The following is a 60,948-nucleotide window of genomic DNA, read 5'->3' as shown; positions in this document are numbered from 1 at the left end:
TGCCTGACTTGATCACTCTTGACTCAAAACAACAAATTCATAACTTTATAAAAATGAAGTAACAAAAAATGAATTTGACATGTTATTCTCAAGATCAATTCGAAATACGTCTTGGATTCTCTGGAGATTACAAAGACGATTGGACATGTTTCAGACGGAGGTTAATGTACTAGAACCCAGTCCCACGCGGACAGGATTTGCTTTTTTTGACCAAAAACTTGGATTTAGTCGCTCATAGCTCGTCTATTAGTACGGTGACCCCCATTTTTTTCTTTTCATTCGGAGCTAGATATCATATTCTTTGGATTTAGTGCGGAAAGAAAAAAAATTTATAGTTAAAATTGTCATGAATTTTCGATATTTTTACAACTACACACGCATATAACTGCGCCGAATTACAAGCAATTTCGCTTCTAGAATTAACTTTTCACACTACTTGCAAAAGATGTGATGGATTCTTTATCTAGATATGTTTTCTAGACTCAACACTTATAGTTTAAAACAGTTTTCTGTTTTTCTTTGTTAAATCGATTCAGGTAATTCGAATTTATTAGAGGAGGCAGATTTTCGGCAAAAACGCGCGGATAACTGAAAAATCCCTCCTTTTTGAAGCCTTATATCTCGATAACCAACACGGTGACCCCCTTCTCTTTTTTCATTATTTGAATACCCTAGCAATGAACTTCAAATGACAGAATAAAAAAAAAATTTTTGAAGAATTTTTAAGATCCGGTACTACCTTAAGATCTACTTTCATGTGATGGTGAGGTAAGTTCTTCAACCATCCATGAGATGGTTACTGGCAAACCAGTGTTACAGTTAAGCTATACAGTGGAACCCCGTTAATCCGGCCACCGAAGGGACATTCAAAAGTGGCCGCTTTAACGGGGTGGCCGTGTTAAGCGGGCTGTCAAAAATATGTTAAAAACGTGTTTTATTAATAAGTACGAAACTACTAAACAAATTAAGTGCAATAATGCATATTGTATTTTTAAATAATGTTTCTAAAACTTCTGATGCTATTGGAGCTCTGTTATAACTCAACTTTAGTAGTACTTTAAAACTTTAAATTATACAGTAGTACAGGACTGTAGATATAACAGTGGAACAGAGAAAACTGAGTACAGTAACAACTACTTTTTAAAATAGGCAGTGACTTTGCTCTGTACAGACGAATGAAGCTTCCTTTGAAGCCATACTTACTCTCGAGGCTGGATATCACCCCAGACAGGCTATCGGCATGGCATGTCTCGTTTTAATACTGTACCGCTATAAAATAAATGCGGGCATACTTTTGCGCATCGCGCTGTACGTGTTTCTCTGTCTGAAATTGTTGTGTTGATCAGTTCTGATTCTACAAAAAGCATTACTATAGAATGTTAACCGAATGAATGAAAGAATCACAGATTTTGCGCTCGGCTCGGTGTCGTATGTGAATAGAGTTGTTTGTTGCATGGTTCTCTCCTGTGATATGAGGGTTTTTCTCCGGGTTCTCTGGTTTTTCTCCCTCCGAAAAAATCAACAAAAAAATTAATTGGAATTTCAGTGGATGAAGAACCGGCTCTCTGATGTAAAGAGCCATTGTTAAATCTTATTTATCTTATCATCTTATTATTTCTTTCCTCATATTTCATTAGGCAATACGGCTGCCAGAACAATTATAGAACCATTCCTCTCCAATCAAATGCCTTGCTGCCCACACGATTGTTTCCCTAACCCTAACCCATAGGTCGTTATATTCTTTTTAATGAAACTGATCACTAATCCAATCAAATGCCTTGCCGCCCACACGATTGTTTCTACGTTTCCATAGCTGTCTATTCACATTTATCACTATTTTGAAAAATGCTATCATCAGCATAGGCAGAAACTTAAGTTGTTTTCCATTACTTGGGTTTTTCTTAAAAACAAGATCTCCGGCTTTGAAAAATAGGTTGTTATATTCTTTTTAATGAAACTGATCACTATTCTTAACAAAAATCATAATAAATCAATAATGACATTTTTCTTAGCCTTGAAAAAATAATAAGACATTGAATTCATCATCGGCAAAAGTTAGGGCGCACTACAGTGGTTTTAAAATTTAGCTAGGGCTGCTGCTAGGAGACTATAGAAACTTCCGCTATTCCAAGAAAAATATATTGAGATTCTATCAAATGATTTGGCTTCTAGTTGTAACCTCCTAGTTCTATCTTGGCCTGCAAGGTTGCATTTTTGGAGAAGTTTCATTTTCAAGAAGTAAACATTTTAAAATATAAAAATAGGTTCGGTTATTGTCAGCAAGAGTCCGCATCATATCATAATCTATCTTCTTACATGTCTAGTATTAGGTTTGCAGAAAATGACCCTTTGAATTACATTCATATTGCCTTCAATAAACTAGTTCTGCAGATCACAAGTCGTATTTTATTCGAGAATTTCCCCTAAATCTACTAACGTAATATTGAAAACAGAATAGCATCATCAGCACAAATTAGAGGCGCAACTGCGCAGCGGTTACAATTCAATAATAAGAATTTCTAGAAAATCGAACAGGCTGAGACTTATAACCATTAAAACATAACACTAATGAATCGAACGTTGTGTGTCTACCGTGACGAAGGATTACTCTGACAAGATGAACTTTGGTAAACCAAATCTAATGAGTTCTAGAAAATATTTGTCGATTTTCCCGCGCGTGTGCTGTAAAACTTCAGCGATTCCGAGTACCATGTTGTCGAGATTCTAATACTAATTTACAAGGCATTTCTATTTAGTATCTCTATTCTAGTTAGTGAATATGGTGAATTAGAAATTGTGTGTTCAAGTTTATGGTTTAAACTACAGACATTCCTTTTGTATTAAGGATCACAATGAAAAACTGTCCAGCAATCTCCTATCCATAGCGTTATATATGTTGCTAAAAGCGGTCTTTCCCGTTTTCTTTTATCCCATCAGATTTCCAAAGCGAATGCTTGAGATTTGGCTTACTACGTAGCAAAGTTTCAGTCAGATATTGCAATAAGTGTTCAGGCTTTTTCACCACAGTCCACGAGGTTTTTCCAAATATCTATCAGACCGTTGACTCGCTCCAGAGAGATCCATCCCTTCAAGATATTTTGCCTTTCCAATAACTCAGCCGATTCTTTTAGCACTTTTACATTTAGGTTTGGTGGTTTTAAATCGTGGCTTCGGTTGTATCCTTCCTGTAGAGCATCAAGAGCTTCTTCAAAATCTTCCTCCCTCAACTGTAGAGTGGATTTGAGGTCTTCCCATCGTTTACGAGCTTCAGCCTTTTCGTTTACTGTTTTAGAAAGCTTCTCAATATCTTTTTTCAGAGTTGCAATTTTGTAACTCCTTATGGGAGTGAAGTAGCCGGGAAGGATTTTCTTGTAGAACCCAGCTTGAATCTGTAGGCACATTTCTCCTAGAGTTTTCAAAGCATTCGCGTCTTCACTCGCTGGTACAGGCATTAGTGGAAGAGCACCGGGTACGTACCGAGACTGATGACGAATCTGCTTCTTTAGCACTTCATTCTCAGATTTAGTCGCCGCTAAATCTTTTTTGATCTCTTTTAAAGCGTAGTGAATCATTTTCATTTCCTCGTCCACTTTTGAGGACTTTTCTTCGTCGTCTTGCCTAGACTGTTGTAGGTTTTTCATTTCTTCTTCAATGCTCTTCAACTTGAACTGAACGGCAGCCAATTCCTCTTTAAGGATTTTCTTTTCATCTTCGAGTAGTTGTATACGTTTCTTCAAAATCTTCACTTCCTCGTCTTTTGCTTCCAGTTTTATGAGAAGATTATTGTTGTTCTCTTCGAGTTGCTTTACATTTTTTCAAAGCTCGATTATCTCGGCGTCTCTTTGTTCGAGTTGTTCTTTCAACTCGCTGATTTCTCCTGTATGCCTTGTAATCTCTAAAGACTCTAAATTCACTGCCGGTTGTGCTACCAAACTTGTGATAAGACCGATTGCCTGTTCATCAGGAGACATATTTCTTGCCGCATTACCAAGAGCCAGTTGTTGCTTGTTGGTCATTTTTAGAATGTGTTGGACAAACAACCCGGTGAAAATCCTATCTTCTCCTTCAAACCGAAAGCTACAAGACCAATCACCAGTTCCGCGTGAAAGCTGTAACAAGAAAGTTTTCCCAAGAATTTCACAAAAGGTGACATCAATCTCGTTGACCCAGAGCCGACTGCGACTAACCAATCAGAAGCTACTTCCCGACCGGGAAGTAGCTTCTGATTGGTTAGTCGCAGTCGAAATTCCAAATGGCGTTCGACGAAGGTTTAAAGCCATTAAAAATGTAAGAGTTGTGGCTGTGGATGAAGCTAATATTGGTAAGTTTATACACTTTTTAAAACTTCGCTCTAACAACAACTAAAACGATAATTATGTAATATGTATAAAGTTAAATGTAAAATATGTTGAGCAAAATAAATTGATTGTTTTTAAAGTGCACATAAGTTATTGTTAAATACATACATGTACAAATTGACAATTTCACCCCAGATTTCTTTGGATTAAAAGGCTCAGTACTAAAACGCGGTCTTCCTACATCAGATTCTCTGATTACTTTATCAGTCTGATAAAGATTAATTCATATTAATATTTTAGATAACTAATATTATCTATTGTAACCAAGTTGAAAACTGGTTGAAAACAAACTGGTTGAAAACAAACTGGTTGAAAACATACTGGTTGAAGGTTTATTCGAGTTTGTTGCGTTATGTTTGTACTAGCCATATTTGGAATGATGATGTAACTCATCACGCAACTGTATTCGTAATTTGAAGTACATGTAAATCAGTTCTGCTCCAGATTTGGTGCTGTTTAGTTGTGTTTTTGTTTAGTTCAAGTTTTAGTTTTAGTCTCACTTATTTTCCTGCGATCTATCTTGGAAAAGACCTGCAATGAGTTTCATCATTCTTGCCGTTCAACATCCACTTGGTCACCCTATAATATATTATTACTTCTCACACCAATGACGGCGTGTCTGTCACTGACGGGCGAAGAACAGACTACAGAGAACCGAGTCTATTCCTGCGATGGAAAAACAAGCTAAAACGAAAAAGAGAAACAATAAATAAGGAGGAAGTGGCTCAGGGAATGACAGTCTTGAGCGCCAGTAATCCGACTGGGAAATTAGACTCCCTTTCAAAACTGTCATCCTAGATCGGGAGGGCAAACACTTTTTAGACCCAATATCGAAATACAGCAATTTTTATCGCAGCTACACAAAAATGGAATGCTCCAAAGAGAGCCTTGTGCTCCTGGAAAACGAAGGAAAAACCCGTGCATAATTTGCACGAGGGACCGCGAAAGCTTAACGGTGCGCAAAGCAAACAAAAGGCTTTGAACAACTTAGGGTGCATGAATTACCACCACACAAATATCGTTATTAAACTTACAAACGAAAAACATGTAAAATGCTTCACAATCGCGAAGAACATATCGAAAGAATATTCGCCCTAAGACCACACTACGCCACTCAAGGGTTTAAAACACAACCACAGAGGCGAAAAGCAAAACTTTTCACAAACGCCACTCGAGGGTTTTGAAACACAATCACACGGGGCAAAAGCAAAACTTATTTCCACAAACACCACTACTCCGTTTTAAAACACAACCACACGAAGCGAAAGGCCAAAAAAATTTTTTCTTTTGACCGGAGTTTAATATGAAAATAAAACAAAAACAAAAACAAAAGGGAAAATATATTTGCCTTAACAAGCGCTGGAGAGTCTGCCCCTTCGGTCGGTGAAATCTTCCTGGGATATCTTGAACTGGTTCTTCATTTTGTTTGCCTCGGACAGCTCCAAGCGCTTCGACGACCCTGTCCTGCGGTACTTCCAGAGTATTAGACATTGTTCAAAGCCTCAGTAAAGCTCGAAGTCTTGGTAAAGCCTGAGCTAGAAGGAACACGTCCGAGCCGTGGCAGGCTTGAAGTGGAATGATTGATATGTTAATCAGTTCTCATACATTTATACCAGTGAGACCACTGAGGATAGTAGAAACAACTTCTACTTTCCGCAACAGCTTTTGTAAAAAAATTAGGTGTGAAATGCTCGTGCAACTTGTCTCTGTTGCACGAGAAATTGTACCGTGTGACAGGGGCTTAAGACAGTACCGTATGATTCCCACTCATACGCTAACCGATTCTTATGGGAAGCCATTTCAATATTACGGCATACCATAGACCTTGAAAGTGCTGTAAGTCAGTACCGTACGTTTCCCATACACCGATAGGGTGCTACTAAAACGAGTTACGGAGTAATGAGTAAAGAGTAAACAGAGTAACCAGAAAACGAGTAACATCAAGTGTGTTATACATTGAAAGTGTTTCCCACCCATATGATAACCATTCTTATGGGAAGTCATTTCAATGTTACGACATGTCGTACGCCAGTACGTGCTGTAAGTCAGTATGTTTCCCACCCATACCATAACCATTCTTATGGGAAGTCATTTCAATGTTACGGCATGTCGCACCGTGTACGTGCTGTAAGTCAGTACCGTATGTTTCCCACTCATACGATAACCATTTCCTTTTCTTTAATGTCGAGTCTAGAAATCAAATCCCTAGACCAAACAGCCGTATGTGAGAGGACAGTACACTATAATAGCTCGTCACGTCATTTCTTACCACTGCAACTTTGATTTTGGAAACAATTTTATTTTTCTTCACAAATGAAAATATAATAGATGATAGTGCAAGAAAACACAGAACAGATTTCACAAGAAGACATGCGATTTTATTGGACTTCATTTGGTGATCCTTATTTATTTACAACGTCTCCTTTTTCTGAGACAGACGATCAAAACTATGAAAAATTACATGGCTTAAGCCTAGTGTGACTTGCACAAGGGGCTTACACTGCTAGCTAACCTTTTTGCAAGAGTGTTTTTTTTAGTCTTGTACTAGTAATTATTAAATAAAAACCTTAGAAACAACAATATACAGTTTGGTAGAGGGACGCACCCAGGAAGGAATTGAGGGGGCAAACCCGCGAGATCTAGTGTTGAAATTTCAGTGTATTCGTATGTGTAACTCGTTCTTGAAGAAAAAAAGTTTTAGTAGTGTGGAAGGTACGGAAAATAGCACCGAATTTTCGTTTCTCATTTTAGAAAATTGGACTTTAAAATCTTACGAAATTTGTGTGTGTAACTGAATTAAAAGTCGAAATTAGGCCTACTACGAGGGTCCCATACATAGCCCCATCTAAGTTCGTCCCTGGTAAACCTATAGTCAAATATCTTATTAACAAATTAGATCCGGGTTCTCAGGTTATTCTCCCTCCTTAAAAATCAACTACCAAATTCTAATTCGATGTTTGGGCTTTTGCTACAGGTGTAGCTTAGGGCTCTGTTGTGATTATTGCCCCATGCTGTGATATAACAGCCGCAGTTTGCATAAAAAAGCTCTGAAATTATTACCCATGATCCTTAAAGATTCATTTTAGTTTTCGGCTACCGGCTTTTTTGCTGACTAACTATATTTAGCTATTTAATATTCATAATTTGATTTGAAAAACTTATATAAGCATGCATACGTAGAAAATGAAATCAAAAATGGAATTGACAAATTTGTTTAGAGAGGGTGACACGTGACAGTTGTAACTGATAAACTTGTGGCGCCCTCTATGTTTAACGTCTCTGAATGAGACGGGACCGCCATTTTACGTGGTTATCCGATCCAAGGCTAAGGTCTAACCGTTTGCAGATATTTTTAGAGCAAAGGCAGGTCCTTCTACTCAGATATTTTAAGACCCTGAGTGTTGGTCTCGTATAGAGTGAAGACATTTAACCTTTGAAACAAAACAGTACTAGTCAATGTGTAATCGGTCAAATAGACACAAAAGAAAACAATGGAATTTTTGTTCTACTAATGTGTGTTAGTCTAATATATATTTGACGGGTTTAATGACTTCACTCTAGTACTCAGAACTAATTAGTACGAAATAGACATAATCGGCTAACGTGTTGCTATGTACGTTACCATCCAATTCAAACCTTTTGGGAATAGAAGCGTTTGTCTCTACGAATTCAACTGTGAAACCAAAATATAACGAGCAATGAAACTTAGTCCCATGTGGTTTGAATTGGGTGGAAACGTACATAGCAACACGTTAGCCGATTAGGTCTATAGCACCAATGAAACGATTGAAACTTTAATCTATATAGATATAAATTTGCTCTAATGCTTGCAACCATTAGCTTAATAACGACAACAACAAAATAGTACTAGTTTGCGGGAACACTTGAAAACAAAAGAAATAGATGTGTTTAGTGCTCTTTAGTTTTTTGTGCTATTGCACGGTTATATGGTTTGCACTCTATTAAAAACATAAGCTGCAATTCTTAATATTCTCTCGGACTATTTTAGTGCTGCCTGCTTATATATGAAATTTAAAAATTAAACCCTATTTAAAACTTATCTTCATAGAGTTTTAAGTGTCAATCGTGCATGGAAAAAAAGACTTCCTGCGGGTCCGAATCGAAAAGCAGTTCCGAATTGCTCAAAAAACTATAAAGATTTTTAATTCATCTTACTTTTAATTCAGGACAGGATTTGTTGTGCAAAGTTCTATATTTATTTTCAGGTAGACGTTAAAGACCCATTGCCACTTACCGTGATGCATCACAATTTGTTTACATTTTGAATCGTGTCACCACCGAAAAAACAATTCCAACCTTTTGAATAAATTCTTAAAAGAATGTAAGAGAATAATAATTGTGCCTTAGTGCTATGTCGGAAAAGGATTTAATATGAAGTTCTTATTCAATATATGAATCTTTGAATTTCATGGACCACGAAATTCATCTGTGACCGCGGTGCATCACGGTAAGTGGCAATGGGTCTTTAAGAGATGGAGAAATGTTTGGCTTGGTTTTAAAGAATTTTGTGAGCAGTTGCCGGAAATACGTCACAGCTTAAAAGCTATCGGCGTGGGTGGTGTGCGCACTATAGCCTGGCAAGCGCGCACAGCTTTTATACATGTTTGCACAAGGCCTAATATTAATGGTAAACAAAAATGAGAAAAATTGTATCTATGATTTTTTTTTGAGGTGCATGATTCGCTGAGCAATCGTAACGAATGGGTTTTTAAATTAAAAATTTAAAGAAGTGTTTCTGTTGAGTTTATTGGCTCTTTCTTGGTGTTGCAGGGCACCTGAGCCATGAAGACAATAAAACAATAACCGAGAACAATAAGTTTGGAGCTAAACAGTACCCTGCAATACAATAACCATAACCCAGAATACAATACATCCTGCAACACCAAGTAAGACCAATTTTGTGGCTACGCGCTTTTGATTTGCGTTGTCGGTTGAATGCGTTATGTCCTCCAGAGTAAAATTGAAGTAAGAGCTGAGAAGTTGATAAAAATTGATAAAAACGTATATATGTAAGCATTAAAAAAATTCAGAGAAAACACCGAAGGAAAGAAGTTATATATATACAGGACCCCTGCCTGCATTTTTAAGCTCGTAAAGTTTCTTTTTCTAAAATGCCATGCCAACAAAGTGTGTAGGCATCACATTGTGTTAGAAATTTGGATCACCTTTTGTATTTGTTGCTGTTGCTGACCTGGTAGCTTACTTGCAATATCCTCGATATACTCCAATTCCTCTTCATACAAAGGAGGATGGACCACTTCGTTCCTCTCTGCCAACATTTCTTCCATGAAGTCAACTACTTCCTTAACCTTATCTTCATCTGGATCAATCTTCTCGGTTTGCAATTTTTTCCACTTTCTTTGAGCTTCTCTTTTATCCTCTTCAGTTTTACACAGCTTGTTAATGTTTTTATTAATATCTCCGAGATGTGGCTGCTGGTAATCGTTTCCTTTTTCAAAGTATATTGGCAAGACTTCCCGATACATTGCCTCCATCACATTCGCACACAGCTGACCAATGTACAGAGTATTTCGAGATTTTTCAAGATCGTCAATTTTAGCCATGCATTTGTCCAAATCTTTTCCTTTCCTTTCAATTTCAGCATCCTTCTCTTGACATCATTTACTAAAAAAAATTATTTCTTTTTTCATATTATCCATTTTTGAATTCAGCTTTTCGTACATACTCTGAATTTTTGCATCTTTTTCCTTTAGTTCTTCCTTCATTTGTATTTCTACGACGTTTAGTTTTTCGGTATGCGATTTGTCCATGGAATCCATTTTTTCTTCAAGGTCAGTGATGGCGGATTTGCTTGAAAAATATTTCACTTCATTTTCTAACACTTTTATTCGATTGTCCTTTTTAACGGATTCTTTTTCCATTTGTAATTTAACATCGTTTAGTTCTTTCTTAAATTTTTTTTTCCATGAGATCGATTCGAGCGTCCTTTTCCTTTATTTCTTTTTTAGGTCAGTGATGGCGGATTTGGTCGAAAAATATTTCACTTCATCTTGCAACAATTTTATCTTTTTCTTGACCTCGTTCACTTCGTCCTTGAGATCTGCTTTCTTCTCTTCAAGCTGTTTGATTTTGGTAAAGCAGTCACCAACTTGCTGTCGTAGCTCTTTGTTTTCCTTGGTAGAGCATTCATAATCACTTTTAAGTTGCTGTAGCTGTTTTTCCAACTCTGCTATCTTTATCTCATGTCTATTTACAATGTCTTCATTCAGGTCTCGGCCACTCATCTTCAGTATTTTGGCCTTGCTTTGGTTTCCTTTCTACTTATTTCTGCAATAAATCCGAGGGAAAAAAAATTAAACTCTTGGCTTTACTTATGGGAACATGTTTCTTATTGGCCACTTACATCAGTTAAAATAACGCTGCGACTAGAAACACATGCAGTACACGTCGTGTTTCTTCTAACACTTCTCTCTTGTTCCGTTAATCAAGAACACACACGCCTTTGTATTTCTTTAAATTCCTCAAAATTGATGTTTAAAATACAAGCGCGTAATGTGCATTATCGACATTGCGGATTGTTGCAACAAATTAGCTAGTACGGTGCGTGTACCAGAACGAGAGAAATTGCATGCAGGCGTTTCTCAGCAGCTTCATGCATATATATCAACTGAAAATAACCTGATAATTGCTTGGCATTTAAACTTATGTTGAAAGCCGTATAAATATGTAATGTTACTGGGCTACAAGGGTGGACTTGGAGCTTTTTTCACGTTACGTTAGAATATATTCTAGTTATGCACAAAATATGTGATCCCGATTTGATCTCATTGTAAGATTTTTTCATTTTTCCTGTAAAGTTAGGTATTTCGAAGTACGTTTATAAAAAAAACTAAATAAAAACATGAGGATTATCAACTTTGTTTTACCTAGAGCTATAAAAGTTTGAAGAGGCGAAAAAGTTGTTTTCTTGCATACCATAATGAAATGAGCAAATACAAAACTGGGAATGAAAAAAAAAAAAAAAAAGACGATGGGATCTTTTACCCTTGAACGTCCTTAAGGGCAGAAAAATAAGTAAAAAGAAGATGGACAGTGTTCGCCGAGGCAAGTTTTGAAACTTTCAGCGGTAAGGACTTCCCTCTAACGGATTTCATAACTCCATGACTGTAATTACCGATGCCTATAGTAATTGTCACGGGCTCGTCCATCTTATTCTTTTTCGTCGAGTTCTTACTGAAGAATTGACATCTTTCTCCTAACGTTTTTGCTTTGTAGGCCTCAAAATTTTCAATTGAACTTGCAGAAACCTTAGTTTTTGGTGTGCTAGACGCGGTTTTGCCACAACTCGGACAAAATTTGAAGTCTTTTCCCATGATCCATGCACACCACAGACCTAGCAAACATGTTTGTTGGATCCATTCCATTAAGATTTTATTTTGTTTCCCGAAACATTGTTGTGTTCTGCGTGATTTTATTTTGTTTCCCGTTTTCAATTGAATTTGGTTTTGCCCCTGTGGACCACCGTATATCGGAAAAACAGACCCGTTCCCGACTCACTTTAACTGTCTTCTCATTTGTTAACTTAATCTCCAAGAAATAGTGATGAACGACATATACGAAACAGTTTCCCTGCTTTATCTTGGTCGAGGAACTAAAAGGAATTTAAACTGCAAATAACTGGAAATTTTTTTAAACTTATGCTGTGACTGTAGTTTTAAGGAAACATATTCAATCTAAATATTTTTGAGCAAATTTATTGGTTTTGCTAATTTCTTATCTATATGTGAAGAAAGACTTTACCGACATCGTGAAATTGATTCACAGCAGCACGAGCAGCAACAGCAGCACCCTGTAGTGCGGAGTGTTTCGTTCGAAAAGTTTTTTTACTTCTTACTTCTTACTTCTTACTTCTTACTTCTTACTTCTTACCTCTTACCTCTTACCTCTTACCTCTTACCTCTTACCTCTTACCTCTTACCTCTTACCTCTTACCTCTTACCTCTTACCTCTTACCTCTTACCTCTTACCTCTTACCTCTTACCTCTTACCTCTTACCTCTTACCTCTTACCTCTTACCTCTTACCTCTTACCTCTTACCTCTTACCTCTTACCTCTTACCTCTTACCTCTTACCTCTTACCTCTTACCTCTTACCTCTTACCTCTTACCTCTTACCTCTTACCTCTTACCTCTTACCTCTTACCTCTTACCTCTTACCTCTTACCTCTTACCTCTTACCTCTTACCTCTTACCTCTTACCTCTTACCTCTTACCTCTTACCTCTTACCTCTTACCTCTTACCTCTTACCTCTTATCTCTTACCTCTTACCTCTTACCTCTTACCTCTTACCTCTTACCTCTTACCTCTTACCTCTTACCTCTTACTTCTTAAAATGGAAAGAATTGTTTCTATCTATTATTGAATTGCACGCACCGTTGAAGCGGAAGCGCATAAGAAATAGAAGGACGCCTTGGTTGACAATTGAAATACGAAAATTGATGCTCGAACGTGACAAACTAAAACAATTAGCAATAAAGACAAACCAAAATAATGACTGGGAAAAATACAAAGCAAGTAAAAACCGAGTAAACAATGAAATCAAAAAAGCTAAGAAGAAATACTATGAAACTCACTTTTCACAAATCTCGAGAAATTCGAGCGAAGTTTGGAAAACAATAAATGAAGTATTATCTCGAAAAAGTAAAGACAAAACTCGTATAACCTCCTTAAAGAGCGGGGAAAACACTATTTGTGATTTTCAAGAAATCTCTGAGCTTTTTAACGCTCATTTTTCTGAAATAGGGACAAAGCTAGCCGGTACAATCCCGGAAGGACCACTAAGCTTTAACTATTACCTAAATAAAGCAAACTCGACCTTTAAATTACAACACACGACTTCTGATGAATTATCTAAGATCTTAAACTCTATATCAAGTAATAAGGCAACGGGCTTAGACGGCATATCTGTGCGCTTGATAAAGGAAGGTGCTCCAATTATTATTAATCCCTTAGTTAAGATTTTCAATCAATCTATAGACAGTGGTATTTTTCCAAATGACCTTAAACTCGCCAAGGTAACTCCTATTCATAAAGCAAATGATAGAGATGATTTAAACAATTATCGCCCTATCTCAGTACTTCCTGCCATTGCTAAACTTTTCGAAAGAATTGTCTTCAACCAGTTATATACTTATCTTAGTTCAAATAACCTGCTCTCTGAAAAACAATCAGGTTTTAGACCACAGCACTCAACGACTACTGCTCTGCTGGAACTTACAACTGAATGGCTTACAAATATAGATGAAGGGAAGATTAACTGTATCACCTTCCTTGATTTTACGAAAGCGTTTGATACAGTTAATCACTCTATCCTTCTCCATAAATTAGCTAATTACGGCATTGCAGAAAATTCATTGAAGTGGTTTAAATCCTATTTAACTGAGCGAAGACAGAGATGCAACGTGAATAATACATTATCTACTATAAAACAAACCCTTTGTGGAATTCCCCAAGGGTCAATCCTAGGTCCATTATTATTCATATTGTATATTAATGATTTACCAAATAGTGTACATTTTTCAAGTACAAGAATGTACGCGGACGACACAAGCCTCACGGCTTGTAATACTTCCGTAAAATCTTTATCTGAGCAGATCAATTCTGATATTATTAGCATATCCAACTGGTTGATGGCAAATAGATTAAGCCTTAATTCAACAAAGACTGAATATATGTTTATTGGGTCTGACGACAAATTACGTCAAATAAGTTCCAAACCACATGTTTACCTTGAAGGTAAACAAATCGCACGTGTCCAAACAGCCAAAACCCTGGGGGTTGTAATCGACCAACGCCTGTCCTGGGCTGACCATGTCGATCATATATGTAAAAAAGTTTCATCAGGCCTGGCTGGCCTTAGACAGGTTCGTGATTACGTCCCCCAGGAGACGGCGATTGCAATATATAATTCGCTGATAACTCCTTGGTTTGACTACTGCGATGTGGTTTGGGATAATTTACCAAAAACATCAGCTGACAGACTCCAAAAAATGCAAAATCGCGCAGGCCGAATTATAACTAAGAGTAATTATGAAACTAGGTCGCGCGACATTTTAATGTCTCTAGGATGGGAAAATCTTCAAAACAGGCGGAAGAAACATAAAGCCACAATAATGTACAAGACTTTGAATGCTCTTGCACCTCAAAGTTTAAGAGACCGCTTTGAGTATCAAACTACAAAATATAATTTGCGGAAGGGAGAAAAGTGTTTAAAATTATCGAAACCAAACACTGAGTACCTCAAACGTGCGTTCTCCTATGAAGGTGCAAAAGCATGGAACTCTTTGCCTTCAGATATTAAGTCAGCTAGAAGTATAAGGGAATTTAAAAGAAAGCTTTCTTCTGTTGGACTCTCATAAACTTTTTTAGCTGTCTAAATTGTATTCTTATTTAACTCCACATTCTTGTAAAGCAATTTTTATATTGATAGAATTTTTTTTCGAGTATAAATAAAGTATCACTCACTCACTCACTCACTCACTCTTACCTCTTACCTCTTACCTCTTACCTCTTACCTCTTACCTCTTACCTCTTACCTCTTACCTCTTACCTCTTACCTCTTACCTCTTACCTCTTACCTCTTACCTCTTACCTCTTACCTCTTACCTCTTACCTCTTACCTCTTACCTCTTACCTCTTACCTCTTACCTCTTACCTCTTACCTCTTACCTCTTACCTCTTACCTCTTACCTCTTACCTCTTACCTCTTACCTCTTACCTCTTACCTCTTACCTCTTACCTCTTACCTCTTACCTCTTACTTCTTACTTCTTACTTCTTACTTCTTACTTCTTACTAATAATATTGAACATGCCTGAGCAAGTCCCGACAAAACTCTAAAATAATTCTAGTCTACTTTTTTAAAGTTTTTTAATACCATTATCAAAATAAAAATATATAATTTATTTAACTATATTTACTTTTGCGGGTTGAGAGATGAGAAAAAACTAGGTAAAAACTCAAGTCTTTTCTAGTCTAGTTATGCAGAGTTGCATTTATTTGAGAAATGCCTCGCTTAATTTCTTCCCCTTAAAAAATAAAATAAAAACATCATCCGTCAGCACAAGTTAGAGCGCAGCTGCTTTCATAGAACTTTTACAATTTGTTTCGGTGTAGTTTTATATAAGAATCTTTGAAAACTTGTCCTCAGTTCCTCTTTTACTCCGACGAAGGACTAACGTCCGAAACGTCAGTAAGTTTTTTCATCTTTCCACGGTGTAAAATTTACCCTTTTATCATTACTGTTTCATTAGAAACACCGACGCAGCTAACACTAGTTTTTAGCTAGTTGGACTCTCTTCTTATTAGGGAATGTATGGGAGATATCATGAAGATATTATAATAAAATGCTTCAATCAAAAATTTGCTTTAAGACATGATACAGTCCTTGCTTGTACATTGTTCAACAGTCTGGCGAAGTTTCAGCGCGATTTGAGGCCGTTTAGTGAGTTTTTTCGAAATCTGCTCTTCTCCTATTATTTAAAGAGAGAAACTGAAACTGCGCTAACAGCAAAATGCGGCAAAAGCTAAACATACGATGCGGAGATTTCTAGAATTGTTTTAAAAAACTAAATTATTCTCAGATTTAAATTTGATAAGGAAAATATATTTTACACGTATAAAATCTAAAATGAAACTGCGGAATTATTTTGGAAAAAGACATCTTATTTTGAAAGTTGTTTTAGTCGACTGATATATGGCATAACATAAGGCCTGCAATCTAAGAAAATCTAAGTAAAAAATGATAGCGTGTATGGCATCTCAGGCGATCTTAGGTGATCTAAAGCGTGGTAAGGATGCAGATTGAACCTTGTTTAGTTGATGCGATGAAATGACGATGGGGATACATACAAGAACAACAGATCAGTGCGATGAAATTATGATGGGGATACATACAAGAACAACAGATCAGTGCGATGAAATGATGATGGGGACACAAGAACAACTGATCAGTGTGATGAAATGATGATGGGGACACAAGAACAACTGATCAGTGCGATGAAATGATGATGGGGACACAAGAACAACTGATCAGTGCGATGAAATGATGATGGGGACACAAGAACAACCGATCAGTGCGATGAAATGATGATGGGGACACAAGAACAACTGATCAGTGCGATGAAATGATGATGGGGTCACAAGAACAACTGATCCGTGCGATGAAATGATCATGGGGACACAAGAACAACTGATCAGTGCGATGAAATGATGATGGGGACACAAGAACAACTGATCAGTGCGATGAAATGATGATGGGGACACAAGAACAACTGATCAGTGCGATGAAATGATGATGGGGACACAAGAACAACCGATCAGTGCGATGAAATGATGATGGGGACACAAGAACAACTGATCAGTGCGATGAAATGATGATGGGGTCACAAGAACAACTGATCCGTGCGATGAAATGATCATGGGGACACAAGAACAACTGATCAGTGCGATGAAATGATGATGGGGACACAAGAACAACTGATCAGTGCGATGAAATGATGATGGGGACACAAGAACAACTGATCAGTGCGATGAAATGATGATGGGGACACAAGAACAACTGATCAGTGCGATGAAATGATGATGGGGACACAAGAACAACTGATCAGTGCGATGAAATGATGATGGGGACACAAGAACAACTGATCAGTGCGATGAAATGATGATGGGGTTACAAGAACAACTGATCAGTGCGATGAAATGATGATGGGGTTACAAGAACAACTGATCAGTGCGATGAAATGATGATGTGGAAACTAGAACAACTGATCAGTGCGATGAAATGATGATGGGGTCACAAGAACAGCTGATCAGTGCGATGAAATGATGATGGGGACACAAGAACAACTGATCAGTGCGATGAAATGAGGATGGGGACACAAGAACAACTGATCAGTGCGATGAAATGATGATGGGGTCACAAGAACAGCTGATCAGTGCGATGAAATGATGATGGGGACACAAGAACAACTGATCAGTGCGATGAAATGATGATGGGGACACAAGAACAACTGATCAGTGCGATGAAATGATGATGGGGTCACAAGAACAACTGATCAGTGCGATGAAATGATGATGGGGACACAAGAACAACTGATCAGTGCGATGAAATGATGATGGGGACACAAGAACAACTGATTAGTGCGATGAAATGATGATGGGGACACAAGAACAACTGATCAGTGCGATAAAAATGATGATGGGGACACAAGAACAACTGATCAGTGCGATGAAATGATGATGGGGTCACAAGAACAACTGATCAGTGCGATGAAATGATGATGGGGAAACAAGAACAACTGATCAGTGGGATGAAATGATGATGGGGACACAAGAAGAACTGATCCGATGAAATGATGGTGAGGATACAGGAACGAAAAAAGAATGATTACTTACGAGTCAAGTTCGTTGCGAACTAAAACAAAAAAAATATTTGATGGCCGATTCCCGTAGGGAAATTGCAGTTTTTATTATGGAGAAACTACAGCCTTGTTTCCATGTAGATCAATTCACGGGCCGGAAAAAAGTTTTGTTTTAAAATAACATTTACTTAGTCAGTTTTTGAAGGATATTTGCTTCGGCTTCGCATTTCCTGCCGTCGTGAAAAATCATCTTAACTTAAAAGCATGATGAGATTCGGGGGCAATCATTTTTCATCGTAGAATGGTCTTATTGCTTACTTAAGTATTTTCATATCCGATAATTCATCAAACATCTCGACAAATCTTATCAAAATAATCTAAACCTTAGTGGGAGTCAACATAATGTCGTTTGTTGGCTTGACAGAGAAGAATATTTATAATGGATTGAATTTTATAAGTATTCTGCTAATATTCTGCTTCATTCTGTAACTACTGACTGGTTGAAGAAAAATGAGCAATTTTATGTAGTGTTTAAAAAACGAGTAGGAGTGTTTTATCAGGTATAAAAGCACTGTCGTGCTTCACGAGTAAAAATATCAATGATATCAATAATTTTCGCGAAACACTGTAATGCAGGTAAAAGCCTCGTTTCCATATAATCGAAAACGATCGTAAACGATCGAGAACGATCGCCGGATCGTGGAGTCAACCGCGTACGATCGCAAACGTTCGAAAAACGACCGTTTCCATATCATCAAAAAAGGTCAAAGTTCCAAATTAGAGCTGTTCTCTCGATGTTTGATGTATACAGAGAACCAGTCGCGATTTGAGTATTCCCTAGGTACAGCATCCATGCCAGAACCTGATGGAATATTTTTCATTCGTTTTAAGAAACGCCCATAGTGCTCTTCGGACGTTCAGGATATTTTTTTCGGCTTGAGTTGGCCGAATCCCGAAAACTTCAGCTACTAGTTGTTACTTCCAGTGCCAGCGGACAGTTTGTAAACAAGAAAACCGTTGCTATGGCATTACAGTTTAGGAAGCATTGCATTTTCGGAAAAACGATATGTTTAATACATTACGATCGTACGATCGAAAAAAAAGTGTTTCCATGATCGCAGACGATCGAAACGGATCGAGACGGATCGCAAAATTAGAACCAATCGATTACGATCGTGATCCAAAACGATCGTACGATCGAAAAACTTTGTTTCCATGTGATTACGAACGATCGAAAAATTTCTTATTTCGATCGTTCCGATCGCTTTCGATTATATGGAAACCAGGCTTAATGTAGCAAGATCCGAATATTTTTGCGAGCACTGTAATGCCGCTGTATTGCAGCAAGCTATTTCGAATATTTTTGCGAAGCACTGTCGCTGTCGTGCTGCACTAGTACGAATATTTTAATACTTGCTGCACAACAGTCTTCGCGAAAAGTTAAAATTGTGCATGCGTAAACTATCGAATCTTTATCATTAAAGAATCTTCAATCAAGGGAGAGACCTCTTAAGATCTACTTTCATGTGATGGTGAGGTAGGTTCTTCAACCATCCATGCGATGGTTACTGGCAAACAAGTGTTACAGTTAAGCTATAATGGTAAGACAAAACTTTTGAAGCTGAGTGCGGTCGCGACGATGACAATTTTCTTTTTTTTTTTTTTTTACGGAAAAAATTTAAACACGCATCATAATCTTTGATCATTCTAATACCTCATTACTTACTTACTGCTCCCGGCTCGGTGTCGCACTTGAGTAAAGTTGTTTGTTGGTTCTTTCCTGTGATATGAGGGTTTTTCTCCGGGTTCTCTGGTTTTCCTCCCTCCACAAAAATCAACAAAAAAATTATTTGGAATTTCAGTGGATGAAGAACCGGCTGTCTGATGTAAAGAGCCATTGTTAAATCTTATTTATTTTACTATTATCATCTTATTATTTCTTTCATTATATTGCATTGTGCCAATACGGCTGCCAGAACAATTATAGAACCATTCCGCTTCAATCAAATGCCTTGCTGCCCACACACGATTGTTTCTGCGTTTCCACAGCTGTCTCAATTTATCATTATTTTGAAAAATGCTATCATCAGCATAGGCAGAAACGTACGTCATGCAAGTTTTTTCAATTACGTGAGTTTTCCTTTGATAGACAGGTCTAATTTGTATCTAAAACTTTGACATTAAATTCTTCTGTTTTATTCAATCGTGTTTCGTTATTTTTGTTTTTAAAGAATATAATTTTATAAAACAAATAAAATACACCGAGATGTAGTTGGGAGAATTTGAGTGCAGATCAGTGCAAACACGAGCCGTAGGCGAGTGTTTGCACCTGCTCGAGAATTCTCCCAACCACATCGAGGTTTGCATTAGCCTGTGCAAACACAGTAAATGTATTTTATTTTTTGAGCATCGCATTTATCAAAAATCTTGAATAAGAAATGGGGGTCACCATTCTCGTTTTTGATTTATCTTGAAAAAACATCTCAAAATAGTCGAAAACTGACACTTTTAGTCAGATAAAAATCAAAATTTCTCTACTCAAAATAGTGAAAAAAGGGAAAATTGGTTTTGAACATGTTTCTTATTTAGTTTCCGAAAGAAAAGTGCCTACACAGTGGATTCCACAGAGTGGCTCTTCTTCCACTGGATTCCAATTGGAATTTAGAAGTTGATATTTGCGGAGGGAGGAAAATCGGAGAACCCGTAAAACCCTCGAAGCACAGGAGAGAACCAACAAACAACTCTACTCACATATCACATCGAGATCGGCAGGCGGACAACTTGAACTCGGGCTGCATTGGTGAGAGGCGGCGCAGTCTCAACTGTACGCTTTACCGCAGTCATTCCCTGCTAGAATATCTTCCCATGTTGGCGATTCTTGACAGAGCGAGAAACGAATCGCCAACGAGGAATACAGTCTGATAGCAGGGAACCGCTTTCAACGAACTTTATTTTGATTTTTAGATTTCAATTTAAACTGAACTGAACTAGCTGTGGCTGTAGCTTTAAGGTGGCTCTATACTATGGGTTTTTTTTTTGGCGCGCTACCTTCCAACTTCAAATCGCAAATACGCGGACGCTAATAATTCATTGGGGGGAAAATATTTTGGAAGTTTCGAATTTATTCCAATGTTACCAACTCCACATCAGGCCATTTCCAAGAACAGATCAGTAGTAGTGTAGGGATGGCACTAAAGTTCAGCAATCAACCAAGCGTAAATATTCCAAACACTTAAGCAGAGTTAATAGATTAATTATTAACTCTGACTTAAGATATCCCTCATCAAACTCAAGAAATACTTCGCAAAGTATTTGATGACTATTGTATCCAACACAATGCTGAACTTTGGTGTTTGTTTTTAAAAGAATCATGGAAGGATGTTATCAAGAATTTGCTCAACACATAAGGTTGTTTCAAAAAAAAACATTTAATTTCATTAGTCCTTTGAATTCATTGACGGTAGCGGGATAGCCTCGAGATCCTAACTGGAATAACGTAGCCATTGCGTTTCTCAAAGTAATATTTTAGGTTTTGCTTGCTTGTTTGCTTGGTTGAGTTTTGGAGTTAAAAATTCAAAATCCATTGTCAATTGGTCGTCATGGTAACCCGAAAAAATACTCTCCCTGTCATTTTATGCTAATATGTGATGAATAATTGTTGTCCCCGTTCTTCCCCGTCCTTCCCCGTCCCCTTCCCGGTCCAAAATCCGGCCCGTGCCATCCCTACTCTACTACCGAGATCGAATCGGTAACTCGGCGTCTTCCAGCAGAAAACAATGAAGTGCGATCGCTTCTTTAGAAACTTGAAAGTCATTTTCATACGCAAGAAAAATAAACTTTAGTTGTATTGGAAATCTGGGACGACGTCAGTCGGCATATCAGAAAAACAGACCTTCCCGACTCACTTTAAGGTGGCTCGACCCCCTCACGCTTGACCGCTACCTTCCACTTTTGGAACGCTAGTGCATAAACGTGTCTTATCCTATTGCAAATCGTTTTTGCACATAAGTCACATAAAGATTGAATTAATGTTTGATGCAGTTTTTAATGAGATCGGACGTCATAACACGTGATTATGATGAAATATTTGTTTTCGTTTAGAGAACAATTTTAGCCTTGCAGAGCGTTCAACACTAAAATGCTTCGTACCACATAATTATATACTAGATGCCTTCATTTGTGGGGATTTTTGAAAAAATCTATCTAACTAATTATGAGATATTTGAGATTCTTTAAATATAGTGCATAATCTACTTCAAAACCAAACAATGGATTTGATACGGCCGAGATTAATAGTTCAGAGCTATATTTTCACAAAAGTCATTGCTCATTTAGTTTTACTCTGTGTCTAGTTTTAAAAGGAACATTTTGAAGGTAATCGACTTATGCGATTTTGTGAAAACGTATAGTGCAGTAGACGGGGTAAACATTTGATGCGCACTTTTCATCGCAGTGTTCTAGGCAATCTTACAAGATCTTCCATCATTCTAAAATTCGTTGATAATTTGTCTCAAAACTAGGCCAGGATACGAGTTAAAACTTAAACTAATATTACACAAAATTGCAAGACTATTGAACTCATTTAAAGCGATCTAAAGCGAACGAGAAATACAGAAAACATTGATCGTTTCCCAATGATTTGATGCTCTGGGAATTCTATTGTTTGCTAATGATCATAACATCAAATTCTTTCGCACCATGCACGGTCTCATCTCGCTTGGCTGCTTTCCGACTCACTCCCGAAGTATGGTAATAAACAGTTGTTTTTTTAATTAAAACGTGGGACGTTTGTCATACTGTACTTTGTCAGTGTAATTGCCAATGTAACCTTAAATCTTAATATTTTTGAGCAAATTTATTGGTTTTACGAATTTCTTTTTCTAGCAGTTTTTTTTAACCATTACTTATAAATTTTTAAAAAGACTGATATTTATATGTGAAGAGAGACTTTACCCGGTCCGACATCGTGAAATCGATTCACAACTATAGCCAGAAGCACCCTGTATTGCGGAGTGTTTCGAAAAGTTTCTCAAAATCATTAATTAACTATTCCATCATTACCATATGAGGTAGGTTACTAAACTTATTGTTAAGTTAGTTCAAACATTTTGCAAAGCTAAGGAAGTGGCTGACGACATAAAGTCCCCAAAATCAAAATAACTTACCTTGATTTTAGTCAGTTCTTAACCTCTTCAAACGAGCTGTTGATTAATACTGAACGAAATAACAGGCGTCACAACTTAAAAAAATATTCTAAGACTTCCAACCGTATCCTAGTAACAAAGGCAATTTAAAAAAAAATAATTTTCAATTTTGTCAGCTTGTTTTGTACATGTGTACATATCTTTTGGTACTCGGCCTATCGGGCTCTTCTAATCTTATCGTCGACGTCAGTCCTAATATCATTGAAATTTACTTAGCGGGGGTGTAAATATAACTTTCGTCTTGAACTGAGCGAATATGCCTGAGCACGTCCTAGGATTCTAGTTTACTTGTCCGATAGATTTATACTAATTACCATTAGCTACCATTATGTCACCATCATTATCTTCCTCATCGCCACTACCACTACAACTACCACTGACACCACCACCATCGCATTTACTACCATCACCATCATCATCATCCGCCATTATATCATCATCGTCCTTGCCATATCATCACCTTTATTATAATCAATCCTTTATCTATCAATCCTTTTTTAGGACGTCATTGCAAAAGCATTGAGACTACCGTTACATGTGTCGCAAAAGAGGTTCCCTCACGGATTATTAATCCCTCATCCAGATTCTTCTAGTCATCAACATTAGTTCAGTAACAAATGTAAATTTGTTTCTGCGAACTGCGTGGTCCTAAGAATATTCAACTCATTATATGTAGCACTGAAAATAAACAGAAAAAAGCCTTGAACTAATATCAGGACAGATTTAAAGACAATTTTCAAAGCGCTTAGATATAGTAAACCTTCACTACAGCAAACAGCAGTACTGTGGCCAATCATATGGTTCCCTATTTAGTCACTTTGTCATTTCCAAGAAAAGTAATCAAGAAAGTTTATGTTCACAAACTAAACAACATTAATCTTAGCTTAGTCAGCGATTCCCGGAATTAGCTGATTTGTGAGAATGTGATTCGATTTTCAAGTTGCTTCTCTCCTGTGCTTCGAGGCCCGAAAAAATCAACTTCTAAATTCCAATTCGATCATGGAAAGAAGGTCATAAGCCTAGGTTTGAATAAAATACAAAATAATAAGCCTGGGTTTGTTAGCCACTAGCTATTAAGGGCTGCCCTTTGATTTAAACTTTGAGCTCATTTTTCTGATATAGTCCTTTGTTTGGCCGGCTACCACAATATTCTTTTCACCGTTAATAAACAGTTTATCCTAGTTCTATCTTAGCCCGTAAGGTTGCATTCTTGGAGAAGTTTCATCTTCAAGAAGTAAAAAAATGTTATATATATAAAAAAAATAAGCGGTTTCTTCTCAGCAAGAGTCCGTATCATATTATCTATCTTCTTACATGTTTTAGGTTGGCTACGGGATGGACCTTTGAATTACTTTCATTATTATGATATTGCCTTCAATAAACTAGTTCTGCAGATCACAAGAGGTATTCTATTCAAGAAATTCCCATAAATCTACTAACAAAATACTGAAAAAAGAATAGCATCATCTGCACAAATTAGAGGCGCAGCTGTTACAATTCTATAATAAGAATTTCTAGAAAATCGAACAGGCTGAGACTTATAACCATTGAAAAATAACACTAATGAATCGAACGTTGTATGTCTACCCAGACGAAGAATTACTCAGACAAGATGAACTTTGGTAAACCAAATCTAATGAGTTCTAGAAAATAATAGTAATAGATAATCTAGTAATAAAGGCAATTTTTTAAAAATTAATTTTCGCCAAACACTTTTGTCAGCTTGTTTTGGTGTACTTATCTTTTGTGACTCGGCCTATCGGGCTCTTCCAATTTTGTCAGTCCTAATATCATTGAAATTTACTTAGCGGGGGTGTAAGTATAACTTTCGTCTTGAACTGAGCGAATATGCCTGAGCACGGCACTTTATCATTTCCGAGAAACAACGTAATCAAGAAAGTTGTTCACAAATAACAACATTATTCTCAAGCAGTGTAGTCAACGATTCGATCCCGGAATTAGCTGATTTGTGAGAATGTGATTCGATTTTCAAGTTGCTTCTCTCCTGTGCTTAGAGGCCCGGAAACTCAAGTTTTTTCCCTCCGAAAAAATTAATTTCTAAATTCCAATTCGATCATGGAAAGAGGGTCATAAGCCTAGGTTTGAATAAAATACAAAAAAATAAGCCTGGGTTTGTTAGCCACTAGCTATTAAGGGCTACCCTTTGATTTAAACTTTGAGCTCATTTTTCTGATATAGTCCTTTGTTTGACCGGCTACCACTATGCTTTTCACCGTTAATAAACAGTTTATCCTAGTTCTATCTTAGCCTGCAAGGTTGGATTCTTGGAGAAGTTTCATCTTCAAGAAGTAAAAAATTTTTATATTTATAAAAAAAATAAGCGGTTTCTTCTCAGCAAGAGTCCGCATCATATTATCTATCTGCTTACATGTTTAGGTTGGCTAAGAATGGACCTTTGAATTACTTTCATTATTATGATATTGCCTTCAATAAACTAGTTCTACTTATCATGAGTCGTATTTTATGTCAAAAATTCCCATAAATCTACTAACAAAATATTAAAAACAGAATAGCATCATCAACACAAATATCATGATTAGAGGCGCAGCTGCGCAGCGATTACAATTCTATAATAAGAATTTCTAGAAATCGAACAGGCCTAGACTTATAGTTAAAAAATAACACTAATGAATCGAACATTGTGTCTACCGAAACGAAAGGTTACTGGGACACGATGAACTTTGGTAAACAAAATCTAATGAGTTCTAGAAAATAATGTACAATTAGCATTTTGTCCATTTTCCCGGTCGTGTGCTGTAAAACTTCAGCGATTCCGAGTACCATGTTGTCGAGATTCCCTCATTATTAATCCCTCATCCAGATTCTTCTAGTCATCAACTTTAGCTCAGTAAAGTTCATTCGCTGGCTTTCCCATGGATGAAGCGTGGAGTTGTGCTTAAAATCGGTCTTCCCTAAGAAAGTTTCTTTTTCTTTTTCTTTTTCTAACTATACCAGTTTTTTCTATACGAGGAAGAGGTTCAGTTATAGACAGTTTTTGGTCCTAATACAGGGCTTTTTCAAATCGCAAAATTCAAGGGTCGTCGTACCGATTTTTTTTTTGTTTGAGCCTTAGGAAAAACATTTTTACTCATAAATTGCTCACCAAAATATTCCATTTGATCAATTTTGGGAAATTTCGAATTTATTTCAATGTGCAGGCTCAATAGTTACAAGCTCTTCATCAGGCCATTTCCAAGAACAGATCGAATCGGTAACTGAGAAGGTCTGTTTTTCCGATATGTCGACTGACGTCGTCCCAGATTTTCCGAGAGACTGTCACTTAATCTCCAAGAAATAAGTTGAACGATATGTACGAAACAGTTTGCCCGTTTTACCGTCGTCAAGGAACTATATTTCGATATATGGATTTGTCTTGCGAATTCTCGAATTTAAACTGAAAACAACTGGAAATCTTTTTAACTTGTGCTGTGACTGTAGTCAAGGAAACATATCAAATCTTTTAAAAATATTTTTGAGCAAATTTATTGGATTTACGAATTTCTTTTTATAGCAGTTTGTTTGTTTTTTTTGTTTTTTTTTTTTACCATTATAAATTTTCAGAAACACTAATATTTATATGTGAAGAGAGACTTAACCGACATGGTAAAATCGATTCGCAACTAGCCAGCAGCACCTAGCTGTAGTGCGGAGTGTTTCGCTCGAAAAGTTTATCAAAATTTAACTATTCCATCTTTACCATATGAGATAGGTTACTAAACTAATGGTTAAGTTTGTCCAGACATTTTGTAAAGCTAAGGAAGTGGCTGACGACATAAAGTTCCCAAATAAATCAAATGTAACTTACCAGACTTATAAGTCAGTTCTTAACTTCTTCAAACAAGCTGTTGATTAGTGGTGAACGAAAATAACAGTCACAACTTAAAAACCCGTGTCAGTTAAGGCAAATGTTGTTAAATTGATTTTCGCCAATCAATTTTGTCGGCTTGTTTTGTGTACTTATCTTTTGTGAGTTGGCCTATCGGGCTCTCCCAAACTGATTGTCAGTCCTAATATTGGGGATGTAAATATAACTTTCGTCTTGAACTTTGAGCGAATATGCCCGAGCACGTCCTAAAATTCTAGTTTAATTGTCCGATAGATTTATACTAGTTACCATTAGCTACCATTATCACCATCATCATCTTCCTCATCACCACTACCACTGACACTGACACCACCACCATCGCATCTACTACCATCACCATCACCATCATCCGCCATATCATCTTTATCATCACCTTTATCATGATTAATGACATTCATCATCACCATGCATCTATCCTGTCATTTACTACTATCAATCCTTTTTTAGGACGTTATTGCAAAAGCATTGAGACTACCGTTACATGTGTCGCAAAAGAGGTTCCCTCACGGATTATTAATCCCTCATCCAGATTTCTTCTAGTCATCAACATTAGTTCAGTAACAAGTGTAAATTTGTTTCTGCGAACTGCGTGGTTCTAAGAATATTCAACTCATTATATGTAGCACTGAAAATAAACAGAAAAAAACCTTGAACTAATATCAGGGCAGATTTAAAGACAATTTTCAAAGCGCTTAGATATAGTATAGTCCTTCACTACAGCACACGATAGCACTGTGGCCAATCATATGGCTCGCCCTATTTAGTCACTTTGTCATTTCCAAGAAAAGTAATCAAGAAAGTTTATGTTCACAAACTAAACAACATTAATCTTAGCTTAGTCAGCGATTCCCGGAATTAGCTGATTTGTGAGAATGTGATTCGATTTTCAAGTTGCTTCTCTCCTGTGCTTAGAGGCCCGAAAAAATCAACTTCTAAATTCCAATTCGATCATGGAAAGAGGGTCATAAGCCTAGGTTTGTTAGCCACTATCTATTAAGGGCTACCCTTTGATTTAAACTTTGGGCTCATTTTTCTGATATAGTCCTCTGTTTGGCCGGCTACCACTATGCTTTTCACCGTTAATAAACAGTTTATCCTAGTTCTATCTTAGCCTGTAATGTTGCATTCTTGGAGAAGTTTCATCTTCAAGAAGTAAAAAAAATTATATATATAAAAAAAATAAGCGGTTTCTTCTCAGCAAGAGTCCGCATCATATTATCAATCTTCTTAATGTTTTAGGTTGGCTAAGAATGGACCTTCGAATTTCTAGAAAATCGAACAGGCTGAGACTTATAACCATTAAAACATAACACTAATGAATCGAACGTTGTGTGTCTACCGTGACGAAGGATTACTCAGACAAGATGAACTTTGGTAAACAAAATCTAATGAGTTCTAGAAAATAATGTACAATTTGCATTTTGTCCATTTTCCCGCGCGTGTGCTGTAAAACTTCAGCGATTCCGAGTACCATGTTGTCGAGATTCTAATACTAATTTACAAGGCATTTCTATTTAGTATCTCTATTCTAGTTAGTGAGTATGGCGAATCAGAAATTGTGTGTTCAAGTTTATGGTTTAAACTACAGACATTCCTATTGTATTAAGGATCACAATGAAAACTGTCAGCAATCTCCTATCCCTAGCGTTATATATGTTGCTAAAAGCAGTCTTACCCGTTTTCTTTTATCCCATCAGATTTCCAAGGCAATATGCTTGAGATTTCCACCTTTGAGGACTTTTCTTCGTCGTCTTGCCTCGACTGTTGTAGGTTTTTCATTTCTTCTTCAATGCTCTTCAACTTGAACTGAACGGCAGCCAATTCCTCTTTAAGGATTTTCTTTTCATCTTCGAGTAGTTGTATACGTTTCTTCAAAATCTTCACTTCCTCGTCTTTTACTTCCAGTTTTATGAGAAGATTATTGTTGTTCTCTTCGAGTTGCTTTACATTTTTTCAAAGCTCTATTATCTCGGCGTCTTTTTGTTCGAGTTGTTCTTTCAACTCGCTGATTTCTCCTGTATGCCTTGTAATCTCTGGAGACTCGAAATTCACTGCCGGTTGTGCTACCAAACTTGTGATAAGACCGATTGCCTGTTCATCAGGAGACATATTTCTTGCCGCATTACCAAGAGCCAGTTGTTGCTTGTTGGTCATTCTTAGAATGTGTTGGACAAACAACCCGGTGAAAATCCTATCTTCTCCTTCAAACCGAAAGCTACAAGACCAATCACCAGTTCCGCGTGACAGCTGTAACAAGAACGTTTTTCTAAGAATTTCACAAAAGGTGACATCAATCTCGTTGACCCAGAGCCGACCGAGAAGTAGCTTCTGATTGGTTAGTCGCAGTCGAAATTGCAAAAGGCGTTCGACGAAGGTTTCAAGCCATTAAAAATGTAAGAGTTGTGGCTGTGGTGAATATTGGTAAGTTTAAACACTTTTAAAACTAGTTAAATATCCCTCAGGCTCTAACAACAACTAAAACGATAATTATGTAATATGTATAAAGTTAAATGTAAAATATGTTGAGCAAAATATATTGATTTTAAATTATAAATTAAAAAAATAAATTGTTTTAAAGTGCACATAAGCAAGAGAAAATTAATATTCATATTCTCTTGACATAATTTATTAAAAAAATACATACATGTAAAAATTGATAATTTCACCCTGGATTTCTTTGAATTAAAAGGCTGCTAAAACGCGACCTTCCTAAATAGGATTCTCTGATTACTTTATTGGTCTGATAAAGATTAATTCATATTAGTATTTTATATAACTAATATTATCTATAATATAATTACTTCTCACACCAATGACGGCTTGTCTGTCACTGACGGGCGAAGAACAGACTACAGAGAACAGAGTCTATTCGTGCGAAGGAAAAACAAGCTAAAAAGAAAAAGAGAAACAATAAACAATAAACAAGGAGGAAGTGGCGCAGGGAATGACAGTCTTGAGCGCCAGTAATCCGACTGGGAAATTATACTCCCTTTCAAAAATTGTCATCCTAGATCGGGAGGGCAAACACGTTTTAGACCCAATATCGAAATACAGCAATTTTTATCGCAGCTATACAAAAATGGAATGCTCCAAAGAGAGCCTTGTGCTCTTGGAAAACGAAAGAAAAACCCGTGCATAATTTGCACGAGGGACCGCGAAAGCTTAACGGTGCGCAAAGCAAACAAAAGGCCTTGAACAACTTAGGGTGCATGAATTACCACAACACAAATATTATTATTAAACTTACAAACGAAAAACATGTAAAATGCTTCACAACCGCAAAGAACATATCGAAATAATATTCGCTCTAAGACCACACTACGCCACTCAAGGGTTTAAAACACAACCACAGAGTCGAAAGGCAAAACTTTTCACAAACGCCACTCGAGGGTTTTGAAACACAATCACACGGGGCAAGAGGCAAAACTTATTTCCACAAACACCACTACGTACTCCGTTTTAAAACACAACCACACGAAGCGAAAGGCCATAAACTACTTTTCTTTTGACCGGAGTTTAATATGAAAATAAAAAAACAAAAACAAAAACAAAAACAAAAGGGAAAATATATTTGCCTTAACAAGCGCTGGAGAGTCTGCCCCTTCGGTCGGTGAAATCTTCCTGGGAGATCTTGAACTGGTTCATCATTTTGTTTGCCTCGGACAGCTCCAAGCGCTTCGACGACCCTGTCCTGCGGTAATTCCAGAGTATTAGACATTGTTCAAAGCCTCAGTAAAGCTCGAAGTCTTGGTAAAGCCGGAGCTAGAAGGAACACGTCCTAGCCGTAGCAGGCTTGAAGTGGAATGATTGATATGCTAATCAGTTCTCATACATTTATGCCAGTGAGACCACTGAGGATAGTAGAAACGGCTTCTACTTTCCGCAACAGCTTTTATAAAAATTTAGGTGCGGCATGCTCGTGCAACGTGTCTCTGTTGCACGAGAAATTGTACCGTGTGACAGGGGCTTAAGTCAGTACCGTATGTTTCCCACCCATACGATAACCATTCTTATAGGAAGCCATTTCAATGTTACGGCATGTCGTACCGTGTACGTGCTGTAAGTCAGTACCGTATGTTTCCCACTCATACGATAACTATTTCCATTTCTTTAATGTCGAGTCTAGAAATCAAATCCCATGATCCAACAGCCGTATGTGAGAGGACAGTACACTAATAGCTCCTCACGTCATTTCTTACCCCTGCAACTTTGATTTTGGAAATAATTTTATTTTTCTGCACAAATGAAAATATAATAGCTGATAGTGGAAGAAAACACAGAACAGATTTCATAAGAAGACATGTGATTTTATTGGACTTCATTTGGTGATTCTTATATATTTATAACATGTCTCCTTTTTTTTTGAGACAGACGATAAAAACTATTAAAAATTATGGCTTAAGCCTAGTGTGACTTGCACAAGGGTCTTACACTGCTAGCTAACCTTTTTGCAAGAGTGCCTTTTTTATAGTCTTGTACTAGTAATTATTAAATAAAAACCTTAGAAACAACGATATACAGTTTGGTAGAGGGACGCACCCAGGAAGGAATTGAGGGGCAAACCCGCGAGATCTAGTGTTGAAATTTAAGTGTATTCGTATGTGTAACTCGTTCTTGAAGAAAAAAAGTTTTAGTAGTGTGAAAGGTACGGAAAATAGCACCGAATTTTCGTTTCTCGTGAAAATTGGAATTTAAAATCTTACGAAATTTGTGTGTGTAACTGAATTAAAAGTCGAAATTAGGCTCTCGTAGTACAAGGGTCCCTTGCATAACCCCATCTGAGTACGTCCCTGGCAAACCTATAGTCAAATATCTTATTAACAAATTAGATCCGGGTTCTCAGGTTATTCTCCCTCCTTGAAAATCAACTACCAAATTCTAATTCGATGTTTGGGCTTTTGCTACAGGTGTAGCTTAGGGCTCTGTTGTGATTATTGCTCCGTGCTGTGATATAACAGCCGCAGTTTGCATCAAAAAGCTATGAAATTATTACCCATGATCCTTAAAGATTCATTTTAGGTTTCGGCTACCGGCTTTTTTGCTGACTAACTATATTAAGCTGTTTAATATTCATAATTTGATTTGAAAAACATATATAAGCATGCATCGTAGAAAATGAAAGCAAAAATTGAATTGACGAATTTGTTTAGAGAGGGTGACACTTGACAGTTGTAACTGATAAATTTGTAGCCCTCTTTTTTAACGTCTCTGAATGAGACGGGACCGCCATTTTACGTGGTCATCCGATCCACGGCAAAGGTCTAATCATTTGCAGACATTTTTAGTGCCAACGGGCAGCACCTTATTGAGCTTCTACTATTCTCAAATGTTTTAAGACCATGAGCGTTGGTCTCGTATAGTACAACAAACTAACTGAGCTAACTCAGTCATAATTATTACTCACTACTAAATATAAAAGCTGGAATACTTAAATATGCTCCCGGACTAATCTAGTGCTACCTACCTCTATCTAAAATCTAAAAATTAAACCCTATATAAAACTTATCTTCACAAAGTTTTTAAGTGTGAATCAGTCAATCACGTATGGAAAAATGAAAAATACTTCCGGGTCCAAATCGAAAAGCAGTTCCGAACTGCTAAAAAGTCTATAAAGATTTCTTCTTTTCTATCTTACTTTTAATCAATTATAAATGTTTGCGCATCCGATAAAAATCGTATCTATTATTTTTTGAAGTGCATGATTCACTGCAATTGTAAAATGAATATTAAATTAAGAAATTTGAAGGTGTGATAATGTAGCTACGCACTTTCTCATTGTGTGTTGTCGGTTGAATGCGTAATGTTTATCAGAGTAAAATTGAATTTAAAAAATGAAACTTTGGAAAACGTGATAAAAATTGATAAAAATTGATAAATGATAGAATGACGAAAATTGATAAAAACGTATACACCTATTTCAAAAAACGTTGTCATCGTCAAAGGCGATAGACGATAGGCCATTCCGACATGGAAATGGTTTGGTCAAGAGAAAATATTCATACTTTCTTGTTTCGTTGAATACAAAGAACATCGAATCAGTCTCAACACTAAGGTCCATGTTCTTGACGAGAATAAGAAACAGAAACACAAGCCATTCCAGCTATTCTTGGATCTTGGAATGACATATATCCCATCGCTTTTCGCCTATTGTCTATTGCCTATCGCCTTTGGCGATGACAACGTTTATTGAATTAGGCAGTATATACCTGAGAGCAAGAACATTGTCATATAAAGATAAAAAATAAAAAAATAAAAAATAGGGATTTATTATTTTTTGAGCAAAACAGGAAAAGTTATTTTATTGTTTTAAAAGCATAGACTGACATTTTTGATATTACCTTGTTGTACGAAAACAGTTATATTTTCATTAATCTGTGGAAATTTAGACTGAAATCAGTAAAAATTAATTCCTATTTGTTGTTGTTTTTTTCCTCATTTATATGACAACATTCTTGCAATTAGTCGTTATGTAAGCATTAAAAAAGTTCTGACTGCAGTTTTCAAGATAAGATCAGCTGTTTCGTGTTTCTAAAATGCAAGAACAATTGTAGGCATCATTTCCTTTGAAATTTGAATCACTTTTTCGACAAGTTGCTGCTTCTGACCTGGTAGCTTACTTGCAATATCCTTTAATTCTTTTTCTTTCAATGGACAAGGATGAGCCACTTCGTTCCTCTCTGCCAACATTTCTTCCATGAATTCAACTACTTCCTTAACCTTATTTTCATCTGGATCAATCTTCTCGGTTTGCAATTTTTCCCACCTTCTTTGAGCTGCTCTTTGAGCGTCTCCAGTTTCACACAGCTGTTTAATTTTTGCATCAATATCTCTGAGATGTGGCTGCTTGTAATCATTTCCTCTTTCAAAGTAAACTGGCAAGACTTCCCGATACATTGCTTCCATTGCTTTCGCACACAGCTGACCAATGTATAGCAGCTTTTGAGATTTTTCCAACTTATCAGTTTTAGCCATGTATGTGTTCAAATCTTTTTTAATCGCATCATTTTCATCCTCCTTCTCTTGAGACTTTTTAGTAAAATATTTTATATCTTCTTCCATCCTATTTCGAGATTTTTTCAACTCATCTGTTTCAACCATGTATTTTTTCAAATCTTTTGCTTGATCTTGAGAAAGTTTATCGTTTTCTTTCAATCGATTCAAAATAGCGTTTAGTTGGTGTTCAACGGAAACGATTCGAGCGTCTTTTTCCTTTAGTTTTCTTTCAAGGTCGGGGATGGCGGATTTCGTTGAAAAATATCGAACATCATCTTCCAACCATTTTATCTTCTTCTTGTGCTCGTCCACTTCCTTTTCGAGAGCTTTTTTCTCATCTTCAAGCTCTTTGGTTTTCTCATCAGCTTTCTGTAGCTGTTGTTCCAACTCTGCTATCTTTTTCTCATTACTCCTTACTTTCTGTTTTAATTCTTCAATGTCGTCATTTGGGTCTCGAGCTCGGCCACTCATCTTCAGTATATTGGTAGTCTTGCTTGGGTTTCCCTTCTATGTATTTCTACAATGAATGGAAAGATTCTTAGCTTCCAGTTTCCTTGTAAGAGCATTTAATTTAGATTTAAAATGATGCTGTGACTAGAAACACATGCAGTACGCGTCGTGTTTCTTCTAACTTCTTCATACTTCTCTCTTCAAGAACATGCGCGCCTTTTCTATTTCGTTAATACTTTAATTTGTGCAAAATTGATGTTTATAATTTAAATACGAGCGTGTTATGTGCATGATAGACATTGCAGGTTATTGCAACATATTAGCTAGGACTGCGCGTTAAAGCTTACCAGAACGAGAGAAATTGTTGGCGTATCTCAGCAGCTTCATACATATGTATCAAATCACCTTTAGGCCCTACATGGCGTTTGTTGAGTGATTTAACTTTAAAACACATACATGAACACTGGGAACTATTTTTTGACACTTGTTCAGCAGGCTATGTCATTTGTCTAAATCAGTGTAAGCTGAAAGCTGAAGCTGTGATCAGCATCTCGGAAACTGAAAGGGGACGCCATTTTGTTCTTTTTTTTGGCAATGATTACATTCATTACGTCAATTTGAATAATATCCGCAGTGCAACACTACATGTTCCTCAAAGGTCAATGTACCTTTATTTGTTACACAGAGAATTTAAATTCTCTGTGTAGTTTAAAAAACATTTCCTTTTCGGCTTGTCAAAGTAACTCAAAATATTGTTCTGCGATTATGTTTTGTCTTTGTAGTGTTTGTTGTATGTGCATGGATATAACTGCTCACAACTGAAAACCGCTAAAACAAAGCGAAAAATGTTCTCAATGATTAAACCTCCACCTGAAACAATTAGAACTTTGGAAAACAAATCCTTTCATGAAGAAAAAGTAAGAAAAATCTTTATAGAGCTAACTTTTCGTTTTGCCAAATAACGGAATGACGCACATTCGGTACTCGTATTTCAACGGACATTTCTAGATTGGACGCAATCATTTCCCGTTTCAGATCATGTGTCATTCGAGGGAAGGAGAAACTGGAGTTTGACATTCCTTAGAGTAGAATTTCTTTGTTTAACGGTTGTGCATGAGAAAAAACTGTTCTGAAATGGGGAAAGCCCAAAGTAAACTGAAAAGGTCTAAATATATTCCAACAATTTCAATTTCAATATGATGACAGTGAAAAATGACGGTAGGTCGTTCGTCTGTTTGCTAAAATTTATATTAAGAGAGAATTCTTTTCGTATCCAAAAACTATTTTCTTGAAGAAAGGCTGTTGTACAAGGCTAAAATCTTGTTATTCAGAAAGCTTAACTTGTTTGGAAGTGGAGATGATGGAGATGAAAGTGGAATCAAAGTGTTTACCCAAAGCAAAAATTTTATTCGAAAATCAGGTTTAGGCCTTCATTTGCTTATTTCTCATATACTTTCGACAAAAAAGCCTGACAAAGCAACATTTTAACACAAATGCAACAAAACATCTTTGTACAATTGAAAATACTGCTTCAAACAGGCATTTTATCATAGTACATCAGTTTCTAACTGTTTAGAAAAGGTTTTGAGTGTTACATGTAACCCAAAACGAAAATTGGGATCAAAACCCATAGGAATGTTTAGGTTTTGGCGCTTTTTGCCATTATTGCTCAGTATTGAAAAAAAAATTCCTCTTAAGCAATTATAAACGAGAGCTCAAGAAAGCAATTCAGAAAAGAGATAGTAGACTTTTGAAACTTCAAACCATTATTGATGAGAAAGAACGCGGAGACATCGAACTAAAATCTGAAGAACTCAGAAATGCTCACATTGACCTTAGAGCAACTGAAAACGCGAGCTAAAAGCGATTTGGATTACGCGTGGAACAGAATCGGAAGATGTGAACGAAACTCGAACCACTTTTCAGCAAATTCAGAGACCTTTTCCCATTCCATTAACTAACACTTGGACGTCATTCTTTAATTAGACATTTTCTTTTTACCCGACATGTTATAGATAAGATGTGCACCAGGAGTTGCACTAATTTAAGAAGGGGGGAGGGGGGGTATATTATGAAACAGAATTTTAGCAATGATTTGTTCACATGAATAATGCTTTTTGCATATGATTCTGCAAGTCTACGTGTTTAGTTTAGTGACCGAGACTGTTTTGACTTGGAGATCTACTTGTAGTTTCCTGTTCTACATCCCTTTTCAAATTAGCCTAAACATATTCAATCCACCAAGGCTGAACTTGTCTAGATATGTTTTGTAAAAAGAATTTCAAATTGGATTACCTGGTTATATAAGGACGAGCAATTTAATTATTTCTGTGCATTCAATCTTGTTCTTAGTTGTGAACAAGGCTAAGGTTGTAGTTCGGGTTGTATTGGGAGGTACAGACCTAAGTAAGGACAGTGGCCGAGTAAGCGAATCCCCACTAACAGCCACACCGATTAAGGAAAGTCATTCTGGTCAACCCGAACTACAACCTTAGCCTTGTTCAGCAACGTGAAAGTACATCCATCCTCCGGAACCCAGGGGTAAAATTCTGTCGCTCGTTTCGAGAAGTTGTTTATCAACTAGACGAGCCCGCGTTACTTGTAAACTGGGCAAGTCCTATCCTGTTCGGTCATATGTTAGTCTTGTGATGCTCGTACGTCAGAAACCACTAGTGATTTCTGCAATCTAACTAGCTCTCGGCAGTGCGACTTAATCACAATAGGGCAGCGCAGCCGTGACGTCATAAAAGCGAAGGCAAAGGCGAAATTCGGACAAACAAACTTACAAGTTTGCTTTCAGCAGATAATTTTCACAGCCGATCGCAGTTGACCTTAGTTTACATGGGTTATTATTGTAACTTTAAATAAAAATAATAAAATCGGTTCGTATAATCCTCGTAGCGGTTAAACAGAATGCAATGTTTGTCCGAATCTTTAAGCTATTTTTAGAATCAGCGCGCGCTGCGCTATTCGCACCATTTAGTTGAGTTTTAAATCGCACTGTTTTGAGGAGCCAATGAAATTGCAGAAAACAAAGCAGTTGACAAATTACTTTGTTTGAGTCACTTTCCCCTGATAAATCAGATCAGAGGAAAACGAAGCTCAAAGATGCCTTAAGATGCAAGGGCCTATTCCTCGATATGTTGCATTACAATCTCTGCAACAGCCACAGAGACTTGAGAACCCATTGCTGTACCGTGTAGCCGTTTATAATGTTCACCGTTAAACAGATTCGAGACATAACTTCAAGAGATCCATAATAACACAAGTAGGCATGTAAGTGTAGTATCGTCATTGGTATTACCCAGCAAAGTCTCAGTACAGTCTAGGGCCATTTGTAGTGGAATAATGGAAAACAGAAATTTAACATAAAAATACGATGGGATCTTTTTGCCTATGAACGTCCTTAAGAGCAGGAGAAAAGATAAATTTTAATAGATCTCTCTCGGCTAGCCCTTGCTGGTATACCAACCAGGTTTTATAGTTTTATAGTTACTTAAATTTTTCAATTCTGAGAAATAATCAAGGAAATAATTTGAAAAGAGAGTTTATTCATTTCACAAATGCTGTAATAATCTTATGAAGATAATCCTATTCTTAGCGAGAACATACTGAGTCACTAATGACATTTGTTTTCTTGGCCTTGCAGAAATTAATTAGACATTGAATTTATTATTTCAATAATGCCTTCTGATTGGTACGCTTATGTCAATGGACTATTGGCCATTAAAGGAACACTTGGATGAAAATCGATGAAAAATGGAAATGACTTGAAACTTGTTTAAACTTATCTATATGGCCCAGATAGTAGCCAAGCAACATATTTCCTTCACAGTCAAAAGTGGCGGATAAAAATGAACAATTTTATTCAGCATCTAAATTGTGAGTAAATGACGTCATTTACTCAACCCTATTGTTCTTTTTGCTTAAACCAAAATTTCTCATCTGCAAGTGGCTCCCAGGCTAAAATTTTCACTAATTATGTTTACATAGTCATAATTGAGTCATATTACCCTCAAATACCTCAATATAAATTAGTTTGACTTTCAAAAAATGGGGCGTTTTCATCCAAGTGCCCCTTTAAAGGAAGAAGGAGGAGATCTAAGATGCAGGTTATGCCACGTCTAAGAAGAAACGATACCACACTTGCTATGCGGATGTTCTGCTATCGCACAATCCCTATACAAGGCAAGACACGATCAGATGCTAAAGATGAAGATCTGCAGACACAAACAACCAATACCAGAACCTGTCGTAAAGAACAAAAAAGCAAAGATACTCTGGGACATTCCAATACATCTGAAGGTTGCACCAAAGAACGGAGCTAACAAGCCAGACATAGTGATAAAGGACAAAGAAAAGAAGACCTGGTTGATCATTGAAGGAACTGTTTGTAATATAGGCATTATTGAAGAACGAACACTATTAAAACAACAGGAATATACCGAATTAAGATCAGGTCTAAAGAGCCTATATCCCGATTATAAAGTACTCCAAGTAAACATTATCCTGGATTTTCTAGCGAGTTATAAGAAACAACTTGGACATGATATGGAAAGCATAGGTATAGATGATGGACAAAACGTGATAAGACAATGCCGAAAATGGGTGATATCGCAAAACTGCGAAATAGTTAAGGCATTCTACACCTTTGAATAGACATTTGTTAGTGACACACTAAGGATATAGCCTAGAGCTATAAAAGTTCCACTTTATTCTTGTAAAGTACTATGCATACTGAAAGTTTAAATAAACGAAGATGATAATAATAATAATAATAATAATAATAGTAATAATAATTTAAGTGATTCCTATAATAATCTTAATAAAGATTTAAATATATAATCTTATAAATAATCAAATTTATAGAAGCAAAAAATAGCAATAAATACTAGCTGTTGCATAATGCAAATGAAATGCTGCGATTATAATGATGATAATAATGATGTAATAGTTCCTGAGCATTATTAGAATTAGTATTAGTATAGTATTATTAGTATAAGATGATATCAAAAAATGTATGGTATGTAATTTTAATTTCCTCTGATCTTTTTCATTTGTGACATTGATTGTCTTCCTCTATTGAAGTGAAAGAGAGCATAAACATATTTTGAGATATCAGCAAATTTCATAACAGCAGGAGTGCCATTTAGATCAGCAATACCATTACGATTACGTGATTGTTTTATTTCTCTTATTGTTTATTCGAATCATGCAAATGTTTGTCGAACCACGCTATAGAATATAACGTTGACCCTCATGATTGTCCAAGCGCGTTATTGATTGTCAATGATTATGCTAATAGCACTAATGAATTTTCACTTTTGGGTAAATGATTGTCCATAAATGCAATTGTTTGTCATTTTGATTTAATTGAAGTTGAATTTCGCGCACAAGAAAATACAATTCGCGCATATGAATGTACAAACGCGCTATTGATTGTCCATTGATGCCTATGAATGTACACGCATATTCAATTATCGTTATTGAAAGTTGATCCGCGCTAATGATGTTACTTGTGGTGTTGATGAAAGTACATTACACGTTATTGATACAACTATTGGCACAAATGAATGTACATTTTCTGTTAATGAACAGCAAAAGGTGTATTATAAATGCAAAATCATTGTTACTAAAAGCATTTATCAAAGCTGGCGGAACGGTAAGTAAGTATGAGAGCCTGCTTTTGAGACTCCACAATGGGTTGTCACTTGTTTTGCTTTGTTCCTCACTGGGCTCTACGTACCACAAAGGTAGATCAGCGTTTGCACCATAATAGGTAATGATTATATCTTGTCCCAGTGGGTAATCGGTGTGATATATTACGTGCTTCAACGGCCGACTGTTTCGATTCGTTTCGATAAGCACTGATTGTCACCATAATAGGTAATGCTTATTTTTTGTCTCAATGGGCACTCAAATTGTTTTTTTTCGCTTCGTTTATAATGTTGCTTTTATTTAATTACCATGAATCTTTCATCAAATATTAGGCAATAATTAAAGTTTATAATAGTGTTGAAATATATAGTCTTTAATCAATAATTAATAATAACAATAATCTCTAATCAATAATTAATAATTTTTAAATATTTATACATTTTTTCAAGATTGTAAAAAACGAATAGAATTTGTCCATTATTTAAATATGAATATATTAATATATAATACTTACAAAGAAGAAGGAATTATAAGATGAAAAACTGACTAATAAGGAAAATTGAAATATATATTAAATATATAACTATGTATCTTTATCTAAAGTTTATAATAGTTTTTTTTGTTTTGAAATAGCATTGCATAAATCAAAGTTATAAGGAAATATTAAAATTAAGAAGAAAAAAAATTCTGTGTGTTTCCCTCGTTTTATTTTCAAATTGCTTCATTTACACAAACTATGATATATGACTTAAAAAATATCAAAGTTTAAAAGAATTCTGTGGCGCAGATTTTGAGAAAATAATGCGAACATTTTATAAATCTCGATTTTGCTCACTTTTCATACACAATACCATTAAAATATGTGGAACCAAGTAACGTAGTTTCAAAGTACACAGAAACGTCCATCGACTTTATAGTTATGAACTGTAAACGTTTGGTTGGAAAAAATGTTTTAGTAGCTGAGTAATAATTTCTTTACGTAGAGTTTTTCTTGCAAAATTATAACCAAAATTCGGACTTTTTGTTTATTTTCGAATTTCTTTGAATCGGCCAGATAACGTTTTTTGAAAATCCTGTAATAATTTACATAGGATGTACCAATTCTATGCGCAAAAGATGGGTTTGATTGATTGCTTTTAACATTTTAAAAAGACCCGTCAAGTTAGGTGCATCGTAGTTTGTTTTTCTTATGCTTCCCTTCATTGCTTTTCGATGTGAAATCACTACCGAATATTTACAAGTTGTAGATTCTAGATGGACACGCTTCATGTCCTTGAAAACCTGTGACGACGTCAGTCGGTTAACAGACCTTCCCGACTCACTTTAACTTTCCTCATTTCGTTAACCTAATCTCCAAGAAATTTGAACGATGTGTTCGAAACAGTTTCCCCGCTTTACCGTGGTCAAGTTAACAAATTTACGATGGTTTAGCGTGGTATGTCCTCTTATTTACCACGATATGACGTCAAAAGTTGGTCAAAATGTTATGGACTCACGAGGCGTAAGCCGAGTGGGTCCATAACTAATTTTGACCAACGTTTGGCGTCATATCGTGGTAAATAAGAGGACATACCACGCTAAACCATCGTAAATTTGTTTTTTACTACAAAACTCTAGGACATAGACTGCACGAAATCTTGCATGACGCCATTTGTTGGTATGGCCTCTTATTTACGACGTTTTTTAACCAATCAGCGCGCGAGAAAATTTACGATTGTGGTAAAAGAACTATATTTTGATATTTGGATTTGTCTTGCGAATTCTCGAATTTAAATTGAAAACTGAAAATTTTTTTAAACTTATGCTGTGACTGTAATTTTAAGGAAACATATTAAATTTTAATATTTTTGAGCAAATTTATTGGTTTTACGAATTTCTTTTCCTGACAGTTTTTTTTACCATCACTTATAAATTTGAATATAAATCAGGAAGACTGATATTTATATCTGAAGAGAAACTTTACCCGGTCCGACATCGTGAAATAGATTCCAAACTATAGGCTGCTGCACTCTGTAGTGCGGAGTGTAAAATAAATTAACTATTCCATCTTTACCATATGAGATAGGTTACTAAACTAATGGTTAAGTTAGTTCAGACATTTCGTAAAGCTAAGGAAGTGAGTGTCTGACGATATGTCCCCAAATAAATCCAATGTAACTTACCAGACTTATGAGTCATGCAGTTCTTAACTTCTTCAAACAAGCTGTTGATTAACAGTGAACGAAAAATCTGTGCGTCAGTTCATTTTCTCAGAGAGATTTACGTATACCATGACTATCAAAAGGTCGGTGAATTATATTGGCGGATTTTTTATCGCGCAATGTGATTGGTCTGACGGTTCCGTGACCTTAGGGGTCAGCTACTCAGGGGAGAAAGCGCTGCGTGACGACACTGAAAGCGGAAGTGGGGGAGACTAGGTAGTGTATCAGCACAAATATAATTAGAGCCGCAGCTGTTACAATTCTATGCTAAGAATTTTTATAAACCGAACATGCTAAGACTTATAGTTAAAAGACAACACCAATGAATCGAACGTTGTATGTCTACCCAGACGAGGGATTACTCAGACAAGATGAACTTTGGTAAACAAAATCTAATGAGTTCTAGATAATAATGTAGAATTAGCATTTTGTCCATTTTCCCGCGCGTGTTCTGTAAAGCTTCGAGTACAATATTTCGAGATTCTAGTAAAGAATTTACAATAAATTTCTATGTCGGCAATCTAGCTATTGATATAGTGAGTTATGGTATTAAACTTTCAGTCATTGCTAGTGTGATATGGATTACAATGAAAAACTGCCGGCAATCTACTAATCCGTTATATATGTTGCTATAAAAGCGGTCTTTCCCGTTTTCTTTTATCCCATCAGATTTCCAAAGCAATATGCTTGAGATTTGGTAGATTTTAAAAGCCTTACTACGTAGCAAAGTTTCAGTCAGATATTGCAATAAGTGTTCAGGCTTTTTCACCACAGTCCACGAGGTTTTTCCAAATATCTATCAGACCGTTGAATCGTTCCAGAGAGATCCATCCCTTCAAGATTTTTGCCTTTCCAATGACTTAGCCGATTCTTTTAGCACTTTTACATTTAGGTTTGGTGGTTTGAGTTGTGGCTTCGGTTGTATCCTTCCTGTAGAACATTAAGAGCTTCCTTCAAAATCTTCCTCCTTCAATTGTAGAGTGGATTTGAGGTCTTCCCATCGTTTAAGAGCTTCAGCATTTCCGTTTACTGTTTTAGAAAGCTTCTCAATATCTTTTTTTCCAGAGTTGCAATTTTGTATCTCCTTATGGGAGTGAAGTAACCGGGAAGGATTTTCTTGTAGAACCCAGCTTGAATCTGTAGGCACATTAGTAGTATGAAAGTACCAGTTCTACATCAGGATCACGCGGATTCATTGCGGATAATCAATTAGATCCGGATTTTTCACTCGGTCGACTTCGGATTTCTGATTCATAGGGGTTTTGATATCCTATTCTTCGATTGCACGTTACGCCATCGCGGCATCTCGGGGGAGGGTTGGTGCCATTTAACAAAATATTTCTTATTAGAATCCATTGTTAACGGCACCACAATGGCCGCCATGCTTTTGTCTTTTGACTCTCTTGGGAATGCCTGCAACACATCAATTCTACATTTATTTTGGGGCTCTTTATACAGAGAGAAATTTCAAAGTGTTTTTCTAGTTTTCGTTTGATCTTTTGATCTGCGTGATTACCAGCTGGATTCGCCTCAGTGCAACTGTCGCTGCGATATACCAATAATGAATAAACGAGTAGTATAGGGGATGGGGGTTCCAGCGCAACGACCACCGGAGGATTACCCGTCTAAAGTACCCCCCTCGATTCGTACCGCGATTACCCGCATCCCGTGTTTATGTAAAATATGTTAGTCTATATATGGAGTGCGAAGATTGTAAGAGAACTTTTAAGAAAGAAGTGGACTTAAAGAAGCATTTGAAGATGAAGACGAAATGTATGAGCAGCTATGATTGTGGATGTGGTAAGAAGTTTGAGACTAAGGTTAAATTGTTTTGGCATTGTCAGGATTGTGAGTATGACTACGACGATCTGAAAAGGGTCTGGAATTAGGTATAAGATATTTCCTATTATATAGATGGAATCCCAAAGCAATTTCGAAACGGTGTCAATACCCGGTAACGGTGAGATTGACGTTAGGCAGTTTTGGCGTCAGTCAGAAAGGAAGGTCAAGAGAACGCTTCGAAAAGGCATAGAAGAATTAGGAGCCCTGAAAGCGAGTATAATGGTAGAAGTAAGTTTATCAAAAGATGAGGTAACGACGACAGCAATGCTGCGATCAAAGTCGTTAGTGATATTAGAGTCCACGAATCTGGATAGGTCACTCAGCGAAGCCTTAGAAGCAATAATGGAATCGCTGTCTAACTACACGAAAGAAGGATCAGGTTGGACAGTGGAGGAGGTAGAAGGTATGGAGGTTAGCATGGCAAGGTACGTGCCAATACGAGGAGGAAGTTACGTACCCCTGCCGGTGTGGGTAGAAAGGAAGAAGGCAATCGTTAACGTAAAGAATGACGACAACCGCTGCTTTATGTGGGCAATCAGGTCTGCACTGTATCCAGTAGATAAGGATCCATGTAGACCAAGCAAGTACCCAACAGACGATTTGGAGTGGGACGGCGTGGAATTTCCCATGCAGTTGATAGACATCCCCATATTTGAGGAAATAAACGATTTAGCAATTAACGTTTACGGAGTCAGAGACCAAACGATAGTACCACTAGTGTTGTCAAAGAGTAAAGGAGAACGAATACACCTTTTCTACCACGGCGGACATTATTCGTGGGTTAAACATATTAGCAGACTATTTTACAGACACACCAAACACAAAGGTAAGAAATACTTCTGTGATTGCTGCTTATTATCCTTTACCAGCGTTAAAGCTCTAAAGGATCACGACGAAATATGTCGCGGAGTCGAAGAAGTGGCGCAACGGATCCAGATGCCTACAGATAAGAACCTATCCTACTCAGACCATCAAAAGCAGATGCAGGTGCCTTACGTGATATATGCAGACTTTGAAGCGTTGATAACTAAGGAAGAGCAGAAAAGTGGTGCTACGAATAAGGTGGGATTACACGAGATCTGCTCCTTTGGTTACATAGTAGTCAGATCAGACGGTAAGGCCGACCCTCCTGTAATTTACCGAGGTAAGAACGCAGCTAATGAGTTTCTAGAAGCATTGCGAGAAGAGGAGGAAGAGATAAGAGAACAATTAAGACGTCCAAAGAAGATGGAATTTACCAAAGAGAACCAGGAGGCTTTTAACAAGGCAAAAAAATGCCACATTTGCCAACATACGCTTCTTCAGTTTGGAAGACGAGCCAAGAAAGCGTGGGATGAAGATGGAAAGTATTTAGGAGAAGCTCATTTTAAATGCGGGGAGTATGCTAAGAAGGGTGAGAAGCCGGGAAAGCCCTCCACGCATTGCATTCACTGCCACAAAGCATTTGTTGAGGATTTCTATGTGGATAAGGTTAGAGATCACTGCCACATCACGGGCAAATACAGAGGTGCGGCTCATTGGAAATGTAATATAAACTTCAAAGTAGATCCAGAAATGGAAATACCCGTATTCTTTCATAATTTAAGGGGTTACGACAGTCACTTACTCTTACAAGGAACGGACGGCTCCGAAGTAAAGTGCATACCCAACAACAAAGAAAGGTACATGTCCGTAACTGTGGGCAAGCTGAAGTTCTTAGACTCGCAGCAGTTCATGGCGGACTCCTTAGCAAACTTGGTTAAATACAACACGGAGTTCCCCATTTCCAGTCAATACGGCGCGGAAAGGAAAGGAGTCTACCCATACGAATACATGGACTCCTGGGATCGATTCAAAGAACCCCTACCACCCAAAGAGAGATTCTACAGCACCCTAAACGAGTCCGGTATAAAGGACGAGGAGTACCAGCATGCGTTAGATGTGTGGGAAAAGTACTCCTGTGAGAATATGGGAGAATACCACGACATCTACCTACGTTCAGACGTAGTGCTGCTCGCAGATGTTTTCCAAAGCTTTCGAAAGATGGCAATGGAATACTACGGGTTGGATCCAGCGAACTTCTACACGGCTCCTGGGCTTAGTTGGAGTGCACTTCTAAAGAAGACAAACGCGCAACTGGATCTCCTAACGGAATACGACATGTACCGCTTTATGGAAGACGGTATCCGCGGCGGTGTTTGCGGACCCAGCAGACGATACGCCCGCGCAAACAATCCCACGGTGGAGTACGACCCGGAGAAGCCAACCACATACATCTTCTACTTAGACGCAAACAACCTCTACGGTTGGGCAATGTCGCAGTACTTACCTGTACGCGACTTCGAATGGGACAACATAAAGCCCATAGAGTTTTACCTAAACGTAGGTAAAGAAGACGACAAAGGTTACGTGCTGGAGGTGGACCTGGAATGCCCAGAGCACTTGCACGACGCACACAATGAGTTCCCATTAGCACCAGAAGCAATAGAAATACCATTTAAGCAGCTGAGTCCGCTGCAGAGGGAAATGTGTCCTGGCTACAAACCCTACAGGAAGCTAACTATGAACCTGATGGATAAGAAGAAGTATGTGGTACATTACCGCAACCTGCAGTTCTACGTGCGACACGGAATGCGCGTAGAGAAGATCCACAGAGTCCTAAAATTCACGCAGGAACCCTGGATGCGCCCCTACATTGACTTTAACACACAAAAGCGTACGCAGGCAAAGAATGACTTCGAAAAGAACCTGTTTAAACTAATGAACAATAGCGTATTTGGTAAGACAATGGAGAACATCCGCAAGCGCGTAAGCATAAAGATAGCCAGCACCAGAGAGGAAGCAGAAGCATACGTGTCACAGCCTGGATTCGTTAGATACGTAGAAATGTTAAACTTCTACGTGATTCACATGAAGAAAGCGAATCTATTCCTGAATAAACCCGTATACACGGGGTTTACAGTGTTAGACCTATCAAAGCTGCTCATGTATGAGTTTTACTACGACAAGCTAAAACCGAAATACGGTGATAAGTGCCGCCTCTTATACACCGACACCGATTCCTTGATACTAGAGGTGCAGACGGAAGACATTTACGAAGACTGTGTTCCCGACATCGATGAATACGACACCAGCGATTACCCACGCGACCACTTTCTTTACTCCCCTAAAAACAAGAAAGTAATCGGGAAAATGAAGGATGAGATGAAAGGAAAACCCATCGTGGAATACGTGGGCCTGAAACCAAAGATGTACAGCGTGCTAAAGCTGGACGGTGTAGAAAAGAAAGCTAAAGGCGTAAAAAAATACGTGGTTAAGAAGGACATTACGCACGAGTCCTACTTAAAGGTCCTGCGTACGCGTAAGGAACAGCGACATAAAATGAACAGCCTGCGCAGCTACGGACATCAAATACACAACGTTACACAGGAGAAGGTGTCACTGTCTGCATTTGACGGTAAGAGGTGGATGTGTGATGATGGTATCCATACGATAGCATTCGGACATCACACGATAAGCAGTTCTTCTTTGACGAACCCACGCGTGGGACCATCATGAAGATAATACAAGATGGGCTGACCCTTCTTAGCTATCGCACTTCGGATCTGGTAAGTTTCCAAAGACCAATTAGGATCCGTAGCTCTTTTGGATCCTCCTTCTAATTCACCCGGCTCATAGAGATATCGAACCGCGACATCACCTAATCTTTTTTCCTGGGGGAAGACCGCCCTCGAACTTCTGACGAAGGACTTGTGTTCCACGTGTTTCTTTTTTATGGCATCCCTGGGTTTCATTCCCGTAGCCCTGGCCGCCTCGTTGTTCAAAGCCGCGACGACCTGGGGGAGCCTCTGAGTCCATTCCCTGTTGCGTTTGGAGGGATCTTCCAGCTCTTTCCAATACTGGTATCCAAAGAGACGCTCTGCCAAGGTCTTATTGAATCTTTCGACGATGCTCTGACCCCTGTGGTACTCAGCTTTGGCTCTCCTAATCTTAGTGTCGTGGTCTTTCAGGGTCTTGGTAACCACGCCCATAAACTCCGTCCCCGCATCCACTTGCAGCAGCTTAGGCCATTTCAAGACGCGCTTATAAACCCTACCTAGGGCTTCTGCGACTTCCCCAGAATCCTTGCTGATTATGGGTTCGGCGTCCTTGTATCTGCTTGCGATATCAACTACGGTCAAAGCGTACCTATAGGTCTTTTTTCTCACCTTGTCGTGCGGTAAGAAAAGCAAATCCGCCTGATGAACTTCGTTGGGGGTATTTACGGTAAAGCTGGGCCTGGGAATGTACTTAGGCACGGGAAGATAGACCTGCCAGAGGGTTTGTTTTTTCAACCAGTTCTTAGCTGTTTCGTCTGATACCCTGGCCGCGGTCGCGAGTTTCTTGATAGCTGACGCTCCTCTCCAATAGCCTTCCGGCCCATAGTAAATCCTTTTAAGTTTGTCCTCTACGCGGCCCATTATATGAATTCCAAAACAAGATTGATCTTACGTCCGTTAAAATCCACCGTCTTTCCGTCCACTTTAATGGTGATGTTTATGCTTTCTACCAAATTAGACAAGTCATAGCTCAAAGAAATGGGAGTGTATTCCACTGGGTCAAATGGATTACCTTGGGGCAGAAACTTGGACATAAGAGAAGACTTTTCTCCATTATCGTAACTATGAACCAAGTCGCAATAGACTTCGTAAGAGGATGCGACTTTCCATTTCACATCATATGTATTGCCGCTATTTATTGTGGTACTAGTAAGACCCAGGAGTTCTACCAATGAACTGCCCTTTAAATTAGCGCTTCCACTATTTTTCTTGAATTTCATTTCATGGGGTAATCCTGTGGTAAGAGTATATCCATGCTTTGCTAGCTCCTTAGCCAGTGTTATAGGGGTGTAATGGGAATCTGGTATTTTTGGTTTGGTGCCGGAAGTTCCGATGACAAAGCCATTAATTAAATTATACCAAGAATTATACAAAGAGCAACTAACCAGCCGAACCTTACAGGCTTTGATGGGGGGATTCAGATAAGTGGTAAAGTTATTCTTGTCGCTTTCCAAAAAGACGATCATATATTACAGGGGACAAGTCCCCTTCGTTAGAGCAGATACGCCAAGGCTACGCCTCCCGCCAGCCCTGCAACTCCCACGAATACCAACTCACTATCTTTTTGTTTCTTAGAAGGCTGATAGTAATTCTTAAACTGAGGCTTTCTTAACCCCGTTAATGCCGCGGGGTGTGCTTGCGCATAAAGTGTGAAGGCGTAGTCTGTGTTTTCAAAGTTCTTATCCGCCTGCATTTTGTCTTGGTAGTTCTTGTCCAACCAATCCCTGTAAGCTTGTCTTTTTTCATTCCAAGCCGCCACGTCTCGCTGATATTTCTCCAGCGCTAAGTCGTGTCTCTTCCTTTCGGCGGCCAAATCTCCGCTGCGATCACCTCTAACTAATCTATCCAAATATTGACCACCATAATTAGCTCCAGTGAATGCTAAGGCTGCAATAACTCCACCTGCGACCACGCTAGCCATTTATACATTAGGGATGTACTTTTCCTTCCGTAGGTAATCCTTTACCATGATAGCCCCGCCAACGGCAGCGGTCATCTTAGCAAAATTAGCGAAGCTCTTGCTTGGGTCTTCAGTAAAGTCTTCTTTGAGCACTTTCTTACCTACCCAACCAATACCCGCAACAATAGAAGTAATGATAGCTGCTTCTTCAACAGTTTTCAACAACGCGGTCGACATTATATTACAAAGCGAGAAGGTTATTATTCCATTTCAGGGATTTTGCTTTTTCTAACCTCCACAGGTGCGCGATATGTTGGGGCCTCCCACTTTACTTCTGGCTTCGTAGCCCGCCATTGTAAGTAGAGGCTGCCTGCTGCTATAGCAATTCCTATCGCGCCGATGACGTAGCCGGGATTCCAAAAGGATTCCTCTTCCTCCACCTTTTCTTCTTTCTTTGCTTTGTTCTTCCTGTTCATCTCCGCGAGCTTCTTTCCGGCAGCAACTCTGCCTGGAGATTTAGCCTTGGTGATTCGTTGCTCCTCTACTTGAGGGGTTTCCTCCGCCTTCGATTCACTCATTTATATCTAAGGACTTGAAGGAATTGATAAGTAACTTAAGACGACTTGACTAAGTACTTAAGGATGACTTAACTAGGTACTTGAGGCGGCCTGGGTAATTCCCGCGAATGACTTGACTAAGTACTTGATAAGTCACTTGCAGGTGCCTCAGCAAGTGCTGCCTGGAAGACCTTTTCGACTTCTCTGTCCTTCTTGAAGTCCTTCCAAGATGTTCCTAAGGAACCTAGTACCTCCTTCAAGTCGACGTGCTGAGCTACGTGAAGTGCCGCAGAGGCGACTGCCATTAACTTACCGCACTTCAAGGACAACCACCCGCAAGTTATCTTAAGTTCTTGGGCGATGACATAGTCATCTCTTATGTCCTTCTGTAGTTGCTCCACGTCGTCTATGGGCAGCGCAAGTCCAAGTAATTTAGTTGCAAGTCGGATAGCGGAGTCTGCGACGGCGTCCGTGGTCTTACTTGCAAGGGCAGCCTCATACCTCTTATGGAACTTCTTGACTTCCTCTTCCGACAGCTTATTAACCTGCTCATGGGTAAGTTCCCTGCCTATCATTTCTTTACACTTCCCCGAAGACACAAGGATATTAAGTTGTTCCTTGAGGTTACTTTCATCTAACTGTGTGGGGACTTCATCTAAGAGCTGCTCAATGTACATATACATTAGGAGTTAAAGATCTGCGATCTTTATGGAATACGGAAACCTCAAAGAGAAGATCATCTTGGAATGTTGGTGCGTTTTTGAATGCCGCATGTATTCGTGTAACTGTTCCTTGGATATCTCACCGCCGTAGTCGCTTAAGATGGTTTCCAGGTCAGACTTACTGGGTGTATAAAATACTATGAGAGAGCCTATGTTTTCCCTGAAGGGTTTAGAGACGCTGGTAAGTTGCTGGGAAAGCAACCAAACGCTGATATTGTCGTGTCTGCCGCTGAAAGCGAGCTTCACTAATTCGGAGGTGCGTCTTTTTACGTCGTCCCCACAGGCAATGTCGTCCAGTATGAGGAGGGTTTGCGTATCTTTAGGGAATTGTTTGTGCCAAAACTTAAGATGGCTGGATAACTCATTAGGATCTAAGATATCTACAAAGAAGTCGTCGTCTTTCACTCCTATACCCGTCCAGGTGCGGTTATTCACGTAGGTGGGGCATAATAGCACGATATAGTCAAAGCGGAATCTAAAGGGTCCTAATAGCTGCTCCACGATGAACTGGGTCTTTCCGCAGCCGGTGGGTCCTACTATCAGAGCGTTACAAGGCATGTGATCTGGGTTCATATATAGATGGAGCCAGTGGAAGCAATGCAAAGAATTGTCGTCGACGCAAAAGATAAAAAAGACACCATAGAAATGCAAAGGGAGGAGATCGATCGGTTAAAAGAGCGCGTGCAGGAATTGTACGATGAAATGTGCGGTCTGAAGCGTGCAGAACGGTTTGGCGCCTTGTTGACGATTGCGACGTGGGCTAAGGAGTCCGTTAAGGACTTCATTCAATATCCCCCCTAGAATGTTGACGTTTAGGTTAAACTTTGTTAAGGAATAGGATACCTCGAAAGAAAAAGACGTCTAATATTGTTAACAATTAGGTTAATCTTTGTTAAGGAATAGGATACCTCGAAAGAAAAAGACGTCTAATATTGTTAACGTTTAGGTTAAACTTTGTTAAAGCTGCTCAGGGTCTATTTCAAAGAGCGCCTCAAAATGTTAGGGTCTAGGTTAAATAATTGTTAAGACGTCAAATGGAGGTTAAGATATTGTTAAGTATATATGGACTGCTCGTCGTGTAAGAAGAAGTTCAGCACCAAGCAAAGACTACAATACCACGTTCGTAATGGAGTTTGTACGAAGGAACTGCGTAAATTTTGTAAGGATTGTGGTAAAGAATTCAGTACTTTGCAAAAGATGCAACAACATCAAGACAAGCGTATTTGCATACTTTGCAAGGGCTGTAATAAGGAATTCCCTTCAGGGATACAGCAACATTTAAAGAGAGGAGTTTGTGAACAAAGCAGGCAGTGTAGTTTCTGCAATAAGATACTTAGTAGTCGTCAGCGTCTTCAGACGCACAGAAAGACGCACGAAGCGAAGTATAAGTTTCTTTCCCGCGCTTACGACTTGGAAGGTGTGGATTGTTACCAATGTGCGGATTTGATGAGTCGCTGTCCTCATAAAGAGGATTATTTAAGGAATCGTATAGATTACCATAAGACGATAATACGTACTTTCCCTTCCTTCGAACATATGGAAGGAGTTCAGTGGACTAAAAGAGAGTATTGGAGGCAGGAATGTAATGCCTGTGGTTGCGTCAGAGAAGAAGAACATATCTTCAACTGCCTTAACAAAGATTAACCTAAACGTCAACAATATTAGACGCTATTTAAAATAGACCCTGAGCAGCCTTAACAAAGATTAACCTAAACGTCAACAATATTAGACGCTCTTTGATATATGCTAGCCTACGCAGCCGCATTCTTTGGAGGATTCCTAATTACCCTTTCAATATATGGACTGTATTACTTGCGAACTACCTGCCGACTGCATTATGCCCCCGATACCCAAACCGCGTAAAAAATACACCTGCCTTCATTGTGACAGGGTATTCTCCGAAGGATCCTTTGTGGGGCATTGGTGCTCCGCGGATCCTAAAGCGCAGCGGACTTTAGCAGACGCGCTTAACTACAAAGAGGAGATGGAGTGACTGTTCTTTCAATGTCAAACTTCCATCGGCCATTTACCTTACCATAGCTGCGTAAGTGGGTGAATTCCTCACCCTGAATTACGTACCGCACGCAATCCGGCGCCCAAAGGGAATATTCCTTGCCTTCTAAGTCTTTGAGGACTAACCGTAAACGGTCGATGTCTTCGAAGACGACGTAATTTTTTATTTCGTATGCTTTACCGTGGGCAAGATCACGCCAGTGAGTCAAGCTGAGCTTCATTATACCTATGGAATATCTTTAGGTGCGTTTTCAAAGTGGCGTAGGACTTAAACCGCTTTACACAGCCCTTACAGGGAATACGAATGCCATCCGCGTAATCCATCAGGGCACGGCAGATGATGTCGTAATCGTTGCTAACCATCGTTAGGTAACCATTTACGTCAAGCTGCGAGATTTTATTAGATTGCTTCGCGGACAATACGCCGTTTCCCTTTGGGGTCTTTAACTCAATGCACAACCCGCGGTATTTCTTGTGGGCGTTAAGGATTAAAAGGTCTGGCTGGCCGGCTTGGTAACCTTTCCGCCAGCAGGTTATTCGCTTGCTGTCTGAATCTTGAAGTTCGCCAAGACCCGGCGCTATGATGAAATCGGGGTAAAACCTACGTGTGTAGTCGACGACCTTCGCGTGTAGGTCGGCTTCATTTTCGATCTTGAATACTAACTTGTTTGGGCCGCCAAACCGCCTTTCTATTGCATATTTACCCGTTTTCCTTAGCGCGGGTAGGACTTCCTCAAAGACCCAATCACGAAACTCCACAGCTTTGGGTAGTTTGGAGCGAAATATCAGTTCGTACAAACCAGGTTCGGATATAAACACGGAATGTGGTTGCGTAGTAGGGGAGCGGTGATTCGCAGCCCCTTGTAGATCAACCCATTTTTTCTGGTATTTCTCAGATACGTGTGCTCTAATTGCATCTCTAGGGCGCTCATAGCCCAACGCCAAAGCCACCTCCTTTGCTTTGAAGTACAAAGTTTCGCCTTGCACTATGCATTGCAGTTTGGTTTCGTTGTTTTGAAATACGCGAAGCATATTATACGTAAGGAATATTTTTTTATCCTTTCGCTTGGCTCAAGGAACGCGAGCCTAGTAGGCAACGCTCTTTAGCTGATTCATTTCCACGCTTAGCTGCGCGTCTGAGACTACGAAAATGTACGCGTTTATCTTAGTAGTGTCGCTGGCATGTTTGGTGCGCTTGATCTCCAACGTAATGCCGTCCTGGGTATTTACCAGGCGTAAACCCTGTCCATGTAGGTCTTCGTCGTTCGTCGTGCGCATGTCGATCCACAGCGCATACTTATCCTTAAAGAATTCCTTTGGGCCAATTTGGTCGCCAAACTTACGCGCGACTTCCCGGTACATGTCCTCGGGCTTTATCCCTTGTGAGTAAACCTTATTAGGCACTCCGTTGATGCTAACACCTACGTTGGTAATGTTAGGATTAAAGAACGCCTCGGAGTCACGCAATCCTGCCGTGTATGTCTTTGCGAACAGCAACATTATCCCTGTAAGGCTGCGCCTGGGAAGGTTAATGCTTTGGTTGATGACCTCTTCGACGTTATTTGTAAAGCTGAACGTCTTGTACATCACGACGTGATCGTAAAGGAAAGCCTTCCCGGAGCTGTATTCCATACCGGCGCTACGTGCTAAGTCTTCGCTGTATACCGTTTCATACTGCAGCTCTAAGTTAGTAACGGAGTATGGGTGGACGGCTGAGGAACTTACGTCCTTTCCCTGTAGGATGTTCGTAGTGTCTGCTAGGGTTACTTCGAACTGCAGCTCGCTTAGCTGCCTTGGGTAGTATGCACCGTGGTTCGTGATAACTTCGAAATCTAATGGAACGACATATTTAGTGCCATAAGCTGTCTTTATTTCGTCTTCTCCTGAGGCGCCAGAGGTTGCGCTTCTTACCTTGCGTATGGCATCACTGGCGATTCCCTGCTCTATCCTTTGCGCGCGGTCAAATGCAGTCAACCATAAGTCTTTGTACGTGGTATACAAATCATACCTGTTTAAGTCCAGCAAGGATTCCCCGGCGAACTTCACCCGCATCTTTGAGACAATGTTGCGACCAAGGTCGTTGACGACGTGACGCGCGTCCGCAGTGCTTGGTTGTATTGCTAGGTCGAACCTTAGCGCCAGGGTGCCAGGAACCAACACTAGGTTATCCGTTAGGCGGGGCACGCCTACGTACAGGGTTTCCCCTGGCTTAGCGCTGCTGGGGGTAAAGGTGACACGGTGAAAGGTGCGTTCTGCTTTCAGTCCGCCAACCTGCTTAGGTAATACGTTGGGGTTTAACTTTGAGCTTATCATATATAATGGAAGTAGAAGGAACGGATTTTGATCCCCTTACCGAAGAAGGTCAAGTCGACATTAACGACGAAGAATACGACGCATGGACTAAAGGCGCGGAAACCGACCCCCTAATCTACGACATGGCCCTAGAAAACACGTACGGCAGTAGGTGGAAAAGCTTCAAGACCTCCTTGAATCGCATGTGGCACGAAAAGAACCCGGGTAAGTCCGCCCCCGAGTACATAGAACTTCGAAACATGGGTGAGCAGGGAGCAACCGCGCGGGAAACCGTAGAGTGGGCAACGCAAGAGCTAACGCAGCGCTATTCCCACTTCGAGGCCGACGACGTAAGGCTCACAGAACGCGGAAACAAAGTCCTCATAAGCGTCAGAGACATGAGATATCCCGACAAAAACCGCTGGACCAAACCACAAATCCTCTTCGACGAAAATGGCTCGGTCAAGGTTAACGTGGCAAGATTAAGGGGCTTCCAAGTGGCTACCCGGAGTGCGTTAGAAAGGTTGGAAACCCTAAATGAACGGGTTGCGCTAGAAAAACGCGTTGAGGGGCTACAAGAAACGTTGGAAGAAAGGGAGGCAGAATACATGAGGCAAAACCGACTACTTCTCGATGCTCAAAAGAGAGAAGTTGATGACAAAACCCAAAGAATAATAGAAATTAGAGGACAAAGAGACAATGCCCTACGCGATAGAGACCAAGCCCAAAGGGCTTTCGACCTCGCCTTACAGGAGCTAGACCTGACAAAAGAGGAAGCTAAAAACTTGCATATCACCATATCCGGCTCTTTGGAGGAACGGCGGCAGTTGGTTGCCGAAATCAACACTAAAGAGGAGCAAATCCGGCAAAGAGATCAGGTCATCGAAGACCTGGAGGGGCAAATAGAGCGGCAGCAAGAAGTAATCGAGGACCAAACTCGTACCGAGGAAGAAAGGGAAGCAGCTCAAAAGGAAGTGGAGGCCCTCGAAATACGCCTTGCGGAATTGCGGGCTCAAAAGGAAAACCTGGAAAAAGAGCTGGGGCTTACCACCAAGGAAAAGGTAAAAAGAGCCCTTTTGAAGTATGGCGTTCCGCTGGCATTTGCGGTCGCTATTTCGAGCGTAGTAGGAGTTATCCTATCCGCGCTTAAGGCTACAGGCGCGGGCGTATAGAAATTAGGCAATGGACTAACGGACTTGGGAAAAAAGATGGCAGCCGGTCTTCCTGGGCTGCTGGGTTCGGTTGTTTCCTTGGCACTTAGGGCCGGCGGAGAACTGCTAAAGTTTGTGGGTATTATTTCGGCTGTTACAACAGGCGTTATGAAACAGTTGTCAAGCAAAATATCCAAGCATGACACGACAATAGCTCTGTCAAGGGCTAAAGTAAATACGATCATTGACCTTGTCTCAAAGGCTTTGCGTGACAGAAAGATAGACAACGCAGAATTCTCGCTTATCTTAGCTGAAGAAGACAAATACGAGAAACTAAAGTCGGACATAAGGAATAAAAAAACCATCGTGAAAGATCTTTCCGAGGAATCTCGCAAAAAGATCTATCAAGAAGCGAAAGAAGAGCTTCAAAGAAAGCTTGCTCAGTAAACATCTGCTTCGAAAAGAGCGTGACGGGATTCTATTTACATATCGAACGTCAGTCTAGAAAATATGCAAATTAGAGTGTAAGACATAAATATAATAATTTTCACATAGATAAGCGTCCAGATGTGTCTGGCGTTCGCTTGTGATCGTGGACTTTGGGGCTGGGGAGGCCTAAAGTCCCGAGTTCGAGCCTCGCTGTAGATGCATTTGGACCGGTTGCTGTGAGTGAAAAAAAAAAAAAGCCTCCCCCACTCACAGCAACCGTGGGGGGAGGGGTAGAAAGTGCGATTCAACCCCGCGATGGGGGGTTTCGCGATTGGAAAGGTTGGAAAAGTCAGGGGGTGTCTCGGGACGCTGTCCGGAGTTCACCCTCTGGTGGGTCGTAAGAAAGATATATGTGTATGTACTAGAGGGCCTCTGGCGCGGGATGAAATAAGCCCCGTAAGCCCAAAATGCAAAAAAACCCACTGGGGATAGCTTGGTGTTCTGCGCGATGCATTCCCCAGTGGGGTTTCTGGCAAAATAAACGCCAGTTTTGCATTTTTATTTTCTCGGAATCCATCCTAACAGGGGGTGGTTGGGGTCTATTTTGTAAAATATTTCGTAAATTACGTCAGGGTAATAAGGAATATCCTTATTCAGCTGACAAAACATCCACTCGGCTTTTGCCATATCAGGAACCTCGGGAATAGACTTACCGGTAATTTCAGATAAAAGATAGGGAATAGCTTTGTAATATTTTCCTAGTTTTAATTTTTTCAATGTCTTTCGTAGGCTTTGTGGGGTTGGCTCTTTTAAGTGGTCTATGATTTCCTCCCATACTTCATCGTCTAGATATACCGGTCGATAACCTTGGATATGACTCATCCAGTCCCTAAAGTATTTTATTCTCTTGTATGGGGTCTTCTTACGACCTCCATTGGCGTAATATTGCTCTTTGGTAGCATTTGGTACGGCATTACGAATATTCTTACCACACTCGTAACACTGTGCTGACGTGTCGTCTTCTATTTGCATTTTCTTACCACAACAAATATACTTATTTGGTGGTGGGGTAACAAACTTGGGTTTCAAGCACTTTACACAGAAATCATAAGCAAACTCTTTACAATCTTCGCACTCCATATATAGACTAACATATTTTACATAAACACGGGATGCGGGTAATCGCGGTACGAATCGAGGGGGGTACTTTAGACGGGTAATCCTCCGGTGGTCGTTGCGCTGGAACCCCCATCCCCTATACTACTAAACGTCATGCATCATGAGAAGTTTGAATATATTATATTCATTTCGATCTCGTATTTGTGAGAAATGTTTGACAATATTTTAGTTATACTCTAAATTTTCTAAGTCGCCCAAAATCGTAAATTATGTTTTCGATTACGCAGTTTACGGTTTCTCTGGTCGGGTAGAAGATCATGCACACAATGATTATCATCAGACGTGAATTTGTTAAAACTTGCTTTATTGTTCATCATATTATGTGTAACATATTGTCGAGGTTCGCTGAACGCAGTAAATATTGACCACAAGTGCTTTTCACTCAAGTTTCTTTATTTTGTGTTGGACAAACAACCAAAATTTCACAAAAGGTGACATCAATCTCGTTGACCAAGTGCCGACACCGCGTTCCTCCAAACTGACCAAGAGGAACGTGGGCTCTGGGTACGAAATTGGTCATATATAAGCACAAGTGGCGATCCACTGGGGGTAGGAGAGGATAATTTTGATTTTTGTCGTGGCTGTTTTGTTATGTTCAATTCCTTGATCTTGTAAGAAGGAACGAAATAAACACTTTCAATTATTATCACGCTTCGAGGAAAAAGCCAATCGGAAAAATATCTGTCAATGTTCCAAGAAACGGCCTTCTGAAATGAATCCCCTGGCCACCCCCCGAGTGGATACTCAATACTAAGAAGTATACCTACCCGTTTCTCAGTGCTGACCAAAACGTAGCCTTTGGTTACGAGTTTGGAAATGTTATAGCAGTTCCGCTTCGGCTTATTGATGTCAAATATCGAAGTACGTTTACTGATTGCAGTTAAAAAATATTAAAATGTATATTTACATAATCTTAAATTAAGATATTGTTATCATGATATTGCAAATTATGTTACCCGAAAAGATTTAGCTGAACCTTATATAAGCCTTCACTACTTCCGCCGTCCCTGCTAACCAATGATGATTTTGAAAAAGAAACAACGAGACTTTCTACAGGTCGGCAAACTATTGTTTCTTCAAGAAAACGAATGTGAAAAATCCAACTTCCCTCGTAGGCACTTCGATAATATACTTGTCCAAAATCAAAGCGCTTGTTCGAGATTGGATAAAATCACAACGTACAATCGTCCTTCGATCACTGATATCTTTATTCGACGAATTCCAAGACAAGATACTCGATTAGACTCCGTTCTGAGAAACTACACTCCTTTTGAAAGACTTCAATGTAATGAAAGCTTAACTCCGTATAACTTGAAATTACTTGATTTTTTTTGCGAACGACCTTGTGCTATTACAGTAGAACTCTCACTTCTCTCACCTGACTTCTCTCTCTCTCTCGAGCCTTATCCCGTGACTCGCGTAAATTTACATATCTGTTTTTACAATAGCGCTACTGAAAATGGTCACTTTGGTTTTGGAGTGATCAAATATCGAGCCGCAAGAAACAATGCACTAAACTCCTGTTGTGCTGCCCATAAATTCACTCTAAAGCGCGATCAAAGAAGGACGTTATACAATACAATACAATACAATAACTTTATTTATACTTGAATTACAAGATAGCAAGTACATGCTAATATCTCCAAGTTATAAATAACCTAAACTAAAAATTAAAATTACATGATGCTAATATAAAAATATGGATGTAAACAATGAAATAAATATATGTATATATGTAAAATAAAATTAAAATATAATTATCCTCTACAAAAGGTACAACAGTCAATATCAAATTTGACTTTGGAAATTTCCGATTTAAATTTACTTAATTCGTGCAACAATCTCATGTTGTTTGGAAGAGAATTCCATAACTTACTACCCTGATAAGCCAAGGAATGAAGACCATAACTAGTGGTGTTTACTCTAGGTACTATAAGAATGTTATCACCCCGTAAATTAATGCTACAATTACGTAGTGTAAATAACTTAGAAATATATTCAGGAACCAGTCCGTGCAGAGCCTTAAATACTAATATTAAAATATTGTGCATTCTCCTATTATACAAAGTAGGATGATTAATACGCAACAATAATTCCTCATATGTGCTTTTATGATCATTATAAATAAAACGCAAAGCGCGTTCATTAAGTTTTTCTAATTTGGTTGAATTACCTCTCCCGCAATGATGCCATACAATAGAACAATAATCTAAATGAGGTAAAAAATAGGCATTATATAATTTGACTTTGGCATCAGTATTAATTAGTTTCTTATGTCTTTGTAAGACTTGAATTTGCTTGCCAACCTTCCGTGCTATCTCTGTAATGTGTTTGCTGAATTTTAAATCTCTATCGATAGTTACACCTAATAACTTGACATCATCTGCAAGACTGACCACCTCACTACCAATGGAAAAACAAGGTGTGTTTATGCCCTTGCTCTTGCCTAGCCACATGGTAGTACATTTATCAGGATTCATCATGAGGCCGTTGGAGCAGAACCACGAATGAGCAGTGAGAAGATCAGACTGCAGATGCCTATGTAGTAGAGAAACATCATTACTAACATCAAAGATCTGGGTATCATCAGCATATGAACTAACCTTAGACTGAAGCTCAGATAATAACAAATCATTGAGGAAAATATTGAAGAGGAGAGGGCCTAATACAGACCCTTGAGGAATTCCTCTGATAAGTGGGCTCCAATCAGAAAACTGGTCACCCAATTTAACTCTCTGAAAACGATCCGTAAGATAATTCCCTATAAGTGAACAACTATTAAAGGATAAACCATAAGCAGCAAGTTTATCTAGAAGTAAGTCATGTGGCAAGCTGTCAAATGCCTTGGACAAATCAATACCAATAATAGATGCAAAATGCTGCTTGTCCAGACCACTCCTAAACTCTTCTAATAAATTAAGCAAAGTAGTCTCGCAGCTATAATGCTTACGATAAGCTGACAAAAACTGGGACAGCTTGTCACAAAAGAAATTATTTAACTGACCTGCAATGACTCGTTCAAAGATATTACCAAAGGCAGCTAAGGTAGTAATGGGTCGATAGTTACCCTTCGAATATTCAATGCCCTTTTTATATATAGGTGTGACCTGACCCAACTTCCAACAAGTAGGGA

At 38.6% G+C, this 60,948-nt stretch overlaps 1 pseudogene across 1 annotated transcript; it reads right to left on the bottom strand.

Moving 5' to 3' along the window:
- Positions 1-10,150: 10,150 nt before the first annotated feature.
- LOC148912625 (uncharacterized) lies at positions 10,151-42,215 on the bottom strand (annotated as a pseudogene). Its single transcript, XR_016119186.1, has 5 exons — positions 42,114-42,215; positions 33,382-34,360; positions 28,526-29,202; positions 26,791-27,475; positions 10,151-10,667 (listed from the first exon to the last, which is right to left on the bottom strand). The product of XR_016119186.1 is annotated as an uncharacterized LOC148912625 (transcript).
- Positions 42,216-60,948: the final 18,733 nt, after the last annotated feature.

Source organism: Actinia tenebrosa, unplaced genomic scaffold (genome assembly GCF_029948245.1).
Source record: "Actinia tenebrosa isolate PJP-AT-01 unplaced genomic scaffold, QUT_ActTen_1.0 PGA_scaffold10__47_contigs__length_13832649, whole genome shotgun sequence".
NCBI classification, from domain to species: Eukaryota; Metazoa; Cnidaria; class Anthozoa; order Actiniaria; family Actiniidae; genus Actinia; species Actinia tenebrosa.
Note: the sequence above shows the minus strand (reverse complement) of the source record. Positions and strands in the feature narration are given on the sequence as shown.